We start from the raw sequence: 60,948 nt of genomic DNA on the forward strand, positions 1-60,948 counted from the left end.
ATTAGAAGAGGGTGGGGGAACAGTCCAGTCCACTCCCCAGTTCACTCTTCCATAGGATGGATTGAGAGATTTTTTGCGTACAGCCCCCAGCTAGACCAAACCCATTTTCAAGTTTGGTCTTTCTTTTGCCACCTTCTCACTCCACACAAAATCTAGTCTAATTCTGTTCTGTTCCTGATGGTCCTGACCTCCCTCAGTTAATTTCTTAAACTTTTTCCATTGAGTTGGAAACAGTAGTAAAAGGAACTTAACTATCTCTTTTTGTGTTTTTTTTTTTGCTCTGTTGGTGAAAAGTATTTGCAGCTGTTGAGAAGACACAGTCAGGAGTGTAACATATGACAACTCTGCAAAGCTCTCCCCAGTTTTCATCCAGATATTTCAAAGTGTGGAAACGAAGAGAAAGTTGCTTATAATTATTGCATCACTGTATAACATAGTCCATTGTCAGAAAGAGCCAGGTTGATGTAGTGGTTAAAGGCACCAGGCTAGAAACTGGGAGACCATGAGTTCTAGGTCTGATTTTGGCACAAAGCCAACTGGGTGACTGTTTGTTTATCATATTTATATAGCTGCCCATCTCACACAAGGTGACTCTGGGTGGCGTACAACAATTAACAAAATAAATACATAAAAACGGCTACATATAAAAAACAGTAAAAACATACAAAATAGGAGGGGATAAAATTAATAAGGGAGCCATCGTAAGATCTCCCCGGTCCCCTGGGAGCCCCAGGCCTGATCACATAACCAGGTCTTGAGGGACTTGCAGAATGTTAAGAGGGATGGAGCTCATCTCACTTCCGGGGGGAGAAGATTCCACAAGGCGGGCACCACAGCAGAGAAGGCCTGCCTCCTGGGACCCGCCAGATGTAATTCCTTGGCAGACAGGACTCACAGCATGCCTTCTCTGCCAGATCTGATGGGATGGGCAGATGTAATCGGGGAGACTGGGCCAGTCACACTCTCTCAGCCCTAGGAGGAAGGTAAGGGCAAACCACTTCTGAAAATCTTGCCAAGAAAACTGAAAGGACTAGTCCAGGCAGTCACCAGAGTCAACACTGCTTGGAAGGCACATACACATTTTTTAGAACCAGTTTGGTGTAGTGGTTAAGAGATCAGGCTAGAAATTGGGAGATTGTGAATTCTAGTCCTATCTTAGGCACGAAGCCAGCTGGCTGACCTTGGGCCAGTCACTCTCTCTCAGCCCTAGGAAGGAGGCAAGGGCAAACCACTTCCGAAATCTTGCCAAGAAAATTGCAGGGACTTGTCCAGGCAGTTGCCAGGAGTCAAGACCGATTTGAAAGCACCCACCCCCACCCCATTGTCAGAGATAACTGGGGGAGGAAGCAATCATATGATACATACTCAGCTGGGGTTGAAGCTGATAGGCTCTTGCAAATCTATGCTAAAGGTTTTTACAAACTGTCATCTCCCAGATCTATATTGATAAAATATAATGCCATGCATAGAGATCCCTAATGCAATATTTCTCAGTATGCATTACAGTATTGGGATTGTTATATCTTGTGATACAAAACAAAGACATAGGATATACAGATCTGATAGGTCTGTTACATCCAAAATAAAAACCTTGTAGCATCTTCAAGTAATATTTTTATTGATAACAGATCAGAATAATTAAAGCAATGTTCTTTCTACTGGTAATGTAATGTGAAGGCTGAACATTGAGACTGTGAGGAATGGATCTTGAAGTGTTACTAATAGCACTGTAGAATATAAGAAGAACCAGTCAGTCCTATACCATATAAAGATGATTGCTCCCTTGTGAAGATCAGCAGGCAGACCGTCACATACTTTGTGTGTGTGAGTGGGTGATGGATTAGAAAAAAATGAATATGCTTGACAAGATTAATGGAAATGGAACCAAAACTATTCAAGCTGGAGGAAAAGGATTAAGGATATCACTGAAAGTTGTGCAGATTATCACCAGGGATAGGTTGAAATGTAATCAAGAGGCAGGTATAAGTCAATGACACCAGAGGCATCTGGAAAATCTGGAGGTTTTGTCAAAACAAGGAAAGATGTGTCATGTTGTGACGCCAGTTCTGCTGCTTACGTAGATAGGTCTTGTGTCACAATGTTGTGATGCACTTTTGTCATTCCCCCCCCCAACCCCATACCTCTAGATCAGTGTTTCTCAACCGCAGCCGCTTTAAGCTGGGTGGACTTCAACTCCCAGAATTCTAATTCATGCTGGCTGGGGAATTCTGGGAGTTGAAGTCCACCCAGCTTAAAGCGGCTGCGGTTGAGAAACACTGATCTAGATGGTGTCTAAATAACAGCCCAGTATGTTTAATTCTGAAATCATCCCCCAGCCAGAAAGATTTACACATTAAAAACCCCAGTCACTAAATCCAATGTTATTAAATGAACAGGTTTTTGATTATGTGCCATCAAGTCGGTGTTGGGCATCCCCTTAAAACTCTTCCTTCAAAGCTAACTATCAGTGACTGAGATACTTAATGTCCGTTAACTCACACAGAATCAACTCTTCTTTCATTTCACTAACTGCCTATAATGAAATGTCACGGGCTGTCTACTATTTCTATCTCTATGGCTACCACTTAACTCCATAGAGGCAGAGTGAGCCACTCTAGTTTTTACCTCTATGGTGCAGTCCCATGTTTTCCTTCGGAATTGTGGAGGATTTGTTCAACTCTGGGCCGAAAGTGCTGATAAGGACGGAGACCGGGCGTGGGACCCGTTGTGCTTAGAACAGCAATACTCCTTCCTGTTTTTGCTCTTTGGCGGGGAGACGCCGGAGCGAGGCAGCGTCGAAACTCCAGACTCGGTAAAAAAAAAAAAAAAAAAGCACTTCCAGATAGAAAATCTGCATTGCATCGGGAGATTCAACTGCTTTGGGTGTCACTGCGTCGTACCTTTCGTTGAAGTTGATTTCTTTTACCTCATTATGAAAAAGAATATTGAACTGCATAGGTAGGACGTAGCCCCAAATTAAGAGCTTTTAAACGGGGTGGCTACAAGAAACTGGTTCGCTCTGGGTTCAATTCTCCGGCTTAGAATTCATAAGTGAATCTTTAAGAATAGTCTTGTTGCATTGTGCTCAGCAGTAGTTTTAAGGGTGGCATAATATGATGGGTGATTGGGCGCCCGTTTCCATGGAGAACATCTATCCATGTGGTCGCTCGGAGTTGAAAACGATTGGATAGCACATAACCAGTTTATTTTCTACAGTAGCAGTCCCTATACATAAATTCTGGAGGAGATGTGCTATTTCTGTAACCTTTAATGCTTTTGCTAGAACAAAACAGACAAGTGCGGAAACTTGGTCAAGTCCCAGGGCCTGCTGGTGACGGGTCTGCTGACCCATCCCTCCCACCCGTATCGATAGGAACGGAGTTAGTGCTAGGTATCGCTGGTGCAGGGGTACCAAGGCATCGTTTTGAGAGAAAACAAACATGGCCTAAGTTTGTATGGACTGTATTGTAAGCCACAGCACTACTCACTAGCCACGCTGCTGCTTGAAGTATCTGCTCTCTGGGCAGAAGAACGCCTAAGCGTTCTTGGTGGCCTTCAGATGAGTTGAAGTAAAGTTGATTTAGACCAGTGTTTCTCAAACTTGGCAACTGGAAGATGTGTGGACTGCCACTCCCAGAATTCCCCAGCCAACCATGATCTAGAAGTATCCCCCTGGAGAGAACATTGTACAAAACAAAGTGTTGAGATGGGACCAGCATCCCAGTACAGATTTTCCTAATGGCAAATATATAAAGCTTTCTTAGCTTTTCTTAGAATGTTGGAATTCCCAGTTACTATTTATAGGAACTTTGGACATAAATAAAGGGCCAAGGCAAAAAAATGGTAGGGTGACCGGAAGGGGGATTTTCCTCAGGTAGCAGACTTGTATGGCTTCAGCAGCTTGAAGGTTAGTTTAAATAAAACAGACTGATAATTCTGGGATCATCATGCTTGAAAGTGCTCCAAGCAAAAGCGGAAACTTCCTGTAAAAATAGCCTCCAACCTGCGTTAATACATGATTTGGAACAGTAGTCAACTGAGCAGGTTTTCTTTGCTGTCCATCAGTATGATCCCAAGTTTCAGAGAACTTTTTTTCTGATCTCTGATGATACCTTTCCATGCCTGTGTACTGCGATAGGGACGAAAAAAATATCTGTGTTTAAAAGTTGTATCTTCATCAGGCATCTTTCCCTGATGTATCAACTAACCTCTTCCACCCAGCAAATTTGCTGCAAAAGGTTTCTGCTTCATCTGGTATAGATTTTAGGAAATGTGCAAGAAGCAGTAGTGGAAAGATGCATATGTGTTTCTTGTTACATTAAACCTAGCCCTGAATGGTCAGATAAGTTCACATAAAGGTTGTGTGCCACTCATCCTGAAGGACCAACAGTTTGGCCACATCTGATTTAGGAAGTCCCAAATGTAGTTTTGTACAGGAAAAAAAGAGGTCCTCTATCATTTATTCAAACTGCTTATACACATGTGTAATAACAAGCAGTAATTTTTCTTAGGGTTACAGTGCTAGATTTTGATTGCAAAAATTCAGAAGACCTATAGGTGGCAGCAAAAGGATATAGAAAACTTCAACTCTGGCAGCTATCCAGCTTTTTCCAGCCCAGATCTGGTAACCCTATTTCTCCCTTATTTGAAACAACTGAATTTGAAAATTTTGAAACTAAAATTCTGGCCTTGGTTTTGCTTAACGTTTTTAAGTAATAGAATACTACATTATTATTTATATTATTGTTGACAGAGGACTGTTTCAGGAACAAACTCCCTGGAGATATAATTACAATCTTTGACTTTCCAACTCGTATCTAGGGATACAAAAAATCCCAGGCCATACAGATTTCCTTTAGTCTGAAATCTTAAACACACTTATCTGCAAATCCCATTATACATACATCTATATACACATACAAGATTGTCATGTTCCTTCTTTTTTTTAAAAAAAAGTGCAATAAAATAATATTTGTAGGTGATGTCATATAAGCATGCATATTATTTCTCCAGTTTAAAAAAGTCCTTAATGGAGTCAGGATAACTTTTCCTGAGACTGGGTCAGCTTCAGCATTTGCATACTTATCTTTTGACTTTCTGTCACTTCCTTTTTCCTCTTACTTTAATCAACTGATTTGTTATTGTTCTTTATTCCAGTTAAAATATGCTGTGCTGCCTCTGTTCTGGAATGTGGATGTCTATTTACAGTCTTCCACTTCTCTTTTAAAAGCTGCTGTTTATATTTAGACTCTCTTTTAATAGTAAGTATCATAATAATTTCTCATTAAAAAGCAACAAGAGTTTGATTTCCCACCACTTGAGCTATAGAGACACATTTCTCCCACTGAATGCTTAAAGTACTGCAGAACTCATGGAATTCTTGTGTAAGAATGCATCTATATATTTATGCAAACCACTTCCCTGCTAGTCTAACAAAAGCGTTATCAGAGTGGCTTGTACAACATCAGTAATAAATATGCATATATGGCCAATAGCACTAGAGGTTTTCAAGGATATTTCTCTAATGTATCTCTGCAGCTTGTAGACAAGATTCTTTGCCATTTTGGAACCAGATGCAGACCTGTACAATCACATGATGTTAACTGGTTTGGAGAGTTGATTCCCCCCCCCCAATGATTTATTTGAAAACAGAGTAAAGCTAATCTGGGTTTTTGGAAACACAACAATTCTGCTGAATTTGTGGGTGATAATTTCCCCATTTCCAGAAGTTCTTGCCTCCCTATACTTTGTGATTCCTGAACTCTATTGATGTAAAAAAATGGCTTAACAGCTTTGCTGAGGAATCACTTAGACATGGGGGGGGTGGGAATGTTCAAACTGCTTTTGCTATAGACAGACTTATGGCTTAGGGTTGCTGTAAACCAATGTTTTTCGAACTTTGCAACTTTAAGATGGGTGGGCTTCAACTCCCAGAATTCCCCAGCCAGCCATGGCTGGCAAGGGAATTCTGGGAGTTGAAGTCAACACATCTTAAAGTTACCAGGCTTGAAAAACACTGCTGTTAACCCAGCCAGGCTATATCTTAATCCGTGAGTAAGAAAGGTAATATGATTGCCTCTTCATTCCGTATTCAAGTGTGCAGCAGATTTGCACTTCATGTTAAATTATAAGATGGTTAGCTTGGTTTCATTTTAATATGTGCTGTGAATCCAGTCATTATGGCTTAGTGGGTTGTACAAACTCACCCAATGTTATATGAAATTAACATGATTTGTGAACCCAACTAGCTTAGCCCTTTTTTTAAAAAAAGTTGCAACTAAAATATCAGTCAAGTTTTCTCTGTGCTAGAATTCAGCTATACTCTGCATCTCTAATAAAACTTACAATAAAAAGAAAGACCAGTCTTTTCAGAGTATACAGTTGGGGAAAGAGCCCCCTTTTATTAAAGTCCCACATAAATGTGTGTTTTCAGGGAGAATTTCATTTCTTCTATAATTTTTTTTTCATTATATGAGGACACTTTATAGAAATGAAAAGACAACTCCTTCTAACAATATATCTATTTCATTTTTTAAAGTTAAATTAACATAGTAGATACAAAATCATTCTTCTCTAATGGAGGAAGATGCTACTCCATTTCTAATTCCTGTGGGAAGTGATGAAAATGATCTCGGAGTCCTTAATATTCAGTTTAACCCAGAAGACCTGAAGGGCAAAAGGTAAGCAGAAATATATAATTATACATTTCAGTAATAATATGGATAGTTGTTGGATTTTTTTTTTGTTAGAAGTATTCAGCTTTTTAAAAAAAAAATCTGGTTGCATAAAATCTTCATTTTAATGCTGTTTATTTCAGTTTATGTTCCTGCTTCATTAGATCTTAATTTAAGTATATAGTGATACTGTATATAGCATAGCAACTATCTGTTATATCAAGGTATTTGCTGGATGACTGAAAGTAGAATACAAACACAGCCATTAATGCTTGTTTCCAACCCAACTTTCAAATAGTGACTAGTTTACTAAATTAGCTCTAATTGCCTGACTTCACACAAAAAAACCACACTTGGGTTTGCATCATTTGTCCCCTAGTAGCTAATTTTCTGGGGTTACACTGCCAACCGTGTTTTAGTCTATTGTAATGTGCATATTCGGTGAGTGGCTGGGTTTCTGTTCAACCTGAACCAGGGTTTTAATAATGGTTTATTGTAAGGCCGACTGTGATCTTTGAGGTTAAATGTAAGTTGGGCTTCTTATGTCATTGACACAGCAAACAGCCACCACCTTCATCCATTTAACCCAGATACTATACCCTACCACAATCCTAAGATATAGCATCTATATTAAAAGAATCTAAGATGGTGGCTATTTAAAGTTCATATAACATGGTAAACCTAACATCTTGATTAAAAAGTAGTATGCAGGAAGGGGGTTCAAAATAGCTTTTTGCCATTGTAACTGAGATGTATTACTTAGTATATTATGCAAACACAGCCAATAGCTGAGTTTATATGTAATGCTTACCCATAAAGTTTGCTAACCACAGTGGCTGACTTCGTCTAACAGCTAAGCCATAAACCAAACAAACCACATTATAGCTTAATGAAACCATGCACTGAGTGCAAAGTGTGTTGGACTGCCAGCATTCTATAGAAGAGCAGCCTAGTTTGAAAAAAAAGATCCTGCTTTCAGTAACTATATTTAAATATAGTTAGTTGTGTGGAATTACAGAATTACTGTCTGGAGCATGGCTTATTCATAGGTTATGTGTTGTCATAAAATTACAAATAGCCATCCCCTGGCTATGTTGATAGTTGTTTGGATGATAACCGGCTGCTATGTTTTATTTTTTATATTTATTTATTTTATTGTAAGTTGCCTAGAGTTTATTTATTTATATTTCAAATTTGTCACGGTCCATCTCAGTGCAGAGTTACATATGTGAGATGGGCAGCTATATAAATTGAATAAATAAATAAAAAGAAGCCTCTAATTCTTAAATGTAAAATGTAGTATGATTACTGGAGGGGAAAGCAGGAAAAATAAAATCTTGTTTAGTATCTCCACTTAATATCTGAGGTACTTGGAGTAAAACTACATTTTACAACTTGATATTTATAACATCTGATCTCATGACTTTCTATATGATTGTTAAAAATCTAAGATTTTTTTAAAATCTGTGGAAACCCTAATTATATTTTAAAAAATTATTGGAACTGCCAACTTCCCTCTTCCTTATGATTATGTGCCATCAAGTCATTTTTTACTTCTAGCGACCACCTGGATAGATTTTCTCCATGATGATCTATCGCTAACCTGTTCTTTCAAGTCTCCCAGTCGTGCATTTATCGCCATTGTAATCAAGTCCATCCACCTTGCTGCTGGTCATCCTCTTCTTCTCTTTCCTTCCACCTTTCCCAGCATTAGAGCCTTCTCCAGAGAGCTGGATCATTACATGTCCGAAGTAGGATAATTTGAGTTTGATCATTTGTGCGTCGAGTGAGAACTCTGGATTGATTTGTTCAATGATCTAGTGGTTTAAGGCTTCATATTAATCTATATAAGGCTCTAATCACCTTACACCTTCTTCCTTATACTGTGCCTTTTAATGCACAAAATCTCATTTTGTGACAAATGAGAATGCAGGGGGTAAAATGTTTACATTTGTATATCAGGTCATAATATCTTAAATTAAGTTTACATGGCACAGTATATCATGATGTGATTTGCTTGCTTGTACATTAGAACAGTATGTGAACCCAGCCAATTTATTTAGTAAACCATGTCTTTATAGTTTAGCATAGTGTATGAACTTAGTCCATTGTGACTTATTCAGTAAACAACAATTAAGGAAACTATAGCTTAACATGTTGGGTGAATATATCTGATGTCGGCTTCTGATGTAAGTGACAAAGGTCTTGATGGCCAAATTGGAAAAGATACCTATATTTTTGTAATCATTATATAGAGAGGAGAACTTCTTAAGAATGGAAGAGAGTTGTTACTATGTTTCTAAATGTGTACTTTCCTACATTTTTCCATAGTACAGTATACTACTTATTCTTGCATAAAGGCAGAGCAAGTGTAGAGAGTAGGTGAACCCTGTGCAGAAATACAGTATATTCATTAACAGGGCTTATCTGGAATGTAAAAAAGGAGGATAAGTCTACATATGTGAAGATTGCTCAGAGACAGAGAAAAACAATCATAACCTATCCATAGATCTCTGGAATTTTCAGCCGTATCCTAAAATTGATGATGTCTGGGTTGATGTCTCAATAAGCGTTCGTGCAATATTCTAAGCCATAATGTGGTAGGTTTGGTTTGGGCTGAATGTATTATATGAAGCCAGCCACTGTAGTCTCCAAACTGTGATTTATGGGCTAGTGTATTATGTGAACCCACCCTTTCTGGTTATTCAATAAACCACAATTAAGCAGTGCATGGCTTAGCATAGTGTATGAGCATAGCTGAAATTGGATTATTTGCTTGGGATTAACATTATTGTGTGAAACCAGATACTGCAATGTGTAACTGGTATATAGCTTTGCACAATGTGTGATCACAGCCAATTATGGATTATTCAACAACACAATATTAAACAACTGGTGGCTTAGCACAGTGTGAGAATTCAGCTGATGCATTGACTAAAGTATGGTTTTTCATATCACAGTAATTGTAGCAGAAACACCACAGATCTGCTGCTTTCCTCAGAATGGTGCCTCTTAAAAAAATTGAGACTGCAGTTCCCATAGACTTTCTATCCGAAATTATTGCTTAAGTTTAAGGAAGTCAGCAGTCTCTCTTACAAATTAATTATACATGTTTTTGTTTGACAAAGTAACCTTATTTTCTGCATATATGAGAAAGATGGGTTTCTTGAAAACTTACTCAGTTCTTAGCAATAGGAAAGTTATGGAAATCCAGGGCAGATGAAGCCCTGAACCCTATTGGGTACCCGGGTTAAGTGCAAGTTTGCGTATGTGTATTTCCTGAATCATTGCTACAGCATCAGAGGATGACTTGTAAATGCGCAAAACAACTTTTTGCAGGCCAAACATCACTAGGAGGTCTTTGACATCCCTTAATGCTTCAGCTGTAATTAATGAAGTTAGAAAACTAATAGATGTGAATCATCTCTAAAACACTACAGAAGACAAACATAAAAATCTTGATAGTAGAGTGGAGTTGGCAGACTTCTAGGAAATCTGCATCCCAGCTGACATCATTTTGGGCATGGTTGTTCTTGCGTTCTCTACTTCGGGAGAATGTGCCATGAGGCAAATGGTATAAGGCTGCGGGATAAGATTCCAAAATCTTATTTTGGAAGAATTTTAAGAAAATATTTCTGGAATGACATTTAATCCATCCTGTTCAAATTCTAACACAGATTCTTCCATTTCCTCAAACACAGACTATTTATGTATATAATTTGTGGTTCCAGGGGTAACTTTATTGGTATATGGTCAGCTGGAGAGACACTGAACTATATGTTCTGTGGCCAACATAAGTGTGTCATTTTTATTTTGCTCTTGTCCTGTCATAATAGATTACACTGTTCATAATTATGGTGTGTAGTTTCACACAAATAATCCAGAGCAACTGAGGCTGCTACTTCTTTTTAATTAGACTGCCTAAAATATGGAAGTATAGAGTCCAACTTTGCTCTTCAGCTTGGTTTGTATGGCTCCTTTGCTAATGGTTATCTGACCCAAATAACTGAATTTTCTGGGTTCACACAGTACACTAACCCATAATCTAACCATTTGGAATCCATTAATATAACTGCCTAGTTTGGATTCTTTCAAACTTGGCAGCTTGAAGATGTGTGGACTTCAACTCCCAGAATTCCCCAGCCAACTTGCTGGCTAGGGAATTCTGGGAGTTGAAGTCCATGCATCTTCAAGATGCCAAGGTTAAGAAACACTGGTCTAGTTTGTGGTTCAGTGCATTGTGTCAATACAATTATGGCAGTAGATCCTGAACAGTGTAATGCATCTCTTTGCAGAAATCCTCATTAAATTTTGCAATGGGGCTATTGGGTTTCAAGATCATGAAGAAAAGGCAGTGTGTCTTGCCTGACAGCTATACATGAGAAATCTTGCAAAGAAAGCCTCTGAATCTTCTAAAATTATTTTCTATGCACTTTTATTGTGGAATCAAAATGCAGGACCCTAACAAATAATCAAGGCTCCCTGCACTATTTATTAAATAAACAGTATGTACCGGAGGGGACCACCCCATCAAAAGGATAGTGAGAGACACCCTTGCAAACAAAAGGATGCACTGATATTTATACATTTCAGAAAAAAAGGAAATGATGTAAGTATACATATTCATGTGATGATGCAGGCATACATATTCATAAGTAATAAGGTCTCGAGTTACTTCCTGCCCTTCTGCTATCTACTATTTACAAAGAAAACAATCGTCTTACTGAGAAGAAACAAAGGAGGGGGCAATTCAGCCAAATGCCAGGAAGAACACATCCTCCTTCAAGACAGATGCCTTGGTTGCTATGGGAATGTTCTGATAAGATTGACAAGCTAGTGTGAACGAGATGTTAAACTAGCTTCAAGGCTGTTTGCAAATTCCTTTATGTTTCAGTTTGACCCAACTGGCACCATTCAGCTAAACATTTATTTTCCTCACATTATAATTAAAACTGATGTGCTTGAAGTAGCTAAGAATATGCTTCTTTTTAAAAAGCTAATAAACTATAATAACTGTATGTGCTTGTCACTGTAAATATATAAATGCATAAAAATCCTTTTCAGAAATAAATAGCAATTTGTTGCTATTATCAGTGACAGTCTGGCCGCTTATTAATTCTGACTTAGAGAGCATTCAAGTTTTTGTTTTTCTTTTAGGCCATTCCACATAGAACCAAAAAATATTTTTAGCGTGAACAATGATATACCAAGAGTAACAGACGAAGCTTCAGCAATGAACAAGCGGATTCACTACTACAACAGGCTCACTTCGCCTTCTGATAGAGCTCTGGTAAATGAAAGATAAACTGTTGCCGAATATCTGATAGAAAAGCTGTGACAGCCTTGGGGTCTTCTCTAGATCACTTAATCTCTAGCAGCAATATTCTGTCAGACATAATCTGATTGATTTTCCTCTTGAGAACTATCCTTTCAACGTTTATTTTTTTATCAATTTGTATATCTGGAAAGGAAAATGAAATATGTCTGATTGCTTTTGTCAAAAAAAATTGGGTTATACAATAAATCAGATGCATGAGGATCTGCGTATTTCTCAAATGCCATATAACTACTAGAGGCGATCCTAAAATAATTTCACATTTCATTAGTAGCAGTGTTTCAGAAGCAGATTTCAAGGCAGGGCAAACCCTTTTAAAGTAAAGCTGGTTAACGTTAGCAGACCAGTTCCTACGTTAAACAAAAGAAAAAAGCAGGATTTTATCTGAGCCAGGACTGAATACTTCTCATGGGTCAAAAGGAGTAGCGCTGGGTCTGAAAATTGTCAGAATAACTGTAACCAAATTTCCCATATCTAGACTTGTGAAGCAAAGCAATGCAAACAATACCGAAATGTTAAAGATTTAGTCTGTACTAATGCTTTGGGCTTCCCTCTTTTGTTAGGTGGCACCTGATCATGTTCTTCCTGCTCAAGAAGAAATCTATGTGTATAGTCCTTCGGGAACTGCTTGCAAAATTGATGGTTATGTTGGTGGTTCTGGAAAAAACTCCAGTATAATAACAATGTATGTCAAGTGTTTTGTTTGCATTTGTTTATCTAAATATTCTATTCTGAAATATATTCTAAATACTTGAATTGGCCTCAAATATAATGCAGATTTGCTTATGATTGTTCTTTGTGTTCACCCTTAGATTCATGATCTGGAATACAATGATGGGTACATCTATATTAAGTATTCCCTGGGGTATCAAACAGGTAACACTATTTTGTGTCTCTGTATTAGGACAAATTTTGCCTGCTAAATCTTACACAACAGTTTGTATTAACAGCACAATTTGCGTAAGCATTTAGTTAAATGTTTAATTTCCAAACAGGCTGGATTTACTACCGGAATCTGTATTATTCTGCTGATGGGCATATTGACTCTATATTGTTGCTACAGAGTTGTGAAATCCAGGCCAATGATAAGTAAGTATATGTTTCATTAAGTATGTGTGGGCCTGCTATAGAGACTGATGCACTTTAGAACATGAATCAGAGATGTGCAGTTTATTTATCATAGGACCACCTTCTTGTGCTACATTAACTTTTCAGTCTGTGTACTCTAGAACACACAGGGCTTTCCTAGGATGACATATTAAAGAGGAAGTAGCAATGAACACAGTTGTCTTGCAAGAAGGGAGATGTTCCTGAACTTCTTACTGAGCAACTCCTAAATGTTTCTGATTTTATCAGATGATATAATTTGACAGCTATTGGGAACCTGGTAGGATCTACAACTCCAAGTCTTAACTTTGGCCTCCTGTGTACAGTTGTAGAGTTGAGAGCCATCTGCTTAATTTTTCTGGTGTGATCTAAACTAGCCAGGATGGTGCTGACAGATTGGTTAGGTTACAATAGTTGACTGGTAACCCGATATAATTTTAGGAGGAGTTCAATGCATCTGGAGAACTCCAGATTAGGGAAGGTTGGTTTGGACAGTATTATTCAGCAGGCATTGTCAAAAATTACACTCAGTTCTGTAGTGAATACAGCTGTGCTGATGCTTGCTGGATTCTACCAAAATTGAAGGAGGTCCATAGTAAGACACTAGCAAGACCTCTTCTCCATTTTGGCCCATTTTGAATACCTTGCAGTGGTTCCTGCATGCACAAGCTCCTTGTTCTTGGAACCCTCTGTTAACCTCTGAGCATATCAGGTAATCATTAAGATCCAATGAACACAATGGGGTGTATAGAAAAATATGTGAAACTACTGGGTCTGTGCAGATCCACCCTTCATTCTGCTTAAACTCCCATATTTTCCTGTTAGGTTTCTGTGTTACATTGGCAGAGAAATCTGTATCAAGAATTCTGCTTAGTTTTGTCGGTAGTACTAGAATTTTGTGGGAATAAGATCTTCAATTTAATATTTGATTTTTTTAGTAGAATGGCTTGAAAACCACCCCAGATATTAAATAATCTAGTCTACCTATAGGTGCTATTCAAGTCATTTGCTGTTCAAGCCTACTTGTATGTGTATGTAATGGGGTTTATAATTTAATCTGTAACCAGTTTGTTGCAGAAGGCTGGTTCAGACTGCCTGAAGGCATCTCAAAAAGTATCCAAGTGCAATTTCTTTCAGTGTGTGTATAAATCTTTAATTTATACAAATAATTGCAATAATAGCACCATCCCTTTTTTTTTAAGTCTTTTATCAGCATACTGGGAATCAGACTTTCTTTGTAATGCTAGCATTAACTCAACTTGGTGTTTAGAGTGTTTAGATGTGTCTTAGAAGACCTTAAAATAATTAGCATAGCATTAAATTACTGTGTCTTGGCGTTATGTCTTTGTTGATGGATATCACCTATTCTCTTATTTTTCTTCTTTTCAGCTTCAGTAGATACCTCAACTTGGGAATTCCCAGATGTTTGTAAATATTATTTTGGATCTTTTGGTCAGTGGTCTAGCCTTTTATTTTCATTGGTGTCACTTGTTGGAGCCATGGTGGTTTACTGGGTACTCATGTCCAATTTCCTTTTCAACACTGGAAAGTGTATTTATAGTAAGTGCACATTTTTCTGTTAATTGCTTTCAGATGGGGCACGGTATTCCTCGTTAATAAATAGATATAAGAGGGCCCTTAGGATTACATTAGTTCAAAAAATCTTCAGTGTCTTTACATTTATAGCATATAAATAATTTAAATAAATACATATTTATTTTCCATGCATATGCTCAAGCAGTTTTAGAAAATATGAAAGTTCTTCTAATATAAGAATGATAGCCATAACAGAAGAGATTCTGAAGGAGCTCTTTCTTCTATGGACACTGTTTTTCTTCACTGTTTTTTTCCCATTAGCTCCAATGTGAGAGAAAATATATATGCAGACTCCAGAGCTAGAATTCTTTCCTATCCCCACATTCCACTACCATGTTGAGAGAACAGTAGATCTAATGGATTCTAAGCGACTGCTGTCCTGCCTTTGACATACTTCTAAAATGTCTCCTTTTAACCAATACTTCCATTAGATCAACTTTGTTGGTGGAGTAAGAGTCTCACATTTGAAGTTCTGAATGTGGTCCTTGTTGTCTTAGAAATGAAAAACTGCTAAACTTTGTAGCACCCAAAATACTTCCCAAAGAACCACTGGATTATGGTCTTAATTTAAATCTGCATTTATGCCACTTTTTCAAAGTGGGCTCTATGCCCAAAATAGTTAATATTAAAATCAAATGTCAAAATAAAGCATTGTAATAAGAAATAAAGGAGAAGCATGTTAACAGATTCACTGAAATCAATTTCTGAATTATACCATAATATCAGTGAAAAAATACAGTCCCTAACTAAAGTATAGCAGCCTAGTAAAAAATAAAACAATTGAGCAAGGGTTAAGTAACCCAGCCTCTGCTTTGCTTAAATTGCCAAAAATTTAAATGCAATTTGGAATCAGGATGGAGTCTAAACAGGTGATCCACTGCTAGTTCGCTTGGCTGTTCTAACAAGCAGAGGCAGCAGTAAAGGGAAAATGCTGGGCGTTAGCAGTAGCAAGTATTTCCTACACACTTGTTCATTCAGTGTGATTGTCAATGGCTAGTCCACTTTACATAGGACAGGAAAAGGAAAAGACTCCAAGTTGAACTTAGCTCCCAGTGATTGCATGGCACACCCATGCAGCTTATTTATTTTTCTAGGACATTGTCTTTATTTCCCAGTTTAGCCTACAGCCCTGGAATTACTTGATGTTTCACCATCCAAGTGTATTATTATTGTTGGTCACACAGTCAGCCAGATATTTAGACTGGATTTGGCATTTTTATCCACCTATCAAGTTCTTCCCAAAGACCTGGGATAGGCAGATGTTGGTGTTCGATGGTGTTAAAGGTATTGTCGCAGGATGTAAGCTGTTCCGAGTAAAGCTGCCTTTTGCAATTGACTGATGATTTTGTCAGTGCCGATGGTCTTCAAGTGGTACTCCAAGATGTTTTGGGATTGCACCCAAGTGCCTATTACTATTGGTACTATCTTTGCTTTCTTTTGCCACAGTTGTTCTATTTCTAAGTCTTTGCAGGTCTTTGTATTTTGTGATTTCTCAAGTTCTTTCTCTTCTGTTCTGCTGTCTGCAGGTATTGCAATGTCCACTATCCAGACTTTTTTGTCTTTCTTATCAACAGTTGTTAGGTTTTCTGACCTATTGCACTAATCTGAAACACATTTACTTGGAAGCAAGTCCCAGTTGGTTGCAGTAAGCCTGCCACAGTTAGAAATAACTGCTGCTGTCAAGTGGATAACACTAAATTTGAATGAGACATATTTTCTTATTTAAGCAGTTTATCCAGCAGATGGCAATACAATGCACTGCAGTGTGAAAAGGTAGACCAGGCTAAATCGCATAATGATGTGGACCTTTTTTTCTCTTTTCCATGGATGGGGTTCCCTCCCACACTTTATTTAAATGTATTAACAATGCCATGGAGTATACTGTATGCAGAAACAGAAATTACAACCTTATTTAATTAGATTGCCTACTAGCCAGTTCCAGGCTGCTAGATAATCATTATGCCTTTGTTACACATTTGTTGAAACCAGTGAAGTAAAAATCATATTCTGTTTTATTGGCTAACTTTTCCATTTAACCGATTTTCCAGTATATTTGCCATCATATGGAAATACTCACATTCTCTCCTTTTTCCAGGATCTTGCTACTACCTTTCTGGCTGCAGCCAATAAGAGCATATCAACTTTCTATGTTTCAAGGCATCATTTGTATTATTTTTTTAAAAATAGACCAATGTAAAATCTGATATAACACCTGAGCAATTATATTAGTGATCTGTCCTATTTTAATTTTAAAAAATCAGTCCAAAAATGCTGAACAACTTTACAAGACCATACATATGATACTATGAACCTTTTCCTTATACATTTTTTTTCTCCAAACACATAAAGTTTATGCTATAATTTACCATGTTAAGTTTCTTTGGCATTGAATGTCACCTGTAAAATACTTCAATTGAGTTTTCTCTAATTTTGGCCAAAGTCAGTTTCAGTGGTTTTCTGGGCCAGTTGGATAATCAGTGAAGATACTTTTATATCTGGTTTCCATATCACTTTCAACCAATTCAAAAAGTTTGTCCTTTCTTCTAACAGAATGTTGTAATTTAGATCGTATGACTCACATAGACCAATAGCATTAATTAAGCAAGATGCAAACATGGCAAAATAACATTTTCTAATTTCTTGTAAAATAATTCTGTAAATCCATCTGTTTGAGGGATTTTCCTGTTTTTATGTTCTCAGTAGCCATTTTAACTTCTACCTCTGTTACTGGTTTATTACCAGAATTCATACACTCTTCTGAGAGTTTCTTTATATTTATTTTATTAAGATAGTTCTTAATTTCTAAAGGATTCCATGACTTTGTTTTATATAGGTTTAAAGCTTTCCATTATTCTTCTGCAATCATATATGAATTTCCCATCTGAAGATTTAATTTGAGAAATATGTTTCTAGTGATGCTTTTTTAAAACTTGTTCTCAACTAATTTGGAATTTTTGTCACTAATTTTCTAAAATGTTTGATTAAGAGATTGTAGATCAGATACTGTTTCATCCATATCCAAGCTGTGTGGTTCTGTTCTTTTAGAATCCAGTTTGTCATGACTTTTAACACTTCTGTTTTTTAATGTAAGTTTTGTAAGTAGGTTATCTCTTGCATTAAAATTTTCCTTTCATCTTTTAAATTTTCTTTTTGTAGCTATTTTCACAGAGCATTATTCCTCTAATGCTGGGGTCCCCAAACTCTTCAGTTTATAGACCCCTTCATGAAGTTTCAGATTGTTCATTGACCCCCAAACATTTATTATATGAAAATAATTTAATAAATACTACTTTAACTAATAGTACTATAAATAACAACATCAACCCTGGACAGTCCCATCGATCCTTGGAGGTCAATATTGTCCACTTTGGGAACCCTGCTCTAGTGTATCACAGTATCCCACAACTATGCCCCTCAGAGCATCTCTTCCATTTAATTCAAAGTACTGTAACTCTGGGACTTTTTCCCTATTTTTTTCACTGTTTAAGAGGAAAGAGATGGAATTAATTTCCAAGACATTTATCTTCCAGGAGATCTGTCTCCTTTTGAGTAACCCCAAATGGGTGCATGGTCAGAAATTAAAATGAATCTAATTTCAGCTGATAAAATGCCATTAGACCATGTTCTAGAATGAGGTTTTTCAAATTGGGTTCCATGCACCCCTAGGTATCCATAAGGACTTTAATGGATTCTGCAGGACTAAGGGAAAAAAAAGTCTGCAGGGGTCTAAAGCTTAGTTTTGTGCAGAGAGAGGGTTTTTTTTTTTCCCTTTTAGTCATTAAGGTACAGCAGAAAGGATAGGGGCTCCACCCTTCTAGATCAGGGGTTCCTGGAAAAAAATTTTTTTTAGCATTGATCTAAAAAAAAATCAGGTTCATAGCCTGAAAAAGTTTGCAAGCCCCTGTTGTAGAACAGAAAATTATATCAATTCTTGAATAGCATTTATATGCATTTAAATAACATTTGTAATCTCTCTCATGGATGTTTATATTGTTACATATCAACCAGGATGGTATAGTCCAGGATGTTTTCAAATTTATCACCACAATTCCCCTGTTCACTTGGAAATTTGTCAGTCTCCCCAATAATGACATTTTCAGATCCTAACGAGGATAGCTTTTGCAATACTGATTGTATAAATTCCAATTGATTGCCATTGGGACAATATATATTAATCCTATAATTAGATAGGATTTTATAGACCCAAATCTACCTTCAATATCTCTAATTGAATGAGTAGCCCTAAAACCCAGGGAATCTGCAATCCAAACTGCTAATCCTCTGGCCTCATAGGTACCATTACTTAAAAACTATTCTCCATGGGAAAGGGTAGGGGAATTTTAACACAATTTCTTTTTTTATGTGTTCCCTAAAGCAACAAGATACCTGGCTCATCCTCCTTTATAGTTTGACTAATTCCCTTGCACTTCATTATTAATCCTGTGCCTTTAAGGTTCCATGAGAAAATATTCAAATTAGCCATATTTCAAAAATCCTCCTTTCAGCGGAGGTTAAGATATCATAGACTGAACTGATTGATTATGTACCATCAAGTCACTTTCGACTTCTGGCGACCACATAGATCAGTGTTGTCCAAACTTGGCCACTTTAAGATGAGTGGACTTCAATTCCCAGAATTCTCCAGCCAGCCATGCTGGCTGGGGAATTCTGGGAGTTGAAGTCCACTCATCTTAAAGTGGCCAAGTTTGGACAACACTGACATAGATAGATTTTCTCCAAAACGATCTATCTCTAACCTGTTCTTTCAAGTCTGTCCTGGACCTGTTGATTCAACATAGTCTTTATACATGTATCTTGTTTCTCTCCTGAAGCTAGATTAAAAAATGGACATTTCATGAAAAGGAGTTCCAGTTTTCCTCAGAAGTTGCATTAATCTCTTTATATTGCTTTCAGCACTTATTATGAATGTTCTAAAACATACTTTTTTTGGAATATAGCTACATTGTGTCCTTTTTTTTTTTTAGATTATATTCATGATATTAATGTAACAGAAATTGTTCCTGGTACAAATGGAAGCAATAGAGGTAAGGCAACTGGAAAAAATGTTTCTTCTGCTCCAAGTACATTGAAGTCTCCTTTACCTTAAGTGTCAAAATTCTCAATAAATATATCCCTTTTCACCATTTTGGGCAGTTGGGATGGGAAGTAATTTGTAGACTTTGCAAGCTTGCAGTCCTCATAGACTCAACCTTGGAAGGGAGGAATAAGCTTGGTAAAAAGAATCCCTGAAAAATAAATCAATAAAATGATATTGTGTTGCTTTCAGATGGATAATAAGTGAAGGTCACACAGTGTTTGTTGATTCATATCCTCAAGCAGTACATTTCAGATAGATGTTCCTTACTGCTGGTACTAGTGCATGTATAAACTCTTTTAGACCTTCTGCCTTTCCAGGTGGAGAGTTTTAAACACAGCCTAACACAGCCTTTCCTTAAATAAGGAATCCTTCTTTTGCTTGGGTGAAAAATTGAGAATTACAGTGGTGCCTTAAACTTCTGCAAATTTTAAGGCATAAAATTTATCACAAAGCCCATAGCTTTTCTAGACTGCAAGATGAAAGAGAACAAAAGGGGTCCAAAAATGTTGGCCTTCCCCATTCTGATGATAGCACAATCTCATTTTTTAACCTCTTCAAAGGTCTTAGAACAGAACGAAGTAGTATGCCCCTATATTGAAAAAGTTGCCTACCCTGGATTAGTACTACCTGTAACCTCAGCCAATATCTTTCCATGAAATTTAAAATTGACTAAATATGTTTATCAAGGGAAAAGGCTAAGTTTTAAAAGTTGCAAATAATTAAACCAAAAGGGTGTATCTTGAGGAAAAATTGAATTTAAGAAAATGTTTAGGGAACAGAGGGAATATCATTCCACAACAGAAATATCTTAATTTTAAAAGCTTATTTTAAAAGACCCCCTGATGTCAATATTTGTTATTACATGATACCCTTCTAAACTGTGTTAGCTATACTTTGCATCAAACCAAAGGGAAGAATTCAGTTTTCACCATAACTCCATGTAAATTTCAGAAATGCTATTAATTTTCTCTCAAATGCTACAGTTATATGGATAGCAGGGAACAAACAAACTAGCAAAAATAATGCTGATGATTCTTTTGCATCCTTCTGTTCTGTACAGACATTTGTGCTTCAGGGCATTGTAGCCAACTAGATGAAAGCCAGCGTGGGATGAAAATATTTGCACTGGGAAATGTCTATGAATGTCATAATTAGCTCATGCTTTCTGTATAAATCATGGCTGTTAACTACTAATGACATCTTACACCAGATTCTCAAAATGGTAGTCTTCTGCCATAGAAAGCACTTATTACAGCCTGTGTGATCTTGCTCTTTCTCCTAGATCTAACCGAGGCATCTCCAACATGAGACTTTTTGAATATATTAGCTGGGCCTTTCCTAACCTTCTGCTTTCGTCCAGACAACTCCCATGGTGGCTGGGAATTATGAGAGTCAAATCAAACTAAATCTTTATTACGGTCATAGACCAGCATAAATAGAGTCAAAGTCCACATTTGGAAAATACCACGAAGGGGAAATTGTTTTATAAAATGAGGGCAAATGTAATGAATAAAAGGAATAGATAGTACTCTAAACCCTTATTTCTGAGTATTAATATCTTAAAAATATTATCAGAAAGCACCTTCCCTTCCAGAGTTCTGTTTGTCTGGATCTGTTGCTTAAATGGTTTTATCATCCCCTTTGTGTAAATTGTTATCTATAACCCAGAAATCTGTAGTTAAAGAGAGAGGATGCTGGGATGTGAACACAATATACCCATATGTATCTACCAATGCATTTATAATTTGAACTTCTTGTAGCCCACCTAAGAGTCTTCCAAGTTGAATGGGCTATGAAAAATCAAAAATAAGTAAATCGATATTGGAATTTGCTGGCAGCTGAGATGCAGGGCTAATATCCAACCTTATATGACTACATGCTGCTTGTGTACCACTTAGAAACCTGCAGTTTGGTAGACTGTACCCTTGGCTCCTAATAATGATTTAAAAGTTTACTTTGCAGCATGTGTGGCATCTTTGCAGAATTTGGACTAGTTTCAGTAAGCTAAAACTGAGGCAGTGCTCTAGAAGGAGACCAGTTTGGGAGTAAGGGGAAGAGGAAAATATAAGACACTAGGAGTCTTGCAAAACAAAGAATTAAAAGGAATTGTGTACATTACAGATGGCGAACTGGTAGCAGTTTCTTTCCTGCCGAGTGTATTTGTGGATTGTGGTAATTGCTCTCATTCTAATTCCAGGTCAGATGCCTTCCTGATGCTGTGCATACATTTTACATTTGCTGTGCAACCAAGGATGTGTTCAGTGGTACATTGTACCTCTGGCTGGACACATACTTTGCTGTGTGGCTAATTTTGACCAAGTAGCAGTTTCCTATGTAGGTTTTGAAGACTTGTGACAAAAGGAAAAGAGGATCACCTTCTCATAAGCAACCCCAGTAATTCTGGGGGGGCTCAGGAAGCATAAACTTCCCAAAAAGAGTTTCTGTGCAGGAAGTGATAAGTCAACCAATTTAAAAATACTAATCAGTATTCAAAGGTCTGAGTGAGTTGAGCTGCAAACCTAGTGGTGATTTCATTGGGAATTACAGCACTGCCCAACCTGCCGAAATATTTTGAGTGAGATAAGAACAGCCATTTTGAGGGACAGCAGGTGTGCCTAGAGACAGCCTGTCCTGTTAGTACACTGGAGAAATGTAATGCTTTGGAAGCTGTCTTGATCCTTTTTCACTTGTTCATTGCAAAAAATGGTGAATGGGGAAGAGAGTATGAAGGTACAGAGCTGTGGCAAGTGAAATATTAAAGGAGTGCAGTGCTCTATGGATCGCACAGCCCATCTTTCTCTGGCAGAGGCATAGTGAGCATTCACCCGATAGCAGCATGGAAAGGGCAGTTTGCATGATGAAGGATAGGGGTAATTGTCCAGAGGTGCTTCAGAATTACTGGACTGCAACTCCCAGCACTCTGGGCAGCATAGCCCAAGGCCTTTGGTCATGCTGTCTGGAGATGATGGCAGCTAGAGTTTAAGATACCTGAAGGACACCAAGCCAAGGATGGCTCATTCCCAATCTGCAGTTCTTATCTGCAAGAGATATGTGTGCAGGTGAGCAGAATGGAGCTTATGTTTAGAGAAGCATAACCTTTGCAGAAACAGTTTCTATGTTTTGTTTTGTTTTGTTTTGTTTTGTTTTGTTTTTTGGTGGCTTCAAGTCAGCGTTGTCTCCTGGCAAATGCCTGGACTAATCCCTGCGGTTTTCTTTTCAAGATTTCAGAAGTGGTTTGGCATTGCCTTCTTCGTAGGGCGAAGAAAGCAAGTGAATGGCTCAAGGTCATCCAGCTGCCTTTGTGTCTAAGGCAGGACTAGAACTCACGGTCTCCTGGTTTCTAGCTGGTGCCTTGACCATTACACCAAATTGACTTTCTTCTATGGATTAGAGTCCACATATTAGTTTATTCTCAGGTTATTGTGTTGCTTTAGACATGAAGGATCATTTGTCGTGGGGATCAATGTCTGTTAGCCTTGGTGGCAATGAGACTGCTCTGAAGGCCATCTGTTGGGAGACTAGTGGGCTTCCTTGTGCAGCTGGTTGGCCACTGTGAGAATAGGCTGCTGAACTAAATGGGCCAGGGGCCTTATCCAGCAGGGCACTGCTTATGCTCTTATGAAGAGGTTAATTTAATGTTTAAGCTTTGATTACCAACACGTACTTCCTCATCACCCCCACGCCCAAGCACAAATGCTTTCCTTAAACTAAACAATTGTTTTGTTTCCTTTCTAATTTTATAGTAATATGTCCAAGTGATGCTAGCCACAAAGTACCAGGAAATGAAACTTTTGAATTTCCTTCTACCAGTGCTGCTGGATTTGAGGAATTTGAAAAGTGGTGGGACAAATCCAAAACTGTCCCATTTTATTTGACCATCATTCTTCTGCTGTTGAATTTTAAGTCTCCATCTTTCTTTGCCAAATTCAACATTTTAGGTACGTAGTAATAATTAAAAAATTATGCAAAATAGATTCTTCTTAGATATCTTGACTTAATCATTTGTTTCAGATTGTGCTGGGCTTCTAAATTTTTTATTAGTTGGAGGCCACACTATACAAAAGACCGTGCTTCGATTTTCCAGCATCTCATGAAATTTAAAACTTGCCATGGCAAGGGAGGGAACAAGCTTTGAATTAATTTGGAGCAGCAACTGTTGGAGAAGGTTTCTTACTTTGCTTTAGTTCTTGAACCTCTCTTTCCACTGGAAAACACTTCTTTCTTATAATGCCAATATTCCCACTATATAGGAAAAGACAATATTTGCTCCTCTCTTTTTTTTCTCCAGCAACTGGAAAGCAATTTCATCCAGAAATTTATAATGGTTAACAATCCCTCATAATGGTTAACTTTTGCTAGTTGATATACCTAATTGCGGGTTTTTTAAGCTTTAAAAAGAGACAGCAGGAACCCAGTTGGGAATCTGCTACTTCTTGTGTAGTTTAGCCAAGGAAGAAAGAACAAATTGTCTACCTTTGCCATAATTGAGAAGTTTCAAATTTTTTGGATTGTCCTTATTTCTTCCTCTTTTTCTATTGGAGATATTACTTAAAATAGTAAAGGATTAAAACAAGGCTGTGAAGGCTTAGAAATCCATGGGAGTTTATATTTTTGCTAGATTTGTTTCCTGTTTTTCAAATATTCCTTTTTTCTCTCTCTGTATATGCATGTATATTCACCCCCACACATATAAGAAAGTAATAGGTAAGATGAAATTACATGTTGTCAAGCAATATTGTTTTGCAATATTATTGTAAAGCAAGGCAGTAATGCAATCTGCTGTTTGTCCTTGAGCTTCTGATTATGTTTATGAAAATGGATATGCAAAACATGCTTGCTTAATGTTGCAGATTGACTGCAATACTATAAAGGCAGTTTTCAGCACTCCCAATTCATTATTTTTTCATGAAAATGTCCATATTTAAAAGCACATCTGCATTTTTTGTTACTTTATCTAGAACTTTTAATTCCCAAAACCTGAAACCTTGATTAATTTTTCTTTCAGATAACTATTGTGGGATCAACTATAATAATGATTTTAATCTCACAATTCTGTAAAAAGTCTTATGTGCTCCCACTAACTTTTGTCCTGCCTTCCAATATGCCATTATTGAATATGATGTCAAGTAACTTCATCTCAGTCAGTTATTCTTAAAGTTGGTTTACAAGAAGAATATAAAAAAGAGACACTGGATTATAATGTCCTGTTTTAAGTCTCATAGAGATTAAAGAACAATTTTTCTGCCATGCATTAGTTTAAATGTGTCTGGATACAGTTTTTTTTTCTTTTTCCCCATTGCAGGTACCATCTCTGTCATTTATTTAGTAATTCTTGTTACTGTGAAAGCTGTACTTCTGGGATTCCATTTAGAATTTGATTGGTCTACAGCGAATAAGTATTTTGTACCAGGTAAACTTTTACAAAAGTGTTTCTGGACTGTTCCCTTTAAGTAACGTAATAGACTGAATAGGACAGGGTATGCTTTCTGCTCTAATTTTATCCTTCTTGCTATAATCCAAGTCCCTACTTGTATAGAACATGTCAGGCTTATAGCTTCCCTGCCTATAATGAAGGCTGGAACCATCATTATTGTATAGGCAAAACTGGGTTCACACCTGCTAAGCCATGGTTCACTGAATAAGCTATCATGACTGGCTACCCACATAACCCTAATCCATAAATTGGTATAGACACCACAGTGGTGGTTCCACTTCAGATCTGAAGCTAAGACAGTGACTTTGTTCTTCTTCCTCTAGAAAGACTTGTGATGAGGCATCAGGGATGGCTCCTTCTACTTTTGCTGGGAGTACATTGTGTGCCAAAATAAGCTCTGAAGAATATTGTTTTCCTCTGCTGCTATTTGATTAGATTACTCTTTAGTCTCTTCTCATGTCTGGGGAGTCATTATCCCAGGTGCTAATTTTTAATTATTCCTTGCCAATAATATACAGCTAAGGGAATTACAAACATTGTTTCCTCCTTGGGATTTCTCCTCAGCTGTACTCATACTTTACAGGCAGTCTCGCAGTTTCCCAAAACCATTATGGATTGGTAGCTACCAGCTGTTACTTCAAAAACAAAACCAAATGCCTAAGGATAGGTTCCAATACCACTCTTTTTTCTTCAGAAAAAATTGGATGGAAAATAGCCTGTAACAAGAAGTTCTTGATGTTCTGTGAACATTGCCTTCCACATCCATGTTTTTGATGTGAAAGGCTCTGTTGAAATGTTCTGTATAAAGAAAAGTTTTGAAAGAGGCCACTCAAGAAACAGTACTATGGTGGCAGCCTGGTGGGACTGGTAAATCAGGATAAGTTCCACTCAAGATACATAAAATATGGTATTGGGGTAAATGATGTATGGGTAACACTAGAAGAGTTTCTCCTTCTTGGTGCTTTATTCCTCTTCTTATTTTTATTTGTTTATTTCATTATTTGTAACCTCTTCATCCTTCAAGGGCACTCAGATTGTCACAAATGCCAGGTGAGGAGTAGTTCATTAGACCACGGTCTATACCACTGAAGCCCTTTTCTACATTGATACAAAAATCTCTAGTGAGTTAAAAATGAAGAATCTCACAGTATGCCTTTAAATGTATTAAATTTTAAAAAGCTTCATTACAAAACAGAGTTACAGTACTTGTGAAACAGAGCCGTTCCATTATGGCCACTTGGCTGTCAGTATTTTTCATTAACTAAAACACATAATACTTGGTTTTACTGGTTGATATGTAATGTTTTTTCAAGATGATATCATGGATGATATAATCTAGGAAACCCATTACACTAAGAGCTTCCTAAATTCTGCTTTTCTTTTTCTTCTCTGTCTTTGTTGAGCAGACAGATTGTCCCTTCCTTCTTTCTTTTTCTCACTTGTACTCCCTTCTCTTTCCTTGCTTGAAAGAGTCCTTCCTCCATCTAGCAGAGAAATCTTGCTTTCTTGTTGCCTTTTTCACTCCATGCCTAATAGAGTCTCCCTCATAGCAGGGTGGCCAGAGTCAACTTCTCTGGCCAAGCCTCATCTCCCTGTGGTCACTGTCTGGACAGCCCAGGAACAGCAGGAGTGGGTGGGGATTCCCAGAGGGCAGTACTGCTTAGCACGAGAGGCCTTAGAGCACCAATGATGCAGTCTGGCTGTATGCTGAGGCCGATCCTCGTTCTTGTACATTCCCTGACCCAGGGTCCTCACAGTCTACAAATTATTGTTGCAGACCATGGAAAGTGAACTGGAGGATGTAGGTAGCTTATGGGCTGTGGGTTTGAGGCAATCTTTCTCAACCTACTTCCTTTCAAATATGTTGACCCCACAATATGTAGAATTTGCACATGGTATAGTCAAGGACAGCGTGGTCCCTCTCATCTGAAGAACCAAAATGCATTTGTTTCTCATGCAGCAGGAACATTTCAAACCTCTTTACAGATAGCAGAGTTTATTGTGGTTCTAAATTATTCTTTAATTTGAATAAATGGTTAATATATGGATGATAACATTCATAAACTAAAGTCATTTTGATTAAAAGAAAAAGAGTTGTTCACTATAATGGGAAGCATTTGGGGAGGAATTTGTTAAAATCCATACCAAGGTTTGGGATCTGTGGTTTGGAAAAATTTTTCCTCCTTTTTCCCAGACATTATAATAGAGTAAATAATAGTGCTTAAAAGGGTTTTCTTAGTCAATGGCTGATTTTATGGTAAACATAACTTCCCATACACATGATGAAACAGAGTGATTTTAACTGTGGCTTGACAGCAGGGTAGGAGAAAAATAATATTTGTGCTTGAGAGCTTGTTTTGAGTGCTTGAGTGAAACATAACTCTTCTTAGATCTCTTTGGTAAAGACCCAAGTAGGAAGAATGGAAGTGGGGAATAAATATGGTAGTAATCATACTCAAATTATTTACCCAGGTTAGAATCCCCTGGCATGCTAACTCATATTTTTGTCATGTGGCAATCTCATTGATGTGTGACAGACGACATGCAGGACATGTCTGTGGACCAATGCTTCACCCTTGGCTATCATTATTGCATCCACTTGGCTGTCCCATAGCTTTGTCTAACAGGCAATGAGGCTTTCCCATAATAGTCTTCCAGATGGCCTTTGTCAGAAATCACTGCTCAGATGTTACTGTTTACTGGCACACTTCATCTGTGAATGTTTGCATGATTATCCAAACAAAGCAGGAAAAAGAGCAAGAGAGGAGGGAGAGAATTAGGCAATTCTGTTGGGTTATTTGTGAATTTGAACAGATGTTAAGTTAGTGAACTTGGTAAATCCAGCTTTAACTTTAATCAGACAAGTCCTACAAATACTAGAATTTCAGCCTCTATTTTGTTAAATCATGGGTGGGCAACCAACTCATAATTCAGAAGCCATCTCTGAATTAAGTAGGCAGGGAAGCACCATGTTTTTACTTATTTTTATGAAACAGAAAGAAAGAACGAATGCATTTTGTACAAGCAATAGGATCAGTATTGATGACAGTAAGACAAAACAAAACAATTTAGTAGATATTCTATAGCAGGTGCCAGAATAATTTCACCCCATTTTCTTTGGTACTAATATTTCTACTAGCCTCAGTCTGGTGCTGTATCTTGCCTGGGAACATGCTGAATGCCAAGTAATAATGTAGTTTGTTGCTTTCAGCTATTGCGATTCCAGCCACAGGCTTATACAGGTGGCTTAATCGTCAAATTATAGTTATGCCAACCATAGCTTAGTGTTTTGTGCAAATGGAAACTAATTTCTATCATATAGATGAAGAAGTATCCTTTCTAGTAGGGAACCATTGGCCTGCTTAAACATCCTTTTGTTTTAAAATATAGCCACTGCAGTACTAGAGAAGGCAAAACTTTTTCTTGTGCCTGGCTGGTCAATCAGGGAACAGCTGGGCTTCAAATTTACAGTTTTATTACTGAATAGTAATTCTATCCATTTTTAAAGGTACCTAAAACATATTAGGTGACAACAAGAAGAAATGTGTTCTGTTGGTTGTTAAATTAAGGTTTTACCCACCAAGAAATACAAAAGAGGCTGGAATACAATTATATATTAGGTATAAACATACATGTTCAGCTTTAAAAAATTCTTTCTTTAAAGAAGGATATGCAGAGACAAAGGATATGCATGTGTTGGTTTTAAGTTTACTAAATCTGTGGCTGTTTTAAAGACTATTTAATGCTGCAGTCCTATACCTTCTTAAGATCAGGGAGGCTTATCTTCAAGTGCACATGCAGATCATAGTGTAGACCAGTGTTTCTCAACCTTGGCAGCTTGAAGATGTGTGGACTTGAACTCCCAGAATTCCCCAGCCAGCCATGCTGGCTGGGGAATTCTGGGAGTTGAAGTCCACACATCTTCAAGTTGCCAAGGTTGAGAAACACTGGTGTAGACAATGTGATAAAGCTGTTGCATATCCCATCCACGGATACTTCCTTTTAGCTTTTCTTTTACCTGTATTAGTAAGCACCAGCCTATCACTAACCTCACAGGTCCTTGGTATTCATCTACTGTAGCTGAATTCTGCATCATAGTAGGACATTCTTACTTTCGTAATATGCAGACTCTGGCTTTCTGGGAAAGATGCTGGAAGAAGGGCTGTTTTAAGAAGCTATCTCTTGACTTCCTAACAAATTAGTTTTACTCTATCCTTTAGAGAGGGCAATGGATTCTGTTCCTGAATATTACAAAAACAGCTATTGAAAAAGGTGGCATTTGCTCCCCCATAAATGTGTGTAGGATTACTATTTTGCCTTTGCCTTTCATGGTTTTCGAACTTTAAAAGTGTGCTTAAACTGATGTAATTTTACTGAAAGTAGTACAAGGCAATTTTAATGGACAGATAGTGGTTATAAAACCATTTGGATAGTTCTTAGAAAAAAGCAGTTAAATGAGCTAAATTAGACATATTTTTGTTCTGTTGATGTGATTATGAATAAAATGTCCGTGAGGCAGGCAATATATTAAGAGCAGTAACCACCTCTTCTCACTAAGTAGCATTAGAACTAAGTTACATTTGAGATGGACTTTTTGCTGAAAATGGAAAAAAATGAATTGGTGATTTATGGATTTGATGCTTAGAAAGGATAAAATAAGGGAAGAAAGGAATCACGATGTAACCTTCAAGAGGAAGGACAGACACTAAATGTATTTGTAACTGCTGTAAAGAAGATTGGAAGCTGCTGCTTTATACTTTTCTTTTTCTCTTTTTATCTATTCACCACTTTTCTTTACTTTTTTCTCTTTTTCTTAAATTTGTATCATTTTTACTATTGTATAAAAAAGTTACATTTGAGCAAGGACAGGGAAATACCAACAGTTTTAGAACTGTTTGCAAATTCATTGAAATAAGCAGGCTATGTCTGTTAGAATACATTTCTCATTTTTCTAAACGGAACAGATCCCATCCTGATTTCATTTTTCCATTATGTAGATGGAAAATAAGACCTCAGTAGAAAATGTAATGGGAAGTGTGAAATCAGATGGTAGGTCATGTTAGGTTACACAAACATGCACACATGTATGTGTGTGTATGGAATTTCTGAACTGGAGAAGGAATATGGGGTAAAATGCTTAATAAAATGCATACGAAGTTAAATTTTAAAAACTGTGAGTCACCAAACATTTTATTTGTAACTAAAATCCTAGGAAAGTGATCTAACTCCAGATTTGTCATTTCTAATTTCATACAGCTGTTTCTAGAATTGTTGGTTCTTTTACATATACCGGTAATTTGCTTGCTGCTGCTGCTTAATATTTTGCCAAGCTTAAATGTGTCCAACCTGAATATATAACAGCTACCACTACAAATATGACCCCAGAGCATGGCTTAGGAATCAACAGACTGGAGGCCTTGGATATTCATTTTAACATCAGCAGTCAGAACTCTGAAAATCTCATTTTTCTTTTTCTTTCTCCAGAGTTCAGGATCTCTTTTCCTCAGCTTACAGGAGTGCTGACCCTGGCTTTCTTTATCCATAATTGTGTAATCACGCTACTTAAGAATAACAGGAACCAAGAAAACAATGTAAGTGACTACAGGAGAAAATGTTTTTTCATACTGCTTTTTGTAATGTTTATTATGTGCCCAGATGTTGCCTATCTTCACAGATTGTGTTGTCATTATTTTTTTACTTACGATTTATTGACTGTTCATAGTGCACACAAAATCATGTGTCATACTGGCTTGGTTTGCACAACAGGCTAAACTACAATGAAGCCAACTACATTATTAATTATTTAATATCTAGATTCAAGTCCTGCCTTTATTTTGTGCAACTCAGTGTGGCATATGTAGTCTTCATATTTTCCCTGTAACAAGCATCCTGTGAAGCTTTAGCACAGATATGCAAACCCACTGATTGAAGAGATCCACGCTTAGGATATCAGCTTGCCCAAAACTCTTATGCTGTAATCAGGTTGGTTGTCTCAGTTTGCACAGCAAATACTCTTAAAAATAAAGTTGGAACCTGCTTTTCATTTGCATAAGGGTTGGTCTCCATGAAAAGGATATTTGGTTTAACCCCTAGTTTATGGATGCATTTATGCATGTGCAAGGTTCTAATTCATACATTCTTAGCTGGGAAAGTAACAATTACAGCTAAAAAAAGTTTCTTATATCCAACAAGAAAAACAAAACAGTAATTAATTTATATTCCTTATACTTTTATAACATAGTATCTGGGTCAAGTGTGAGTTTGGCTGTGAACTTGCTACATGCACCTCCACTATTATCTGTCATCTGCAGATAATAGTAACGGACTAGGTTTATTGTGAAGACTGTTAAAATAACAAGGATTTGGAAACATTCATTACTGTAAAAATTACTGTATGATATCAGGCAGGTTCCTTTTTCCCATTGGCCTGATTCACACAGACAGAATCGAAGCCAAGATGTCATAGTACAATGTCTTAGCCCAGCATTGTATTTTGTAAACATGATGTATGATTGGCTTTGACTTTGTATTATGTGTAAACCAGGCCACAATAGCTTATTCAACAAACTCTGAATTGATATCATCTGTGAACCCAGGCACTAAATTTGAATTTTGTGATTTATGTTCTGTATCTCTACCACTTTTGATACCTTTATTGCTAGCCTTGTTCTGCTTGTTAGGACTGTTTCCTAGTTCATTTCAGTGGAATTATATACTCATCTTATTTCTTGCAAACAGCAACAAGACTATCTCTGAATTTTATCCATCAGTCAGGCTTATGTAATTGAATGTCCTCTCACTTTTGGGCCTGAAAAGTGAAATGTAAATCATTTGAATCACCACCTTTATTGTTTATGAGAATTAGGCACTTGGGTAATTTCCTTTGTTCTCAGTAACTTGGTTATGCCACATATTTGAGATGAATAAAATTTCAGTTATGCTATAGTAATGTATTGATCCGGTACTGAGCAAGGGACTAGGCTCGATGACTTTTAAGGTCCCTTCCGTCTCTATGATTCTGTGTTTCTAAATATCATGCTTAATGTGACTGGGTTGATTCTAGCTTAGTATGGTCTCTGAACTTAGCAAATTGTGACTTAATAACCAAGCTATGGCTCAGCACCATATATAAATCCAGGTTATATAATGATGCCATGTCTCCCTGGCCAAATGTGAAGGGCACTCTGAAAACATATTTGCCCCTTTCAGATTTTCTGAATTTCTGTATATCTTTGCCACTGAACATTCTCAGAGTTTTGTGTGGTTTCTACTGATAAATTAAGGGAGCTTGAGTGAACAAATAACATCAGAAGTTTGGTGCATGTTTCATTTGAAGTGGAAAACCTGATTTAGCAGACCTCGGTTAAGTAGACTTCAGGCTTAATGAACAAACTCTGCTGAGCAAGGATGGGTTGTGCTGGGACTTTGGTGGCAGGACTGGCTAAGAGGAAAGGGAATACAGGTAGTCCCCGGGTTAAGAATGCCCGGTTTATGGATGACCCATAATTAAGAACGGAGCCTGTTGTATCAGCATCCAAGTTAAATACACAGTGATTTGAGTTAAATACACAGTGGTTCAAATTAATTACACAGTACTTCTTATACAGTATTGTACAATAATACTGTTCAGGCTTACATACAAATTTGACTTAAGGACAGACTTTGGGAACAGAACTCGTTGTTAAACTGGGGACTATCTGTATGCTGGGAAGATCAAGAGTAGGCAGGCTTGTGGGATATGTCACGTTAGGAGTTGCTGATGGAAGAGAGGAGATTATGCTTGCCAGGCTTGTCCTGCTTGTTGTTGAGGTTAGCATATACTCTTGATTTAATGGATATTCCATTTTATTAGACACCCCCTCTCCTCTGCTTAAGGAGTTTAATTGAGGACTTACTGTATTTTATTTTAAAAAGTAACCCAAAATGTGATGTCATTGTGAAGAATAATCTCCCTCCATTTCAGCTAAAGAGATAAGTAGAGACTGTTGTGTGAATGCAGTGCCACCTCAAGGATATGTGGCGCCCTTAGGCTACATTGACTGATGGCGCCACCACCTGCCAATGTGAAGATTTGGATTTTTTAGAATAGCCTTTGTTTTCAGAAAGAAGGGTGGCACTGGGGCCACCTAAATTTCAGCATCCTAGGCCATTGCTTGCTCAGCCTTAGCCTAAAGCTGGCCCTGTCTGAATGCTTCATTAAACAATCAGAGATGATTTGGGCCAGCCCTATATAAATTCCGAATGAAGTTCTTACAGTACAGATTCTTGATGCACATCATGTCATGCCCTGCTCAAAAGAAGTTTCTGAAGACCTCTGTAAAGAAATCATTGATGGCTTTCAGTTTGAGAAAGGTTAGAGAACCATTTCTAAAGTTCTGAGGCTCTCCCAGTCCATAGTCATAAACATAGTTTTGAACTGGCAAAGATGTGGGACAGCAGTGAATCTTCCCTACAGTGGATGTTTTGTCAAAATGACTCCAACAGCTCAGCATAAAATCATTCAGGCTTGTCACCTTGGCCAGTGTCAGTCTTTATGACTCTACCATCAGAAAAGCACTGGGTAAAAATGGGATTTAGCATTCAGCAACAAGACAGAGCATTGATACTTATCTCAAGTTTGCCAGAAAGCATCTGGATGACCTTCCAAATATTTGGAGAAATGTTTTACAGCTGGGTCTCAAACTCAAATTGTCGTGTATGACGCATGAAGACTGGTGCGTGTCCTCAGTGTGAGGACCAGAACACTGATTTTCATATATTTATACTAAAGTCTCTAGTGAATCAAAAATGAAGAAAATGAAGGCTAACGTGGTATATCATTAAATGTAAATTTATTAAATTGTTAAAGAACGTTGAAAAAGAGCTACTTTTTTGCCTTTTCACTTAGACAACTTATCTGGCTGCATTTTTCATTCATCAGAATATAAATGTTTGGTTTGGTTTGGTTTGGATTGTTGCTGAATAAACGTTTGAACCTAATAATCCGAAACTTGGCTCTTCAGAAGAGGCAACTATGCATGAAAATAATTTTCAATTCTGCCAAGAAATCAAAAGAATATTGCAGTTCTCTTTAAACAACTGGAGGGGAGGGGGGAATGTATGTTTTGTCTTCAGTGTAGGAGGTTGTAATTGCTGTAAATACAGCTCACTTTCAGATTACTTTTAATTGAAAGTAGGCTAAATTTATTATTTTCCATCTCAAAGAAAAAGTAATTGCAATTTGATGATTTCTAGTTATAGTTTCCAATTATAATCTTGCTTATCTTGGCCAGGCACTATGGATTAAAGTTGCATGATGGAAGTGGCTTAAAAGTATTCAAAAGTAACAAAATAAGAAGTCACAGTATGGCTGTGCACGCAGACAGAACAGGTAGAAAGGCAGCTGCACCCTGATCTCATAGGTAGGATGAGGGCTAGCAGCTCCTTCTTCTGCCACTTACCCACCTTGTTACAGCGTTAAAATGAGAAGTATGGCTCTATGCCTTAAAGAAGTAGGAAGGAGTAGCAGCTATGGTAGAGATTTGTCCATAGCACCTTGCAAGATTGGCAAGCTGCTGCCCTGCTTCTAGTTGTTCTTCTTCTACTGTGTGTATGAGAGGTGTAGGCCACAGAAAATGACCTGGATCGTCATGTGCAGTCCAAGTGTCATAGGCTTGAATCCTTCATACTACGGATAGATGAGACAGAAGTGGAACTTCTGGGCTATGTGGGTGGCAGAAACTAAATGCCACATTCCACAAGAAGAACTCATACCAGCTTCAAGCATGGAGGTGATAGTGTCATGGTTTCAGGGTGCTTTGCTGCCTTAGAACCTTGACAATTGCTGTCACTGAAGGTAATATGAATTCTGCTTTGTATCAGAGAACTCTACAGGAGAATATAATGTTGCTACTGAAGTGCAAATGCATTATGTAGCAAAACTGATCCCAAGCATACAAGTCTACAAGGGAAGGGATGAAAAAGAACAAATTCAGTATTTTTGAATGACCAAATCAGACTAGATCTAAACCACATAGAAATTACAGGAAGTGTTGGTGATATGCCCAGTTACTCAGTCTAAGAGGGCAATTACTTTTTTACACAGACACATCATATATTGGTTATTATTTATTTTATTCATCTATTTATTAAATTTATATGCCACCCATCTCCCCCAGAGGGCAACCTTTGTTTCTGAAATAATTAAAACAAGCATCAAAGTTTGGTGTTTCTTGTTCACTCCATCTCCCTTCCTATATCAGTAGGATAATATGAAGCTCTGCTAACATTCAGTCGCAAAGATACACAAACATTCAGAAAATCTGAAAGGAGATGAATTCTGAACTGAGTCACTCAGGAGGCTTGCTTCTTTAACTTTCTGCTTTCGGAACATGTGCCCCCAAAAAAAAAAAGCTATCGATGTTCATAATATCTGAAGATATCTTGAAACCCCTACCCCCATGGGTCCTAGCTTTTTGTAAAACAGTCAAAACAATTTTATTCTGCCAGATTTTCAACCTTAGTTTAATTGTTCCTGGTGTCCATTTTGGGAAGTGGCTGTATTTTCTTAATATTATTTGATGTTTCTACTCTCTTGTACTATGCCCAGAGTTTCCAGATTTAATGTAAGAGCTGAACCTGATGGTTCTTGTAGCTTCCAGGTCCAATTCAAAGTGTTGGCTATTACTTTTAAAGCCCTACATGGCATAGGTCCAGGTTACCTGAGGGACCATCTCATCTCCATCACATCAACCCATCCCATCTGGTCAGGCAGAGAGGGCATGTTGCAGACCCCATCAGCGAGAGAATGTCAGCTGGCGGGATCCAGGAGGAGAGCCTTCTCCACCGTTGCCCCCGCCCTTTGGAATATTCTCCCCTCAGAGGTGCGGGAGGCCCCTACCCTCCCAGCTTTCCAGAAAGGATTAAAGACCTGGCTCTGCCAGCTTGCATGGGGGGACAAGAATTTTTCCCAATCCTGGGGTGGCTGGCGCCTTGATGACACTCCCCAAGTTACTGCCAATTTTAACATCTATCCTTGGTTCATATTTATTTTCTATTTATTTAGGATTATTTTATACTGCAATTTTAATTGATTTTAACCACTTCATAAACCACCCAGAGTCATTTTTTAACGAGATGGGCAGTGACAAATTTGATATATAAATAAATAAAAATAAATAAAACAGTTTTAACCAAACTCATTTCAATGCAGTAATACAAAAATAACATTTTCTGACTCCTTTGTTTTGAAGAGACGCATATTTTTGAGTAGGTTGTCAGTTTTCTGTTCTTACAGCCAGAGAAAGAGATAAAAATGTGTAACTTTTTTGTTAAATTTGGAATCTAAATCCAACCTTTTTAGACTGTAGCCCAGCCTAATGTTCACAGATCTCATTAGTTATTTTAGTGGTTTCAGAAACTAGTATATTAATACTAAAAGGAAATGTCTGCAGTTAAAGAAGAGGCTGGACAGCCACCATTAGATAGTTTAATGGGTTTTTCTGCACATTGCAGATTTGTATGATTATATTACATAGAATATTACAGTTCTATGCTTCTGTGAAAACACTGTGGTGCTGTGGATAAATGTTCAAATGGTGCTGGCAGATCCAAGTGAAGATACCCACTTGAGAAGAATAATGTCATCCAGGGGTATTCACGGGGGGATCAAAAAGGTCAAGATCATGATAATAGGGACATGGATTTGATCCCATGCTCATGGCTGCCATTTTGACTTTTTTTATATCCCCCCCAAACCCTTACATCTGTGTTTTTCTACTAGATGTTCCTAAGCCATAACATATACACAATATCATTTACTGAAAAAGCAGTATATACTCTATACTGAGCCATGCTTTGTTTATCCATGGTTCACTCAATAAACTGCACCGTTGGTTGGATTTGCATAACTTGTTGAGCCAAAAACAAACACATCCTCCATTATCATCTTATCTAGCCAAGGAGATCTCTTGCCAAGGGTTTAATTTTTGTTCAGGTCAGGCTCACACTTCCATTAAATAAAAATTAAATTAAATTAAAATCTGAAACGGTGGACAATTCAGTTACACCACACCTTCCCCACGTAGCTCAGTGGCACACAAGAATGTATTTTCAGAAATGTGAGCATCTCCCTCCCCCTCAACTTGTCATGTGCCTTCTCCCTCCTTTCGTCCCACGGTGCGCTGTTTCTTCTGGGATTCTGGTTAGGCAAAGACTCAGCACTTGGCTGCTAGTGGAGGGGAAGGCAAGTGGGCAGCAGGAATGGAAGTTCAGTCCACTCACTCGTTGGCTGCTTTTATTCCGCACAGACAAATGGCAACCATTTCATTACAAGACTGAGGAGAAGAAGAGACAGCGAGCAGGAGTCAACTTGCTTACTAAGCAGATCTCGACTGCTGTTACTGAAATGTACCATGTCACTGCTGAGAACACCAGGCACAAATCAGCAACCCACGACGCTAAGAACTGAATAGACACACTCTGGTCCAAGATGTTGTATAAGCCCCTATTTGGAGATAGAATCCAAAAAGAGAAGGATACTTATTAGAAGTAGAATCAAAATGTGAAAAATATCTAAACAGCCTTAAACCCTCACATCATCCTAGTGTGGCTATAGGAGCAACTCTCCTGTTCTCTTGCTCTCATGCCTGGCTCTTTGGGGAAAGCGGGTGGAATGAGCTGCCAGGGAAGACAAATATCTTGCAAAGATTTGGGGGATTGTTGCTTATAATCTCTATAATCAAGTAGCCCAATGAAAAGGAAATGGGATGAGCCACAACTTTTTCTTCTATGTGGAGGAAGTCAAAACATTTGCTTCAAATGACGAGCAACAGGCTTGAAATAAAACTAAAAGACCGATTTAGAATGTGGTCCAATTTCTGAAAAGAAGGGGAGTATGCAGGCAAGAAAGGAAAAATAAAGCTGAACTTCCTTATTATTACATTCCAAGGAATTCACAATAAAACATATGGTTCTCTCACAGTCCCTTTTACTTGTACAATATTGTAAAAAAAGGATAGTTGAGCATCCACAGCAAGGTCAAAAAAATCAAGATGGCAGCTGCAACTGCGTGAGCAAAGCCCTGCCCCTTTTTAACATGTGTTACCATCTTTACTTTTTTGAGCCACCCCCCCCCCCATCCTTCCATCATGTGCTTCTGATTCATCCTCTTTTATAAGCCATGAAATCTGGGAGAGTTTTCCTCCATTCACCAAAAAAATAGTGCCTTCATCCAGCACTGTAATCCACCCACATTGTACTTGCTTAATGTGTAGAAAAGTAAAAGGCACTGCTGGACTTGAAGCATTTTCTCTCCAACTAAATACTATAAAAAACATTCAATAAAAGAAGATACTTGTATAATTCCCAGATGTCATTTGGTATCCATATTTTTGAAAAGGAGGAGTTTGATTTTTTAACAAGGGGCCTGATCCAAAACTGACCCATTTTGGGGGAGAATGTGATGGCTTAATTAGCTTTGATCTCCAAATTTATAATAGCTTTTTTCCTTCATGCTCTGAAAGTATACGCTAAATTGCTTTTTTTGTGTGTAATTGCTTCAACCCACAGCCCCAAAATCATTGTATTGTATCCACTTAATATTTTCCATTTATTGAGAAGCAGGGGACAGTTAATTCAAACAATAAGAATCATAGGTCCATGATTTAACTGTTCCAGGAGTTGTCCTTTAGTTAATTTTCAGTATAATAATTGAAACAAGCTGATCTTATTTGTTTGCTGTTTCTTGTGTTTTAACTACAGGTCAGAGATCTTTCAATTGCCTACTTTTTAGTAGGTTTCACATATCTCTATGTTGGGGTGCTAATCTTCGCTGCTTTTCCATCTCCCCCATTGAGCAAAGAGTGTATAGAACAGGTACAAAAGTCCTTTAATATAGCGAACTTTGTTTAACTTGCTTAGAATTGATTATATGTAAGCATTGCTCTCTTTTCTTCTATCTGCCTCTGCATTTACTATAATCTCATTATCAGGTACCACTGTCGCTTGATGCATCAGGTCAGAATTATGGACAATGCCATACTTAAATAATACCAGATTTTTCTAATTAAAGCTATGGTGGCACCATTAAGTGTTAACTGCAAATTGCACCAATCTGTGTAACCCGTTGTAAGACTTTTTTCCTACCACTTCAGTGCAGATGTTAATTGGAAAGAAAAGTAGGTTACTTTTCCAAATTAAGAGCTGGTTCAAATGAGTATATCTTGGTTTAATTAGCTGACATAGTGAGCTTTTTGCCTGTACATTCTTCTCCTTGCAGAAGCTAAAGCTAAATGAGGAAGTTTCTAATTAAGCATAGTTTCCTTTTTTTGTCTGAACTGGGAAAATATGGTTACCAGTTCTGCAACAATTAGAACCCTTAGGCCATTGTTTGAAGTTCCAAGCTGGTAAATTTAGTTTCCTGCTTCAAATGAAATGCAAAATTAGGGCTAATTAGGGATTTCCTGGATTATTCTTACCTTGAACAAACAGTTCGTATGCAGGCCAAATATTTATTCGCGATAGAGTTTACACAGCTGACATGACATCCAAATTGGCTCGGTGTCTAATTAAAGTGCGGTAAAATGTTCCAAATGGTAAACAGAGACTATATGGAAGCACGCTGGTCTACACTGTGGCCTGGTGCACAAATGAAAATTATCCATACAACTGAAAAAGAAAACAGATTATAACGCAGAAAAATGTTTTTCTGTAATTTTTTACAATCCCTTCTCCAACATAGCTGGGAATCTCAAAATAAAAGATGCACTTGTCTAGGAAAGTCTGCGTCAGAATAAGGAAAAACAGAACACACAAATATACAAATACATACATGTGCATGTGCACACACGTACACATACATTTATGTATTTGTCTCAGACTGTATTCTTGACAACATAAAAATGTGTATTAATCTTGCCATTAGTGATTCGTGGATCTTTAAAAAATGAGAATGTAAAACACATAAACATTTTGCTCTACTTAGATACAAAGCTTTACTTACAATAAGACTGCAGTTTTTAAAATTCTGGAACCAAATTACTGTAAATAATTAGGCCATGTTTCATTTTTGCTTCAGGAACAAACTTCTGTAACTTCATGCATAAGTGTTTCCATGATTTAAAAACAAATAGGTGGATGAAGCAATTCCTATGTATTCCAATTAAGATTATATACTTTGATGTACATACAGTCTTTATGTAGAAATATGTTTATGTTCATTGCTTTAGAATCCTTCTTATTCATAGCCTATAGAGGCAGAAGGAAATGACAACCCCATTTCTCTTGCATCACTAACTTTTCTTTTTGTTAGAATTTTTTAGATAATTTCCCCAGTAATGACATCATGGCATTTCTTGCAAGAATATTCCTGCTGTTCCAGATGGTGACTGTGTACCCGCTGCTTGGCTACTTGGCACGAGTTCAGTTTTTAGGACATGTCTTTGGAAATGTTTATCCAAGGTAGACCACTCCTTTTGGCATGCCTTAGTGCTGTTCCTTGTTTCTACCCATGTCATAGGAACATTCTGTCACTAGTCATTCCCCACTGTTAGGACGAACCTTTTATTGCGGTTAGTGATGACTTCCCACTCATGCATGATGCCAAGCTCAAAGACAGGGTGTGTGTTGGTTTGATTTTTTTGGTTTAGAATGATGTGTGAATATTCCATGTATAATTTTAGGGCAGTCAACCAAAATTTGGAATCATGATTTTGGGTGATATGTTGATTGCAACTGTAGCTTAGTGTAATGTGCAAGTGGGATACATGATTTGTTCATGGTTTCTTGGCTTGTTTTTGTCCTCCACCCAAGCCTCTGACATGTCTACAAAGTGCATATTGTAGTAAGAGCAGCTAAAAAATAAGGCAAAACCAACTAGGAATTGGTTGTGGCCAAATTAACCACAAGTGCCTTTTTTTAAAAAACTTACAGAAGGGGACTTCTTGCTTACTAATTCAGGGGTCATCCTTATCATAAGTCTTCTCGGTGAGCACTTTCTGTCCCTTTATTCAAAGAGTTTTTTGAGAGATAAGGAAAGATACATTAACAGCTGTGAGAATCCTGAGTGCTTCTGGTTGATAGTGACCTTTAGAAAAATGGTTCTCAGATAATATTCTTGATTTTACTAAGTTGCTCAAGACATTTTGAAGAAATAGCAGAGAATTTTAACAGGAAGTAGATAATTATATCCTTCCTTTCTTCTGTAATGGAACAGCCTCCTATCCAGCCTTTGACCCAATTCAGACCTGCTTAGTTTCAGCAACAAAGCTATGTTGTGTGCCACCAGACCCCAGGTTACAATCAAGTACCACTAAAATAATCACATGGCTTGTTACAGTTCTCTATTCATTGTGATTTAGTGATTATTAAACAATTTTAGCTAGTAGTATCTATGAACCAGTGTTTCTTAATCTTGGCAACTTTAGGATGTGTGGACTACAACTTCCAGAATTTCCCCAGCCAGCATGCTGGCTGGGGGAATTCTGGGAGTTGAAGTCCACACATCTTAAAATTGCCACGGTTGAGAAACACTGCTATAAACATTATGTGGTGCATAGGGCAGTAACTACTATCTACCAATGAAGGAGAAATTAAAGATTCTAAACATAGAGAGAGAGAGCCAGTTTGGTGTAGTGGTTAAGGCACCAGGCTAGAAACCAGGAGACTCCAGTCCCGCCTTAGGCACAAAGCAGCTGCATGATTTGGGCCAGTCACTCTCTCTCAGGCCTAGGAAGCAGGCAGTGGCAAACCACTTCTGAAAATGTTGCCAAGAAATCTGCAGGGACTAGTCCATGCAGTCGCCAGGAGTCAACACTGACTCCAAGGCCCATACACACAAACATATAGAACCATGAAACTAGAAAAAATCAAAGCAATAGGTTCAGGGATGATTTTTGTCACCCCAACCCTACTAAGAGCTACGTTTTATGTATTTATTATTATTTACTATATTTTTACATTGCCAGATGCCCAGCAACTCTGGGCTGTTCACAGTTAAAAACACACAGAACAATAAAATAATACAATGATAAAAACAAAGAACAAAAGACGGCAGAAACCAGACAACACTTACAGCAAAGTCGCATTACCCAGAAGGGGATTTCATTCAACCTCACCAAAGGTCTGGGTGAAGAGCCAGGTCTTCAAGGCTCTGCGAAATACCAGTAGGGTGGGAGCCATCCAGATCTCAGGGGACCTTCATTCCAGAGGGCAGGCACTGTGGCAGAGAAGGTGAGTTTCAAGGGTCTCAATAGGTGGCATTGTTTAATTAAAGGAACCCAAAGCTCACCAACCCTATCAAATTGAATCGGCCAGACAGATATGGGAGATAAGCCGTCCCTCAAGTAACCAAGCCGTATGCCTGTGGGGCTTTATAAGTAACAACCAGCACCTTGAATCACACTTGGAAGCAAGCCAGCAACTAGTGCAGCTCGTGGAGCAGAGGTGTTACATGAGCATACAGAGGCATGCCCATCACTGCTTATACCACTGTATTCTGGGCCAGTTGAAGCTTCCAGGTGGCCTTCAAGGGCAGCCCCATGTAGAGCGCATTGCTGTAGTCAAGCCGTGAGGTGACCAGGGCATGAGTGACTTTCTGAACATTTTCTTTTAAGACCCCAAATGTACAGATATGGTTACTTGCTATTTTTACAGTGGCTGCCACTGTATTCTAGAAAAGGGACTTAAAACCCAGATTTTATCTCTCAGAGTTGAGATAAAAATGCAGACTCATTCCCACTATCTGGTAATAACTTCAATACCTGTATCAGTTCAATTCAAAGGGTAATTGAAACAATTTATTTGCTGCTCAGTAACAATTTCCTGGAAACTTAGTGGGTTTGGAAACACTTTGATCCTGGGTCATTATGCTAAGTGAAGGCCTGTCAGTTATCCAAAAGTTTCAGCTACATCTAATGCCAGCTATAGGAATCTGCTTCCTGATGTGGAGACCAAGGAAGTGTATTTATGTATCTATAGTCATATTCAGGCACCCATACTGGCTCTGTGTGATCTTCAGCACCAATTTTAGAGATGCTAAGTTTTCTCAGCCAGTTGGATGTAATGTTAAAAGCACCAGGCTAGAAACCAAGAGACCCCTGTTCCAGTCCTGCCTTCAGTGCAGACCCAACTTTGGGCCAGTCGCACTCTCTTGACTCTAGGAAAAAGGCAGTGACAAGCCACTTCTGAAATCTTGCAGAAAACTGCAGGGACTTGTCAAATTTTCTGAGCTGTTTAATTATATCCAGGGCATACACACACACACACACACACACACACACACACAATAAATAAATAATGGCAACTTTTTTTTTTTTTTTTACAAATGTATGTCACACACAAAATCTGTTACTTGAAGTAATTGTACTGCTTTGTCTTGTGGTAGGACTGGCTCTGTTCAGGTTGTATCAAAGTTTATTTATAGTCATAGACCACAAGCATCAAACAATAAACATGTAAAAAACTGAAATATTAAGAGAAAAGCATAGCTAATTGCCTTCTGATATGAAACAAATTATCCAATCTTAATTACACACCAGGGAGCATAATTAAAAAAGATGGCAGCTGTGAGGGTGCAACTGAAACTTTGCACATGTGACACATAAAAAACAGGGAAAGCTTTGATCACGCTGGCATAGCTGCCATTTTAACTTTTTTGACCACACTGTGTGGACACCCCTGTTACATCCAGAGCTTTTTTTTACAGTAGTTAAGATTGATCAAGTTGCTGGGAGCCGGGTGGCATATAAATTTAATAAATAAATATCTTGTTACCTCTTTTTGAAATTTCTGAGGATTTACCAGCTAATAGAAAAATGGTATTCTTTTCCACAGTATGGTTGGAATGAATTATAGAGAGGGGTTATATTAATTCAGAGTGTCACATATGGTACAATGGACAGCTCAGCAGAACAGTGATGTTGATTCAGTGACACAGGGACAGATTTGGTCCTGAAGGAGAATTTTGCTATACCTTCCCTCCAGAAATCCTTGACAGCAAGGCCTTAAGCCTGACCAAAGTAAAAGTTCCTCTGTAAGGGACAGAGAGGATGTTGTATAAATACTTAGGAGTAGATAAAAGCCAATCTTACAGTGTGAGGAATTCTCTGTATCCATTTGTATGTCTGAATCTAGAATACATTTCTTAATTCCTTGTAAGGCCCTTTGAGATCTTGTATTATCAGTGATTGAACTGAGAATCCACAAGAGGTCATTTTCCCTAGAAGCCCTCTTCCTCATCTCTTTCCCGAACCTGTACCCTGTTATCTGTAGCCAGAGCTATGCTTGCAAACACTGCAGCTAGAACATCTGTAAGTGTAGTTTCTGTCTTGGCTGCCCAGTTCCTTCCCCAAAGAATGAAAACACTGTGTGACCAACATCATCAGATTGGTGGGAAAGGTTGGGGCAGCCAAAATAGATCTCTAATGCCAGGATACCTACAAGCATAGTTCTGCTCATCTGGGCTACTGGTAGCTTCTTTCAGAGAAGACCTTGAACCACCAAGACAGGGATGCTTGCAGGCACTCCAGCTGGGGTTCCTGTTAAAATGACTCTGACTGCACATAATGGAATGGGCCTGAGGTAGCACTGAGGGTGGTCAAAATAACTCTTGAGAGCCACCCTCCAGGCATTCCACTTGAGATCGTGATGATGGCTTTGCTATGGTAGGAGATCTAAGATCATTTACCGTTTTGAACTAAAGATGTCAGGAACAAGATAGTACAGTATGAGTCCAGAGTCACTTTTTGTGAGATGGGCGGCCATATAAATTTGATTGATTGATTGATAAATACTATTTCTATATTGGTGTTTCTCAACTTCAGCAGCTTTAAGCTGTGTGGACTTCAATTCCCAGAATTCCCCAGCCAGCAGGTTTGGGGTTGAAGTTCACACAGCTTGGAGTTGCTGAGGTTGAGAAACACTGATCTATACTGTTAAGAAATTGATCTACAATATATGAGATGGAGTTTAAACTGTAGATAACTTGATTTGTTCGAGTCAGTTTGAAAGTTCCATGTGAGTTCATATCTGAATATTCTGATTCAGGTTCAGTGCTCTGTTTATTACAATGGGTGGCTAGTCAAAAAACAAACTGGAAAAGGTTTATGATAACATTATAAAGCCTTTCAGTGCAAAATGACTAGAGAAAGGCCAACATATTATTTCCTTATTTTCTTTTTGTTAATTGGTTTTCCTAGTAGAGATAATCATGGTGAGCTGATTGTGTTGATATGTAATTTCAGCATTTTATATTTTTCAATTTTGTTGCTTCCTGGTATTCAAAGGAAGACTGAACTTTTGATGTAAGGAGGAGGTGAAATACTTAAAAAAAAAAATGGAGGTGAGCATTCTACCAAGCCCTGCTGTGCAGCCTTCTTTTTTGGGTGGGAGATTACATAGAACTTTTATCAAGTCACCTGGAAGAAATTTCTGCGCAGAGAGCAAGAATATTTGCTTTGCATCACTTGAATGGGAAGAAACAACTGCTTGCTACATACTCTGTGACAGCATTTGGCTTCGATGCTGCTGTGCTATGAAACCTTACCTTTTGTACCTTGCCACTTTGATTTAAGATAAGGATCTCTATCAAAGAAAGTGAGGAAAAAGCATGTTCATTGTCCTGTAATACTTCCCTTTCAATGTTGTGTGTGTGTGTGAGAGAGAGAAAGAGAGAGAGAGAGACTGTAACATCCCAGTTAATAACATGCTTTTTTCATTGGTTGCTGCACACTCCACACCAGTGCCAGTGCTGTTGCAATATGTACATGAAAAGGCAAGGCTTTGATTGCACTGTTGTGGCCACTATCTCAACTTTTTACACACACACAGACACACACCATGGACACCCCTGGCTGTTTGCTCTTCCCATCTTGTGCAGCAGCAGGAGACAGCAAGGGGACAGACTAGTGAGTAAGAAAGGAAGTGCCCCACAACTGAATATATGGAGAGAATCAGGGACCAGCTTTCTCTCCTGGATAACTGGCTACGTGCCAGCCATTGGCCAGCCATTATGGAAGTATGATTTGCTAGAGCAATAGAACGTGATATGAAAAGTCGCTCGTGGCATTTGGAACTTCTTGTGAGCTCACCTCTTCTATTTGATGTTTCTGCATCTTCAGAGTCTGTCAGCCCTCCAAGGTAGTCCAGACAGGAAACCACATTGACCACACTGCTTAGCGACGGAAATTCGGTCCCAGTTACTGTTGTTAGCCAAAGACTATCTGTATGTCATGAGCTCAGGGTTACATTAGCATAGGAAACTTTATTTGCATCAGTAGAGCCCATGTACTTCTCCAGGAGTCCAGTCCAGTCCAGTCTGAGAGTTAGATGTGAACCAAAAAAAATATAGCTTAGCTAATACATCAAGTTTAAACAAACCATTAATTGAGAGCAGGACGGGATTGGGAATTTAGTTATTTGTAGATTACAGGTGTTTAATAAATTGTCATATTATTTGCCCCATTCTTGAAAAAATAGAGTGAACACCATGGAAGGAAAGAATGTTCAGGTGTTTTTATTTTATACAATGAGTTCATACATCATACTACACCATGTTTAATAATTACATTATAGTGAATAAACACATTTATTTTAGGTTTGTACAATTTGCTAAGCCAAAGCCAAACCACGTTTATGACTATATTTCTTAAAACCTCAAGATGTGACTAATTTAGCAAAATATCATTTTTCATATTTATTGGACATCTCAGTGGACATTTAAGAAGGGTTACATGTCAACCTTTTTATGCTGGTCATATAATATATTTGAGGGACACTCACATATGATTTGGGCTTGCCCTATGCTTGTCCTGTTTTGGTCCAATATTCATATTACTGTTAAGAAAAATGCAGTGCAAAGCGGTTAATGGGATGTTAAATTATATACCCAAAAGGTGGAATGTTCTGATTTATGAGGAACTTTGGACTCACCAAGCTAACAAGATAATTTTGCACTGTTGGAAAGAAATCAGCACTCCAGGTTTAAAAAATCCTGGATTGCAGACATATGGTCATTCTGAGCTTTTGAATGGGCTTTATTGATGTAACGGCGGGAATCATTCTATGATTCTATATGGTGAAGGTGTAATTTGTTTGAAGGCCAAGTACCTTTATATATTTATTGTAATATGTGTGTGGTATATGTTACCTTTTGTGGGGGTGAGTGGTGATGGTGCCTTTTTTTCCTTTTAATTTTTTAATATAGCTTGTTTTGTATTTTGTTGTAGTTTTTCCTTGTTTTTTATATAATAGCAATATGGATAACTATATTTAAAAATATTTGGCCCAGTGTGTGAACCCGGCTTATAAGTCATAATGTCCAAGTTGTGTTTTGTGTCTGGTTTCTTTCCTTGTTTAAATATCAAGACATCCCATTTCTAAGTGTATCCCCTTCTCAGTTTACCAGAAGTTTCTGAATCTGTGTTTAAACAAGATGTAATGGCATGTTTGCATAAAGAGATAGGTCTTGTTCAGAATGTGTAAATTCTCAAAAGTTTATTTTTCTATTTGGAAAATTTAGAGGAGTACAAAACCCTTCCTGTTTACACTGTCTCCAAAGAGTTAGTTTGATGAAAATTGTTCTTAGGTGTGAGTCCTGCAAACTTAAACATTTGTTTAATCTATCAAAATGCTTTAAGATTTGCTTGTGTGTGTATTTATAATGTCATGATTTCCACTCCTCTGAAGATTCTTCTTCTGGTATTCATTAGTTTGATTGAGCAGCTCAGATCGTTCCTGGATCCAAAATGCTGTTTTTCAGGTGGGGATTGTGTTCTAGAGTATATATCTCTTCCATTTGGGGTGGCTGAATATGTGTTTGCGGGGGGGGGGGGAGAGAGAAAGAGAGAGAGATAGATGGGTGCACTTTTATGAACTTCTGCATGGCAAAAACAAAAGAGAACAAAACCCTGCAAAACTGAATTTTAGCTAGCTATATTGTTTTCAGAATAATTAACACTTTGTTTAAAAATTAGCGAAGTGTCCAGACATTCAAGATACCAGCTTAGGATCTGGCTGTTGGAAGAGTCACTAGATATCAAGCTCATTTCATCTAAAATTAATTGGCTTTAGTGGCTGAATCATAGAAATAGAAAGATTTTCACTACCTTACTGAAACTAATAAAAGGGATTGTTCTTACAGAAGGAACATGGAGTTACATGGCTTGGTTTTTCTCTTTTCTTACAGTTTTTTCCATGTGCTGATTTTGAACATTGTCATAGTAGGAACTGGAGTTGCAGTGGCCAGATTCTATCCAAATATAGGGGAAATCATAAGGTACCCTCGCATTATTAATTGACTGTTATGCTAAAATTGATGCAGGAAGATACCAACCACCATGTAAAATTTAAACAAAATAGTGGATGATTCTCATATCTGGATATGCATGCAGCAAAATAAAGTGGTAGAATTGTGAATTCAGCCTGAATTCACTTTTTAAAATGTTTTTCTACATGGAACAATCAACACAGTGCACATTCTATCCTTTTCTTAATCACTAGGTTTTTATTTATTTGTTTGCTTGTTTATTTATTTATTTTTGCAGAGAGAAATGTTCAAATTCAGATTCTTTCACACTCAGAAGCATTGAAAAATCAGAGTTACCCAAATGAAGCTACGGATGGGAGAGTTCATCCATCCTCTCCAAACAACATTTTATAATTCCTATCTAATTCTGCTGTATGTATAGATCAGGCTAGACATCTGGATGGCTACAGGGCGTAGGGGGAGAATCTGAGGTCATAGCTCCAGTGTGGCTCCCATAATGAAACAAGCAAAAGGGAAAAAGTAAACTTAACTAAAAATAAAGGAGAAAGAAATAAAATCCTGGTGGCCCCCATATATGTCATATACCTCTGACTCCATGCATCATTGGCAATTATGACAGAGGCTCTCTCTCCAAAAAAACCAAATGTTGCCCAACTCTGCTCTATGAGGTATCAAGAGTGAGCAGGCAGTTTCTTTCAAACCCTTCCGAAAGAGTTTCCATTACTCCAAGAAAGGGAGCCTTTGGATTCCAGGTTGCTAAGTTAGCAGCTCTATTAGTGGCCATGTTTCTAGGGAAGCTGGAAGTTATAGTTCAACAACTTCTGAAGTGCCGCAGCTTGCCTCTCTCTATCTGACCCCATTTACTTCTTGTCGTTCACAAAATATTTGTACTTAGCACATAAAGCAGACAGCTTTCTATTCTATTTAGAGGTGTTTGTCACCTTATCTTTCTTCCCTTTTTTTTTTCCTGGAGGCAAAAAAACAACAACTCCCATACCAAATAAAACAAATGAAGCCCCCGCTACCAGTCAAGTAGCTACTGGTAAGGGATTATTAAAAATGGCTGCATGATCTTCCCTTCAAATCAGCTTTCCTTTGCCATGATTTTCTTTTTCCTTGTCTTTGAGCAAACTCTATTACTAAAATTCCACGGCTTTAAAACTGCATTTTAGATCTGTGCCATGCGTGAATTTTTAACATTTTTATTCTAACATAAGCTCTTGTTAGTTTTTAAAAATTTTTTATAGTTTAAAAATTTTTTAAAACAGATCTTGAAAACCTTTATCATAAATATCTTCCGCATCCCCTTTTATTCTCTAAGCTCCCTCATGTTTTCCCCTTTCAATTTCAACTTCATCTAAAATTCTCAGTTCTCCATGTGAAAAATCTTGAATCCTGTTTCTTTTCAAGTATCTCCTGGACCAACTACACACCCAATCCAGCTGCCCACTCCCACCCATTCGTTCTTTCGTGAGTAACAGAAACAAAGAACAAATGAATTTAAATAACAAGCCTTTGCTAGGCAATTTTGTGCAGTCATCCGAATGCACAAAGGAATGTTTGTGACTGGTTCCTTTTCTCTCTTCAAAAGGAGTACTCTGCTGTGAACCCATCTGGTGTTCTTTATAGAAATATGAAGGACCATTTTCAAAACAAGGAGGAAGATATTTTCTCTGGCCCTTCACATTAGAAGCAAGCTGCAGTCTCACAGCCTCTGATGTCCAACTTTTGTGATTGCTCCTCCCACCCAAGAAATATTATAAGAATGACTGTGAAGTCATTTGAACGCTACGTAAATGCTATTGATTAATGCAGCATACTGTGATGTTGGAGAGAACTATTGCAGTGGGGGCCCTAGTGGGCTGTATTTACTTGTTATTGAATTAAAGGGTGAAAAAATTATTTTCTCCAATTAAATATGATAATTGTTGCATCAGATGTCCTCTGTGTGCCTAAAACTTGCATATGTCCAGCAGCATTTTCCACAGTTCCCTTCCCTTGGCCATGTCACAGCCTATTTTTTGCAAAACACAAGAACAGTGCTCCCATTTTGTCTTACAATAGAACAATCTTCTTGACCTGAATATAATCTTTACTAGTACATGCAGAAACTCTACGGAGTCAAGCAAAATTTGCAAAGGTCTATTGTCAATTTATGATTAATAACCTTTATTAAATAATCAAATACAGTGGTACCTCGGGTTACGAACGCCTCTGCTAATGAACTTTTCGGGTTGTGACCAGCTCCGGACGCAAAAAATTACCTCGGGTTATGAACCGGATCCGTGGCCATTTTCCGCTGTGACACGTGGTCCGCGGCCGTTTTTCCGCCCGTTCCACGTGGTCCGCGGCCGTTTTTCCGCCCCTGCCGCGTGGTCCGCGGCCGTTTTTCCGCCCCTGCCGCGTGGTCCGCGGCCGTTTTTCCACCCTGCCGCGTGGTCCACGGCCGTTTTTCCGCCCCTGATGCGTGGTCCACGGACGCTGGAACGGATTAACGGTAATTACATTGAACCTTATGGGAAAATTTGCTTCGGGGTACGACCAATTCGGGGTGCAACCAGAGTCACGGAACGAATTAAATTCGCCACCCGAGGTACCACTATATAAGAATGTGAGGGGTGGGGAAAAGAATCTGACCATAAAGAACAGAAATATTTATAGCAATATCATTTGTGGCCTTCTTTTGTTGTGGGGTGATTCTGGCGTCTATCATGCAGTAACATTTTTAAGGTTGTAATGAAGCACGTTGAAATAATTGCTTTGGTCTGCCCATGTACTAACCCATAGTTTGCTTAACATTGGGCAAGATTTGTCTTGATAACTAGTACATCATTTTTTAATAGTAAATATTAATCAACCAACCAACCACATTATGGCTGTCTTCATACAACATGCTGATCCATGGTTAGCGTAATTATGATCACTGAGTTAACCCAATTTTCTGGACTTGCTCAGCATCCTGAACCACACTACCTGTGACTGCACTTTCTGGATAAAATGTTGTTGGCTGGTTGGTTTGTTGTGTATGAGACTTCTCACTGAAGAGACATGTAGAGATTGTACCATGAAAAAAAATAAGATACAACCTTTTGTTGTTTTCTTCCAGATATTCTGGAGCAACTTGCGGCCTGGCCTTTGTATTTATGTACCCATCCATCATCTACATCAAGTTTTTGCATCAGGAAAATCAGCTGACATGGTTTGCACTACTCAGCCATCTTTTGATAATTCTTCTAGGAGGGGCAAATCTGATGGCACAGTTTATTTGAAAATCAATCCTAAATTAGACTTCTTTCTTTGCAAGGGGTGCAGGAAATACCAAAAAGTTACCGTGAACAGTTTTGTAAAAGTCATGCAGCAGTAGATCTGTAGATTGCCATCCTTCAGTCTTAGCTTGTTCCAGAGAAAAACTGGCCTTCAAAAAAGCAACAACAACAAACACCCTTTTTTCAAAAAATGGAGGCTGCATCTTGGAACATGAAGCCCCAAAGCAAATGGAAGAAGCTGAGTGAATTTCTGATGCAACTTCAAGCAGAAATGGAAATTATTTGGGAATTATTAAGCTCTTTTTATAATTATTTCTTTTTTCTATGTGGAAAAAGCCATCTAAGAAATATTACATAGAACAAAAATGTCATCCGTAGGGGAATAAACAAGGGACTTTATTGAACTAGAAAACTATATATTGTTACGGTTAAGAAGTGTTTTGGATTCTTTTACCACTGAAATGAAGCACATATTAAATTGTGGAATGTTGCTAATGTTAAGCTATATCTTTTGTGATATCCCTTAGAACCATGCTGCTTGTCTACAATATCTGGATTGAGAGAGAGATTTTCTTACATGTCCTGGCACAAAGAGAAGGAGAAGGCATGTTTTGTCCATCTTCCTTCGGCTGGGCATGGAAGCTCTAGAATTAATATGAAACGTATCTACTATGTTTGTATTTTGCAGAGCAGTTTGAGATGTCCCCCTTTAAATCTCAAAACTCATGAATAATTGTACAGCGCGCTCAAAATGTTGATGTGCATTACAGTACAGTACTAGCTCTCTCCACCATCACCCTCCCCCCAAAGTGTGGTTATGAAACCTTACATATCTTTTCTGGTTCATTTCAAATTACAGCTTTGACTCAAACCTGGGATGAGCAAACCTATGCTTATCTTATGCTGACGCTGGAGGTGTGTTACTCCCTCAGCACCATGGCTATTAAATCCCATACTTTGTGGATTGGTAGCTTTTTATGCTCGAAAGAGCTACATCTGGCACTGAATCAGCACCTTGTGGGCATACACACACTCAATGCATCTCCCTGCCTCTCAGCCTTCTGAGGCTTGCAATTTCCCCAAAGCTATTAAGAGAATCATTAGGAATGTGGGAAAAGCCTTGCCATTTTTCTCTCCAACTTGACTATTCCACTTCATATCACTGGTACTTTCTGGCCAACGACAGAGAGAAGCCAACAATCCTAAACAGGTTCGCTTAGAATTGGGGGAAGCTCCCTCCTCCCCCTAGTGATCTTGCTAAAGATCTCTGATTTCCCACTTCCCTTAGCCAGTGGACCATCTCTTAGGAATGGGGTACCAACTATCTGTCTCCAGTGCTTATCTAACAACTGATTGATTGGGAAGGAAGTAAATCAGACTCCTCGTACCACTGGTTGACCACCTGTACTATATGTGATCAGGGAGAGAAATGGTAAATATGAAAACATATGAAAATACTGGGAACGCCTTGGATGTAGACTTGGAAATACCACTGCAATTCATTGACTGGGAGACTGTGCCTGTATTATTATAAGCAGGATTCTCATGTGCATCAGCAAGATGCATTGGCACAACACCCAGGACTTTCATCATAGTCAACACATAGGTCCTTCCTGCTTATTTCCCCCAGGCACTCCCTCTCTGTGCTTATTCTCTGGCATGAGTACTACCACATCTGTATTACAAAACACTGTGAGGGCTCCTTCAGAGCTGTTCTTGCAGAGCAGTCAGCTGAGGAGGCAGACCATGCTGGAGAGTCAACCATAGGCACAATGACATAGTTGCTTGAGGGGGAGCTTGGCCCCAATTCACCACCACTCATCCTGGGTCTGCCACCCAGACAGTTTGCTTCCTTGTAGGACCTGTGCTGTGCATGTCAGGGCAGGATCAAAGGAGAAAAAGCTCTCTCCCATGCTTTTTTTTTCTTCTTCTTTAAAAAAGCTTCTGTTGGAAGAAGCCTTGTCCATTTCCATAAGTTTTGTCCTGGTGTAATGCTTTGAGGATCAGCATATCAGTCCTCTAGACTGAATGCTAATGAGATTTATTTTATAAGAGCTGGACTTTAGAAGGTGTACTCAACTTGGACAGTTGTACGTGATGGTATCTCAGTTTGCGTCTTTGATTTCTCAGTCTGGAAATGTGCCTTCAGGAGTCAATCACTGAAGTCTAGGACTTTACTGAGTAGCTTTATTCTTCCATCACCAAGGAATCCTTCAAGTGGAGCAGAGAACGAATTAGTGTGATTGATGCATTTCCTGGTGTAATTCCTCATTTCATCTAGTATTTTTATATAGTGCCAGCGCATGGAGACAAGCAGTCTAATGCCACTGGCACATGCTTCCTGGGGTTGCTTTACTGTCTCATTGTGAAATGTGGCTTGACATGAAAAGAATGTGGGGAACTGTGAAGAAGAAAGAGAAGTGTTATTTTAATGTTTCTGTTTTCATTTTAAATGCATGTAGGAAACAATTATCTGTACCCACTGCTCTGAGGGTTACAAAGGTGAAGGTATCTGACTGATAGCTTGTACTCTGTAATTGTTGGAATTGCATTTCTGTATACATATCTTTTGAGAATTTTGATTAAGCTGCAGAAAGTAGTAATGGGGCCATAACTGTGATGAGTACATTTAAGTCTCAGTATAATTGGGACACACCCTGATAGAACTGGTGAGATTTCACACATTGTGGAACAGGCTCTTCAAACTTCCAGTTTCAGTTAGTAACTATGCCACAATCAATTTTGCACGATAACCATTGTTGTCTTCAAGTCTTGCTTTTGTTTCCTTTCAAAAATCCTAACTTATTATAGTACAATTGGAGCTTGAGTATCTAAAAAACTATTTCTTCGGACTAATTAAGGAGAAATCTCTCACTTCTTTTTCCAACCTGGTGCCTTCCACTTGTAAATCTCCAGTTCTCACCAGACTCAGCTACTAGGAAGGCTGACTTAAAAATAGCAGAAGCGGTAATTCCAACCTTCTAGAGGGAAATTGGTTAGGAAATGTGAAATGCATTTCTGATTTGATTTTGGCCTATAATTTATGAAGGAGCTAAATATTCTCCATCCTAAATTAATTGTGGGATTACCAGATTAGTTAATAGTACTTTGAATACATGCATCAATTGTATATTCTTTAGCACTACCAACTTTCTCTTTTTGTTCTATCCTATCTGTCCTGTGAGAAGAACAACTTGAATTTAAGTGGAAACATAATGGTTACATGTGTATGTTTGTGTATGCATACATGCATACACACACATGAATATACACACATATGCACATATCTTGCTCCTCTTCTTACAGTGTTCTGTTTTATGCCATCTAGCTTAAGTGACTTCTATGCAAGCATCTAGCAGGGTTTAAGACTGGACAATAAAATGGACAATTGGTACATTCTACTAAGTGAAACTTGATAGGGTCTTGTATGTACTCTCTTCCTTTATGCCCCAACACCTAGAGATCAAAGGAAGGGGTGAAATATGAATATCAGAAATAAGCAGAACACTTTGTTTTTACAGGGAAAAATCAGTAGGTTCTGATACATCTTGGAAGCAGCTGATACTCTGCTACAAGAGTACATATCTTGGGTCCTGTACTGTACTACTTTCTCCAACATACTTTTGAAAAGAAATTATATAAAGTGATTCAGGACTTTGTTGGTTAGACTTCTCTAACAACCAACAGGAGCTGAAACAGTCCTAGGAATGAGTTTCTGTGAGCGCAGATTCCTAAAAATTAGAATGACAAGAATTCCAGTGAGTACTTTTACTTTGAATTGAAAAATCTCTATATAGGCAATTCAATTAGAGTCTTGTTTTCTTTCTTGTGCTCTTTTGATGCAAGGGAGAGAATGCTGATGTCTTTTGAAAAGCAGGGTCACCTTGCACCTGCAGGTTGTTTTGAAAACAGCTGCTAAGCTCATCACTGTGTGAGCTAGCCCTTTTCAGCATCTGTCAGTCATCAGGATAACTCCAAAAACTGAGCAGACTGGGCTCAAATTTGCCATGAAGGGGGAATCCAGCAAAAGAAAGATTGAGTCTGAAAATGGTCTGGATCAGACCAGGGGCTGCAATGAAAATGTCCCCATTGTATTCCTATGGGAGAGGTAGTTGAGCAGGGGCTCAGAACATTGCTGACTCCTCCATTGTATCCTACCCTCTTATTTTACATTTACATGACCCAGAGCAGAGCTCTGCTATTAAAGAGCTGGAAATAATGCTCTGCCTGCTTTTCCTGCTTGGTCTGCCTGAATGTCTAGTAGCTGCCTTCACACCTGGAAACAAGCAGAAAAACTGGAGCATTAGCAAGCTGTTTGAAATACTGTGGGTGCACTGAGAAGGAGGTGGACTAGATGCCTCCTATCTTCCAGTTTAATATCTGGATTTACACATTGCACTATCCCATGGTTTGTGGTCACCACAGTTCACCAGGCTGTATTGCCTGGTTCATTCACAATGCTAAACTATTTGGTTTATCAACCACTATGCCTGGGTTCATACATTGTGCTGAGTCAAAAAGAAGCAAACTGTATTATGGTTTATCATTAAGTGTGAACCTAACATATGATTCTATTTGTTCTCTAGGGCAAGATTCATACAATGTGCTAAACCATTTTGTAGGGTTTTTTTTAATTTACACAGTGTGAACCTAGCCACTGTGGACTGTAAATTACGGTTTAACATGTAATGGCATGCCAGCTAACAGGTGTATTCTGTTATCACAATGAATGAACTATTCTGGCTGAATTCACAAATCTACTTTCTCTTGATGAAGCAACACAGTTCATATACCAGCTAACTCTGTAGTAACATGTCATATTGTTTGTTTTGCTTTAAATTATTGCCCTGCCTTTAAATAGAGTACTATATAAAGTAATAGACTTCTTGCACTACAAACATAATTCTTGGAATGTTCACATAGTATATGGAAACTTACATGCAAATGTCTGTTAACTAAGGTTACTTTGGAATTGTAAAAACAAACAATAAGAATAGACTCCAGATAGATAAGATATTTTTAGTATAAATCATGCTGGGTATATTTAGGAAAATGATAGTGACTGGAAAGTTTTTTGGCATACATCTCCTGCTACTTGCCTTTTCAAAAACATTTAAAATGGTAATAATGAAATAGAACATGTCACAATGATTATTTATATCTTTAGGTTATTTCTTAGCTATGCAAAGAAATTTCCATGCACACAGTGGCCTCTTACACAGTTCATCCTAGGAGAACTTGGAACTTGCTATTAAGATTTAAGTAACATTGCTAGCTATTTTTTTTTTGACATATTTTATGCAGTTTCTCCTTTTTCCTTCATCAAATTGGGAAGGGGATTTCTGCCAGCAAGAAGCTATTTGAGCCTCATCATAATCCTCTCCAACTGGCACATCTTTGAGTGTCTTGTATTGTCAATACAGGAGTGAGAAACACCAGTATCTAACATTGTCTTTATTTAGAAGAATACCTGTGAGTCCCACTTGGGTCCCATAGCCATTGTTATCCTATTGAGGGGATGTATATCTACAACCCTACAGTGCTTTATTGCCATGCCATGCCATGCCATGCCATGCCATATATATATAGTGCCTTTGAGTCAGTTTTTGACTCCTGGAGACTGCATGGACCAGTCCCTGCAGTTTTCATGGAAACTTCTTCAAACCATTTCAGAAGTGGTTTGCCACTGTCTGCTTTCTAGGCCTGAGAGAGAGGGACTGGCCAAGGTCACCCAGCTGGCTTCGTGCCTAAGGCAGGACTAGAACCCACAGCCTCCTGGTTTCTAGCCTGGTGCCTTAATCACTATACCAAACTGAGTCTCATACCATACCACACCACACTTAATTTATGGTCAGAGGCCTTAAAAATGCTTTGTTCACAAAGGTGCATTTGGAACCCAAATAAACTTGCCACTTGTTGCCATCTGGGGAGATATATATATATATAGTTATATACAACACAGATAAAACAAGGCAAAAAAAAGTGTCATATCTCAATCTTCCTTGCACAACCCACTGAGGCACATGTTCATAGCTCTTCTCCTTGCAATGCTCTGTGGCTTTCAAACAGCTTGAAAATAGGCATCTTGAGATTGCTGGAAATGCAGTCTTCTTCAATGGTCAGGAGTTTATGCAGGGAACACGCGCACCCCTTTCAGTGAGTTACCAACACTTCTGGGATCTTGTACGTGAGATTGAAACAGTAAATGACACACAGCACAGAAAGAATTCTTTGTTAACTTCCTGGCTTTATCAATTACAATATAGCAAGGCTTTGCTTAAGCACACATGCACAACTTTTCACTTCCATATACTCGACAAACTCATCAAAAAAAATCTGAAGGGAGCAGAGAAGACAAAACATCCAGATAGTTGTGTGCACATGGGGTATCTTCCATCATGGTACCCCCCTTTTCTTTCTTTTTTTAATTTTTACAGCAGTCCTTTTACTCTCCAGCTTAGCTATGCTATCACTGGTTGCTATTGTTGGGTTAGGTAGGTTTTGGCTCTTGAGGTCCAATTTTCATCTGGTGACTGGCTTCTGATGTGGTCTAGTTTCAACCTGGCTCACTCACTGCTCTTTGCACATTAAAGGGTGCATCCCTTACATTGTTTTGGTTATTGTTTTTCTCAGGTCGTTGCCTGTATACTGCACTACTACATTTAGATGGAGTCCATAAATGTTCAGCAAAAGAATAAATTGTCTCTTGACCCTATTCAAGATGAGAACTGGATTACAGTACCTGGCACTTCATTCTTTGCTTTCTGTACTGTTTTCCTCTGGAAAAAGTTGATGTGCAGCTGCTAGTTATAGGCATATATCTTAACATCCTAATTGGACTTTGTAATACACATACATAAGGCTCCTTTTGAAGTCTGTTTGGAAGCTCCAGCTGAATTAAAATGCTGCAGACCAATAATTCACAATGGTTGCTTCAAGGAGTCATGCCACTCCCCTGATACAACAGTTCCAGTGGAGGAATTTGTCAAAGTGCTGGGTATGATTTACAAAATCCTACGCTGCTTGGGATCAGACTACTTTCCATGCTGGGGTGCTTCAGAAAAGCCTTTTTCTTTGCTTCAGAGGCAGGGTTGGTAGAGGCAAAAAATGAGAGAGGTGGTGTCTTCTAGGTTCAAAAGTTCGTTGTGAGTGGAGGCCAACATAGCCTTACTTTTGTGGTCCTCCTGTTGGCAGAGAAATTTTGTGGTCTTCCTATTTGCAAAGGCTTCTGGTGCTTGAGCAGTTTTGTTACCAACTTTAGTATTAATCTGATGGGTTGTTTTTTTTTTAGCTATTTGTGGATTTTTAAGTGCTTTTAATTTGAGTCATGAGGCTTTTGTGTTTTTGTTGATTTTTGTTGGCTTTGCATCTTATAGCTTTAATTCCTTTCAGCACCACTTTTTAAATAAAAGGTGAGGCTTTATGTGTGCGTATGTTAGATTTATACCTTGTGTTTCTACTAGGAACTCACCACTTGCACCATGCTATAAGAGCTCGTAACTTTGATCTTATCTACTCATAAAGGTATAATAAAGCTTATATGACTTTGAGCCATTCACACATCATGCTAAGCCATGATGTGATTTGTTTCATTCTAACTAATTGTGTTGTGTGAATCCACGTTTTTTCTTTTGTTAGGATACCACAATTTACAGCTTAGTGTCTTGTGTGAACTCCTGGCTTGTGCAACAAACAATGGCTGTGACATATGAATCCAGTCAAAAGCTGGCAAATGGCAGGCCGTGGAGACTCACAATTCAGGGACTGAATAGAATACAGATGCCTTTGATCTTCGTTAGCATTTAGCTTTTTACACAATCTAGCCAAAATTGCCTAGATTGTCAACTGGCAGTTTTAAAAAAAAACAACTCCTGTGGGTTTTGTTTCACAACAATTTGAATTTTTAAAATATATATATAAAAAATTAATTCTTGGCATGAAGTCATTTCAAATGAGTACACGCTTAAAGCACTTTGCATAAGTGCATGAATAGCAGGACTTTGGAACTGTGCAAAAAATTACAAACTAATCAGTATTTCTAAGAATACTACTAATCTCTTCTCAACCCCCCCCCCCACGTTTGATATGCTTCGTCTCTTCTTTTTTCAGCAGCAACAGTATATGAATAGGTCATTATGTCACCCCCGTTTCATTTTTATCAGCTTCAGACATTCAGAGAGAGGGAGCGGGTGATTCTCTATAATATACGACATGCTGCTTCTGTCAACTGAAGATGCATCATCCGAAGTCAGCACAAAGTACTGCAAGCCTTGGAAGCAATATTAGGAGGCCAAGGACCATCTGGACAAAAGACTGATTCTGCTTCCAAGAGCCACAGATGTGGTGCCTGGTATGCAGATGGATTGGGACGTGTTATTGAATATTTATCTTGTCACAGAAAAGTTCCAAAGCACTAGAAGCACTCAGGGTCATTATGAGGATTTGGAAAAATTGCCGGAATACTGTATTTGAATTGCACAAGACAAAAAGGAAATAAACTATTTTTTTGATATTCAGTCTCATGCACACACACACATATACTACCGCGCTACTTAAAAGTTTGGCTTTTCTGGAAATCAGTCCTGTGAAGTCAAAATACTTACTGCGTTCATTGTTGTTACAGCTAAACACAGAGGACACAATCCAGTCAAGTTTCAAATGCCTTGGTTGCAAACCTAAGTATACCCATTGGTTGGGTTGCACATTATACTTGTTTAACCACAGCTTCTATCACAACTGGCTGGGCTCGCACTTAGCTGTACACTTTCAGTTGGTTGTGTTGAGCAGGCCGGATGGGAACTGGAGTTCAGCAACCTGGAGAATCACAGATCGCCAGTCCTTCTTTATTCCTACTGCTAGCTCCTCCTGACCAGGTAATACTACAAGAGAGTCTTCTACCTCAGTAGAAGCTTCCTTGAACAACAAATTCTAAAAGAAGCTTTGATATTCTTGTGGTTTTGATCTGGCTTGTCAGACCTGACTCCTGGTTCTTGATTCTAGAGCAGTGTTTCTCACTCTTGGCAACTTTAAGATGGGTGGACTTCAACTCCCAGAATCCCCCAGTCAGCATGCTGAAGTCCACCCATCTTAAAGTTGCCAAGGTTGAGAAACGCTGTTCTAGAGTGCTGACTTGCGTCAGATTGCGTTCACATTTCAGGCTTCACACATGTCTGATCTTGCTCAAACATACAGCTTC

At 38.2% G+C, this 60,948-nt stretch overlaps 1 protein-coding gene across 3 annotated transcripts; it reads left to right on the forward strand.

The window, feature by feature from the left end:
* The first annotated feature begins 2,617 nt into the window (after window positions 1–2,617).
* On the forward strand, window positions 2,618–60,239 carry SLC38A9 (solute carrier family 38 member 9). 3 transcript variants are annotated; one of them, XM_088152641.1, is made up of 17 exons: window positions 2,618–2,812; window positions 5,158–5,261; window positions 6,539–6,680; window positions 11,832–11,964; window positions 12,573–12,694; window positions 12,822–12,885; window positions 13,005–13,098; window positions 14,506–14,676; window positions 19,698–19,757; window positions 23,554–23,748; window positions 25,113–25,220; window positions 30,729–30,835; window positions 38,985–39,098; window positions 40,534–40,682; window positions 48,406–48,495; window positions 49,460–49,528; window positions 51,593–51,732. In XM_088152641.1, exons 3-16 carry the CDS (start codon window positions 6,577–6,579, stop codon window positions 49,488–49,490), a joined length of 1,542 nt encoding a protein of 513 aa, XP_088008767.1. In that variant the 5' UTR covers window positions 2,618–2,812; window positions 5,158–5,261; window positions 6,539–6,576; the 3' UTR covers window positions 49,491–49,528; window positions 51,593–51,732. The 3 variants fall into 3 exon arrangements, with proteins under 3 accessions (XP_088008767.1, XP_025027052.1, XP_088008766.1); XM_025171284.2 differs by lacking the exon at window positions 49,460–49,528 and having other exon boundaries at window positions 2,619–2,812; window positions 51,593–60,239; XM_088152640.1 differs by lacking the exons at window positions 2,618–2,812; window positions 49,460–49,528 and adding an exon at window positions 2,821–2,958 and having other exon boundaries at window positions 51,593–60,239.
* Window positions 60,240–60,948: the final 709 nt, after the last annotated feature.

The sequence above is a fragment of the Python bivittatus genome, unplaced genomic scaffold (assembly GCF_059951505.1).
Source record: "Python bivittatus isolate LINGU-HERP-01145 unplaced genomic scaffold, Pbiv_v1 ctg000570_np1212, whole genome shotgun sequence".
Classification (NCBI taxonomy): Eukaryota; Metazoa; Chordata; class Lepidosauria; order Squamata; family Pythonidae; genus Python; species Python bivittatus.

What these genes read in the sequence shown, in the direction of transcription:
- SLC38A9 (XM_025171284.2), top strand. Translation starts at nt 6,577, where the DNA reads ATGGAGGAAGATGCTACTCCATTTCTAATTCCTGTGGGAAGTGATGAA. An exon ending in TACAAATGGAAGCAATAGAG is followed by an intron (nt 19,758 to 23,553) that starts GTAAGGCAACTG and finishes CTAATTTTATAG; the next exon opens with TAATATGTCCAAGTGATGCT. An exon ending in TTTGGAAATGTTTATCCAAG is followed by an intron (nt 40,683 to 48,405) that starts GTAGACCACTCC and finishes CTTTTCTTACAG; the next exon opens with TTTTTTCCATGTGCTGATTT.